The sequence below is a fragment of the Nicotiana sylvestris genome, chromosome 10 (assembly GCF_000393655.2).
Source record: "Nicotiana sylvestris chromosome 10, ASM39365v2, whole genome shotgun sequence".
Classification (NCBI taxonomy): Eukaryota; Viridiplantae; Streptophyta; class Magnoliopsida; order Solanales; family Solanaceae; genus Nicotiana; species Nicotiana sylvestris.
Genome location: NC_091066.1, coordinates 65,555,379 through 65,627,467, shown reverse-complemented (window position 1 = coordinate 65,627,467; position 72,089 = coordinate 65,555,379). Strand labels below are relative to the sequence as shown.

Sequence of the window (72,089 nt, the reverse complement as noted above, 5' to 3'; positions counted from 1 at the left end):
GATGATAGGGTAGCCAATGCATCGGCGAACTCATTCTAGATACTAGAAGCATGATGGAATTCCGTCTTCGTGAACCTCTTTCTTAATTCATGTACATGATGCAGATACAGAAGTATCTTGGAGTTCTTGGTTGCCCATTCTTCTCGTACCTGATGTATGAGTAAATCTGAATCTCCAATCAATAACAGCTCTTGCACGTTCATGTCAATGGCCATTTTAAGCCCTAAGATGCAGGCTTCATACTCGGCCATATTGTTGGTGCAGGGGAACTTGAGTTTGGCAGACACTAGATAATGTTGACCGATTTTTGATACCAAGACTTCTCCTATGCCAACTCCTTTAAAGTTCACTGCTCCATCGAAGAACATTATCCAACTGTCATATGATTCTACAATGTCTTCTCCTAAGAATGATACCTCTTCATTAGGAAAATACATTTTCAAGGGTTCGTATTCTCCATCCATGGGGTTTTCGGCAAGGTGGTCTGCTAGTGTCTGTCCCTTGACCGCTTTCTGAGTTACATAAGCAATGTCGAACTCAGTCATAGGATTTTCCACTTGGCTAGCTTGCTAATGGGCATGGGCTTCTGAAAGATGTACTTCAAGGGATCCATCCTTGATATGAGGTACGTAGTATAGGCACAGAAGTAATGTCTCAGCTTATGGGCTACCCAAGTCAAAGCACCACAGGTGCGTTCCAATAGAGAGTACCTGGCCTCGTACGGGGTGAACTTCTTACTGAGATAATAAATGGCTTGTTCCTTCCTCCCCGATTCATCTTGCTGCCCTAAAATGCATCCAAAAACTCTATCTAACAATGAAAGGTAGTGCAATAACGGTCTACCTAGCTCGGGCGGAACTAAGACTGGTGGTGGTGACAGGTACTCCTTGATTCTGTCGAAGGCCTTTTGGTAGTATTTCGTCCATTTGATAGCGGCGTCCTTCTTTAACATTTTGAAGATTGGCTTACAGATAACTGTAGACTGTGCTATGAATCGGCTGATGTAGTTCAGCCTTCCTAGGACACTCATCACATCTTTCTTGTTCTTTGGTGGTGGTAATTCTTAAATGGCTTTAACCATTGATGGGTCTAGTTCTATTCCTCAGTGGCTCATATAAAACCCAAGAAACTTCCCAGCAGGAACCCCAAATGCACACTTTGCGGGGTTTAGTTTCAGGTTGTACCTTCGTAGTCTATTGAAAAACTACCTCAGATCCTCCATGTGGTCAGTGGACTTCTTGGATTTGATGATAACGTCATCCACATATACCTCTATCTCCTTGTGTATCAGATCATGGAAAATGGTTGTCATGGTTCACATGTAGGTGGCCTGATATGCCGGAGAATTTCGGCACATTTCAATACAAATTGCTTGTATTTTAGCTTGTTTTGAATGCAATTATCTCCTATACTTATGTAATTTTTGTGTTTTTATAGTACATGAGGTTTAAGGACCTAAGAGCACGGAAATGAAAGAAAAAAGACAAGAAAAGAGCAAAATGCAGCACAAATGTAGAAATGCGGTCCAAGATGAGATCGCAGATCCCACATGCGAGCCGCATAATGTGCATAAGATCGCAAACCACAACAGAATGTTGACCAAAGTCCAGTGCAAGAAATGCGGTCCAGAATGTGATCGCATAATAGGTTCGCGGACCGCATAATGGACAGCAAACTCAAGGAGAGAAATCTGATGGTGGAAAATACGATGCTAAATGCGATCGCATACCTAGTATGCGGACTGCAAATCAACAATCTGAAGACGGCCTGGAAACTAGGGTTTTGAAATGCAATGGGCATGAGGATAATGCGGACCACATGTCTGTTATGCGACAGATATGCGGTCGCATATTTAACCTGAAAGGGCATTTTTGTCCGATTTTAATCCCAAATTTTGGCCCCCTATAAATAGATTTATTGAGGTTTTATGGGCTCATCTCGTCTAACTTTGAGACTACAATACAAGGCTTTAATATTCCTCTCTTTTGGAAGCTTTTGGGTCAAGAATCTTTCACTTTGTAAGCTTTATTGCATTAAATATTCTCTTCGTTTTGTATTTTAGCATGTGTACCATAGGCTTGCCCTTATTTTAATTCATCTCTTAATTCTAAGAATGCTCGGTTACAGGACCTTTTAAGATTGTAATGTAGTTTTAGGGAAGGGTAGGATAAGCATTTGGGTACAAGTGACTACACGCTCCTTGAACACTAATCACATTTTTTTTCTTGTTCCTCTTTGCTTCTTTCGTAACCACATAGCCTTCATTAGCTTTAACTTTTTCCACCATTTAGTCGCCTCAACTACCTCTTTTATTCTCTTCAAGACTCCTTATGTGTAAATACTCACAACTCTTATATATATTTTTTCTTTCATTTTTTTTATATATATTGCTTTTGTAGCATGAGTAGTTTCACATTTTGAGGTTCACTTTCCTACGCTCATTGTACAATCTTGCCAATTTCTGACATCACATCACACCCCCAACTTAGTATTTTAGCCTCATTCTCAATGCTCAAGGAGGGACGGGTTCAAAAGGGGGAATTATTTCACAAAAAGGAAAAGGTTTGCAATGAGTAGCCAAAGAAAAGGTTAAAGGCTCAAATGGGGTAACTAGTGATACTATCTGTACAATGGGTGGCTTGAAAGGCTAACCAGTTTTCCAAAAATCACAAAGACTGCCTAAGGTCATTTATCCAACCAAATGTAAGTATTATAAGTATCAAAAAACCAACCGGGCAAGTTCCAGATGGCAGAAGCAAACACAAGAATTATTTACACAAAGAACTCACACACATGGCACACGAACTGTTTGGCTCACATAGTTTGAAGCCCTCGGGTTAACACTTGGAAACTCAAAGCTTTCATCATATATACATGTATAACTCTAGGTAGACATAAAGTCACAGAGCGAGCCTCAAGTTCACACAGTTGATCTCTTCTGGAAGGGTATAGGCTATATACAGACACACATGCTTGAAACTAGACACTTACACCAAACCGGTCAACATGTTTCATTCTACTATCCTGGTTCTACTATTACACCCTTGGAAAAGAACCTGGTGAAGAAAAACCAAGGGGAATTCATTGCTAATTACTAAAGCTGGAGAACTATCTACTTGTTTTTGTTTTTTTTATATGCACGAGGATAACATAATTTTTTTTCCAAATCACAAAACACTAATATATACAGAATCACAAAATACACATGAGTACATAAGTTTGTTTGTAACACAAAAACATAAACATGTACAACGGTTTCCAATGTCACAAAAGTATATATAAGGCTACCACCACCAACTAAAAAGCTTGCATTATCCCCAATGCATAAGAACATAGAGTAGAGTTTAAGTGGCTCCCTGAGGTGCACTAAGCGCTATGGGAGTCGGCATCCGACTGAGTGATGGTGGGGTCACCCTCGGATGTTGAAGCTGGGACTGATGAGATCTTGGCCTGAGAAGTGACCTCCACTGATGGGGGAGGGATCTCTAGCTAGCCCAATACTAGAGCTAGGGCCTATGAGCTGCTAGCCTTGCCCGTTGATGGCTGAGTGGTTGATGGATCTGCAGGGGCGGCTATATCTGCTAGCGAATGATGTATCGCCATCTGAATGTCTGCTTGCTTCTCGTCCTCAGCTGTAGGAGCAACAATCTGTTTGCCCTTCTCCTGAAGGCTATCATCCTTCGTGGACCACGAATTCTCCTCATCCTCTCCCTCGTCTGCCTCTTCACCATCGGAATCAATAGATCATCTGGAAACTTCCTCATCAAGAATACCAATACGTACTGGAGGATTTGGAGACTGGGAAGCCCCGAAAGTCTGAGGTGCAATGTCTGCCATCGGAGTAGTAAAATCAAGACCCAAATCTGGTGCTGCTGTGTTTGCACCCTACTCACCTTCCTTGGGAAGGAGTGATGATAGATCAAACTCCAAAGTCTGCATCTTATGGAGCTCGGTCTTTATAGTGGCAACCTCCTCCCGGAGCTTAGGCAGGTCACAAACCTCACCTTGCTCTATCTTCTTAACCCTCAACTCAAGCTGTTGCAGGCGATCCGCATAAGTTGTTTGTTGTTGTTGGAGTGTTGTCACTGAGGACTGTATCGGAGTCAAGGACTGTTTGATGAGGTTTGGTAAGGTCTTCAAAAGCTGGTCTACCTTGGCATTGGCATGTTGAGTAATGAGACCAAGCCTCGAGATGGATGGCAGTGCAACAGAAGGCTGAGCAATGGTGGACTGAGAGGCGGGCTGTGCAGTGGAAGTGGATTCAACTGGAGCCTGAGGGGACACAGGAGTCTCGGATTCTGAGGGCTCTACATCAACTGGAATCGGAGTCTGAACCTATAGGGAGTAACAACATCACTAATGCGCGTGATGTCAATATCCTGCAACACCTTTCCTGTCTTATCGGAGAGTGACATGAGTGGAATGTTCACGGCCTTGCAGAGGCCTGTGATCAAATAGGTGAATGGCAGTGAAATGGCAGTCTGTCTTGCTCGGATCCCGAACTTTTGGAAGATAAGGGCACCCACATCGATCTTGATTCCCGTCATAATGCATGCTATGAGAAGAGCCTTCTCAATGCTTATGTCAGTCTCATTTGTGGACGGTATTAGTCGAGAGGTGAAAAAACTAAGACAAAATCGACCCTATCGTGTGAGATCCTCCTTGAATATTTTTTGCGAAGGATTGATTCAAGCATGGTTCCCCTTTGCTATCATAGATTCTATCCAACTCTGCTCATTCTCCTAGTTTACCCATTTGGCTTGATACTCAGCTGTGCCAGAGCTTCAATTAGGGATGTAAAATTTATTAATAGTCTTAGCGCTGTAGATCACGTCTTTCCCCCAAACTAATACAGTATCACAAAATACCCTATTGTGCTTGTGGTGAGCAGTCCTGGAAGCTCCGTATGAGGCATAAAACTCACGGACAAGGGTTTCATTGAGTCATCTGGTAGCTCGGTGAAACACTCCCATTTTCTGGCTTTTATGTTCTCCCAAATATGGGGGTGCTGGGTAGTGAAAATTAGGTCCGCCATTACTGAGGATCAGTTCAATCATTGGGAACGATGACATTTGCGGCTCGCAAAATCAAAATGCGGTCTGCATTTTTGTCGTATAACTAAACCCTATATTGGCTGAGGAAGAGATTGAATAATTAATATACGGACCACAAACTCCTGCATACTAACACAGTACACCCAGTTTCACAACATGATTTTTGCGACCATTTTGTGATCGCATTTCTTATTTTGTGGTGAAATTTGTGATCGCATTTCATGATTTGGTTTTCTGAGAAATTAGGTTTGTGATGGTTATGCGGTCTGCATAGTGGTTATGCGATCGTATAACCCATCGCATACTTGTATTATTTCAAGAGATTGCAAGTTTGCGACAAGTTTGTGGTCCGCATAGTGGTAATGCGACCGCATACCTGTCGCGTTGTGACTTCTTTTTTGTTTTTTTTTTCTTTTCACTGTTGCCTACTCGGTTGCTCACATGGTATTTCTGTGCAGATATGGCTCCCAAGAAACATGCATCCTCTTCCAAGAAAAGGGCCTCCACCATTCATCAAGCAACACCACCAAAACTTCGACGACTGGATACTACTGTGGCACATCCCTCCCAGTCTGATGAGGAGGATACCTTGCCTTCAATAGACCTACAGGCAGAGGCACGAAGAAAAAGGGGTGATGACTTCCAACTTCGGTTTGCAATTGATGGTTCTAGGGAACTCTATAGAGAAGGGCTAACAAAGAGAAAAATCCCTACCGAGAAACAAGTGAGCATGAGCGGACTTAAAGAGCAGCACCCCCATATTTGGGAGAACGTAAAAGCAAGAAAATGGGAGTGTTTCACCAAGCTGCCAGATGACTACAATAAAACCCCCCGTCCATAAGTTTTATGCCTCATACGGAGCTTCCAGGACTTCTTACCATAAGCGCAATAGGGTATTCTGTCATATTGTATTAGTTCGGGGGAAAGACGTGAGCTGCATCGCTAAGACTATTAATAAATTTTACATCCCTGACTGGAGCCCGGGCACAACTGAGTACAAAGCCAAATGGGTAAACCGGGAGAATGAACAGAGTTGGAGAGCATCTGTGATAGCAAAGGGGACCCATGCTTGGATCAATACTGTGCACAAAATATTAAAGGAGGATCTCACATGAGAGGGTCAATTTCGGCTTAGCTTTGTTACCTCTAGACTAATACAGTCCACAAATGAAACTGACATAAGCATTGAGAAGGCTCTTCTCATTGCATGCATTATGACGCGAATCAAGATCGATGTGGGTGCCCTTATCTTCCAAGATTTAGGGATTCGAGCAAGGCAGACAGCCACTTCACTGGCATTCCCCTGTTTGATCACAGCCCTCTACAAGGTTGTGAACGTCCCACTCATGTCACACTCTGACAAGACAGGGAATGTGCTGAAGGATATTGACATCACGCGCATTAGTGATGTTGTTACTCCCCTAGAGGTTAAGACTCCGATTCTAGTTGATGTAGAGCCCTCAGAGTCCCAGACTCCTGTGTCCCCTCAGGCTCCGGTTGCATCCACTTCCACTACATAACCCGCCTCTAAATCCACCATTGCTCAGACTTCTGCTGCACTGCCAGCCATCTCGAGGTTTGGTCTCATTGCGCAGCATGCTAATGCTAAGGTAGACCAACTTCTGAAGACCTTACCGAACCTCATCAAACAGGCTTTGACTCTGATACAGTCCTCAGTGATAGCACTCCAACAACAACAAACAACTTATGGGGATCGCCTGTAACAGCTTGAGTTGAGGGTTGAGAAAATAAAGCAAGTTGAGGTTTGTGACCTGCCTAAGCTCCGAGAGGAGGTTTCCACTATGAAGACCGAGCTCCACAAGATGCAGACTTTGGAGTTCGATCTATCATCACTCCTGCTAAAGGAAGGTGAGCAGGGTGCAGACACAGCAGCACCAAATTTAGGTCTTGATTTCACTACCCTGATGGCAGACATTGCACCTCAGACTGCTGGGGCTTCCCAGTCTCCAACTACTTCTGTACATATTGATATTCCCGATGAGGAGGTTTCTGAATACTCTACTGAGTCCGAGGGTGAGAAGGCAGATGAGGGCGAGGATGAGAAGCATTCGTGGTCCAAGGAGGATGATGGCCCTCAGGAGAAGGGCAAGCAGATTACTGCTCCTAGAGCTGAGGACGAGGAGCAAGCAGACATTCGGATGGCGATACAACATTGGCTAGCAGATATGGCTACCCCTGTAGATCCATCGGCCACTCAGCCATCAGCGGGTAAGGCTAGTAGCTCACAGGCCCCAGCTCCAGTATTGGGCCAGCCAAAGATCCCTCCTTCATTAGTGGAGGTCACTCCTCAGGCCAAGATCTCATTTTTCCCATCTTCAGCATCCGAGGGAGACCCCACCATCACTCAGCCGGCTACCGCCTCCCATAGCGCTTAGTGCACCTCAGAGAGCCCCTTAAACTCTACTTTATGTTCTTATACATTTGGGACAATGCATGCTTTTTAGTTGGGGGTGGTAGCCTTGTATATACTTTTATGATATTGGTAACTGTTGTACATGTTTATTCTTTTGTGTTACAAACAAACTTATGTACTCATGTGTATTTTGTGATTCTGTATATATTAGTGTTTTGTGATTTGGAAAAAAAATTATGTTATCCTTGTGCATATAAAAAAAACAAAAACAAGTAGATAGTTCTCCAGCTTTAGTAATTAGCAATGAATTCCCCTTGGTTTTTCTTCACCAGGTTCTTTTCCAAGGGTGTAATAGTAGAACCAGGATAGTAGAATGAAACATGTTGACCGGTTTGGTGTAAGTGTCTAGTTTCAAGCATGTGTGTCTGTATATAGCTTATACCCTTCCAGAAGAGATCAACTATGTGAACTTGAGGCTCGCTCTGTGACTTTATGTCTACCTAGAGTTATACATGTATATATGATGAAAGCTTTGAGTTTCCAAGTGTTAACCCGAGGGCTTCAAACTATGTGATCCAAACAGTTCGTGTGCCATGTGTGTGAGTTCTTTGTGTAAATAATTCTTGTGTTTGCTTCTGCCATCTAGAACTTGCCCAGTTGGTTTTTTTATGCTTATAATACTTACATTTGGTTGGAGAAATGACCTTAGGCAGTCTTTGTGATTTTTGGAAAACCAGTTAGCCTTTCAAGCCATCCATTGTACAGATAGTATCACTAGTTACCCCATTTGAGCCTTTAACCTTTTCTTTGACTACCTCATTACAAACCTTTCTCTTTTTGTGAAATAATTCCCTCTTTTGAACCCGTCCCTCTTGATAATTGAGAATGAGGCTAAAATCCTAAGTTGGGGTGTGTTGCAAAGTCGGAAATTGGTAAGATTGTACAATGAGCGTAGGAAAGTGAACCTCAAAATGTGAAACTACTCATGCTCCAAAAGCAATATATAAAAAAAATGAAAGAAAAAATAAATATAAGAGTTGTGAGTATTTACACATAAGGAGCCTTGAAAAGAATAAAATAGGTAGTTGAGGCGACTAAATGGTGGAAAAGTTGAAGCTAATGAAGGCTATGTTGTTAGGAAAGAAGCAAAGAGCAACAAGAAAGAAAATGTGATTAGTGTTCAAGGAGGGTGTAGTCATTTGTACCCAAATGTTTATCCTACCCTTCCCTAAACCTACATTACAAGCTTAAAAAGTCTTTATGGGATCTCCAACCGAGCGTTCTTAGAATTAAGCGATGAATTAAAACAAGGGCAAGCCTATGGTATGGTGTGTTGCAACACTTGAAATTTTTCTTTAGAGTGAGTGTATTTGTGAATTCGTCCCTTCTTATTGTCATTGTAAATATTGTGATTTTGGGACTTTCTTTCTAGTGAGGGCACATGAACTGTGAGGTTGCACAGAAGTTGAGTTTTTGAATCAAATGCAAGTGCACTCAACTGAGGGTAACATTTTGTTAAATTGGTCTAGGCTCAAAATTTCACAAGTTGATTAGGTTTCCTTGTATTTATTGATGGTTTAGGAAGGGTAAAACAATCGAAGATGCATGCTTGAAGTACTAACAACAAACACTCTCCATGGTTACTATTGTTTCATGTCTTGTAGATGGTGTCTAGAATAGGATAGTGTTGTTTTAGTTTCTTGAGGACAAGCAAGAGTTTAAGTTGGGGGTATTGATATGCCGGAGAATTTCGGCACATTTCAATACAAATTACTTAGATTTTAGCTTGTTTTGAATGCAATTATCTCCTATACTTATGTAATTTTAGTGATTTTGCAGTACATGAGGTTTAAGGACCTAAGAGTATGGAAATGAAAGCAAAAAGCCACAAAAAGACAAGAAAAGAGTAAAATGTAGCACAAATATAGAAATGCGGTCCAAGATGCGATCGCAAATCCCACATGCGAGCCGCATAATGCGCATAAGATCGTAAACCACAACAAAATGTTGGCCAAAATCTAGTGCAAGAAATGCGGTCCAGAATGTGATCGCATAATAGGTTTGCGGACCGCATAATGGACCGTAAACTCATGGAGAGAAATCTAATGGTGGAAAATGCGACGCTAAATGCGATCGCATACCTGGTATGCGGACCACAAATCAACAGCGCCAAGACGGCCTGGAAACTAGGGTTTTGAAATGCGATTGTCATGAGGAGAATGCGGGCCACATGTTTGTTATGCGACAGATATGCGGTCGCATATTTAACTTGAAAGGGCATTTTTGTCCAATTTATGTCTCGGATTTTGGCCCTCTATAAATAGATTTATTGAGGTTTTGTGGGTTCATCTCGTCTGACTTTGAGACTACAATGGAAGGCTTTAATATTCTTCTCTTTTGGAAGCTTTTGGGTCAAGAATCTTTCACTTTGTAAGTTTTATGGCATTAAATATTCTCTTCCTTTTATATTTTAGCATGTGTAGCTAACATTAAATACTAAGGTTGTGGACCCTAAATGGGTGTTATGTCAATGGGTGTTTAACATTAAATATACATATATATATATAATGGTTGGTTGATATTTATTTACTTCTCATTCTTCATTCATTGTTAGTGGTTGCAAACATTAACAAGTGCCATTAAATTCTTGCTTTACTTGGGAAAGTGGGTTAGAATTTGGTAGTAGTAAATATTAAAGACTCAAGGCTTTAAACCAGTGTTTAATAGAATCGCTTAGGAATAAGTGGGTTTTATTTGGCATATATTGATTGTTCTTAATTGCAACTCTTTTATATTTGGAAAAATCATAAAGAGGAAATACTACCCAACTATTGGAAAATATTGGGTAGTCATTTAGACATCATTTGCATATCAAAAGGACCTTCCATTAGAAATATATCATATTAACACCGATAGTATTACACTTCATAAAAGGGGACACTACCTTGGTTTCTTTAATCAAATTATTTACATTCTCAACTCTACAATTAACTATTACTTTAAACCAAAATCATTTCATACTCTTGTTACCATTAACTGAATCGAATTATGACTTTATCAAGTAACACACTGTTTGAGTAACCGTTTCACACATATTCCCTATGGGATTCGACCCCAATCTTGTTGGGTTATTATATTTGACATCGACCGCCTAACACTATTTATTAAAGTATAATTTGAGTGTATCATGGACCCTGCATTCTTCAGGCTGAATGGGATCATCTTGTAACAATACACTCCCCACGGCATAATGAAAGCTGTTTTCTGAACATCTTCCTCATCCATCTAGATCTGATGATAACCAGCGAAGCAATCCACGAATGACTATAGATCATGCTTGGCACAGATGTCAATCAGGATGTGTATATTCGGTAAAGGGAAGTCGTCTTTCGGACTAGCCTGGTTGAGATCCCGGTAGTTGACATAGACTCTAACCTTCCACCTTTCTTGGTACTGGAACAATGTTGGCTAACCATGTCGGGTACTCAACCACCCTGAGAACCTTAGCTTTGATCTACTTAGTGACTTCTTCCTTGATTTTCAGACTCATATCAGGTTTGAACTTTCTGAGCTTTTGCTTTACCGGTGGACACCTTGGATCGGTTGGCAGTTTGTAAGCCACAATAGACGTACTCAGACCGGTCATGGCACCATACGACGAAGCAAATATGTCCTCATACCCCATTAGACACTTTGTGTATTCTTTCTTCTCTGATGGCGATAGGTGCATGCAGATTCGTGTTCTCAACTTCTTTGACAGTCTCATCAGGTATGTCATTTTTTTCTGAATCAATGTACATTTGTTGCATTGTCTCATTGCATGTCACAGTCATTGGTTCATCAAGATAAGTAATAGTAATGTTGTATTGGTAAAATAAGGAGGAAAACGATATAAATAAATATTAATTCATTGGAAAAATCAAGCATGCTTTGATAAATTGAATAATTGGTTTGAAAATTGAAAATCTTATCGCAGAATTTGAAAAATGCGAAAAGAAAAACCATTCAGTAAATAAAACAATGAATAGTGCTTGTTTTAGCCTTGCTACCCCGAGGCTCATCGGGCTCTGGTGGTCTTGATAGTCCAATTGTTGTGGTATGCCCCTCTGCTCATAACTTGTATGGAAGGACCTTCCTGTCTCTCCTCCTCGAGAATAACACAACAATTCATATCATTGTCCTCTAGAAACAAGTTTTTCATTGTCGCGAGTGCTTCTTCTTTATCTGTCTCATAGACAATGTCGGCCTGTTGAAAAGTCTGCTTCAGGTGCGGTATTATTTGCTCTAACGGGTAGCAAGGACCGCTCCATGGTGGCGACCTATTATTGAACTCCTCCCAGGTGTATTCATATCCCAAATCGAAAGTAGTGCCATGTTCTTGGGTTTTATAAGTTTAGAGATGCCTTGGAAATTCTTGCCGAGTCCTTTGCCAGGTTCGTACCCACTCCAGTTCAATGTACTCTCGATCTTGTTATCCCACCATTTGTCTTTGTCAAAGAATTGACCCGCTCGATGTGGTGGTAAGTTTCTCCACCCAGCTTTCTTCTTCCTCCAATTGCCGGAATGGTTTGGCGACTGTATATAGGATTGCTACCGTCACCATTAATGATCACTTCCTGGTGATTCCATTCGAACTTTACGACCTGATGCAGCGTTGAAGCTACGGCCCCAGCAGCATGAATCCAGTGTCATCATAGCATCAAGTTGTAGGACGCTGGCACATCTATCACTTGAAAATCGACCTCGAACCAAGTTGGTTTTATCTGCAGACACAGACTAATCTCACCAATGGTAGACCTTTGAGACCCATCAAAAACATTCACATTGATTTCTCCTTCTTTTATCCCATACAGCCCTTTACCCAACTTCTTGAGTGTTACCAAAGGACAAATGTTAAGGCTGGAACCCCCGTCGATCAGGATCCTGGTGATTAAATAGTCTTCGCATTGTATAGTGATGTGTAGTGCTTTGTTGTGACCTGGCCCTTCAGGCGGTTGCTCGTCCTCATAAAAGGTGATTTCGTGGCTTTCTAGCACTAGCCCCACCATATTAGCCATTTCCTCGCCAGTGATGTTACTAGGCACGTAGGCTTCACTCAGCACCTTCAACAGAGCATTCTTGTGTGTTTTGGAATTCTGCAGCAACGAGAGGATGGATATTTGTGCTGGCGTCTTGTTCAACTGGTCAATGACCGAATACTCCTTGGCTTGTATTTTCCTCCAAAGGTCATCCGGACCTGTCTTAATGAGGGGAGGCCGATTGGAGGACTGCTTGCTTGATTCAGCTAGATGTTCAGGGGTATAGACTCTACCAGTTCTTGTCATACCCTAGGCTGCGATGGTCTTTCAATTCTGACCTAACAATTTCTTGTTGCCTCGGCTGTATAATCCCAGTGTATGGCATTTGTGTAAAATGACGGTATGGTGGACATCACCATTGGGATCTGTGCGACTATCTTCACTTCGAATGGAACATGTTCTTTAGGTGGAAAGACTACATCCTCAAATGGTGCTGGTGCCTTTGCTGATGTCGCTGCTTCAAATTCAAGAGGCATAGACATATCTACCTCGGTGTTCTCAGACGGTTGGATCTAGACTATAATCGGATTGAGAGTTACTGCTGGTTTCTTTGGGTCATTGCCTTTTGCAATCAAATTGATGGATCCTTCGGATCCCAATCGTCCTCCATTTCGATCATGTTAATACCCCCGCCATTATGGTCTAGTAGAGGTTATTGCAGACGTTCAGAGTGGCTTCCTTTGCTACAATGACTTTGTTATCAATCAGAGACTGTATCTTATCTTTTAAAGAGCGGCATTCATCGATAGTGTGTCCTTTCATAATGGAGTGGTCTGCACAAGACTTGTTTGGGTTAACCCACTGAGAAGGATTCTTAGGGGTTGTAGCAGGGACGGGGGGTAACATAACTGGCGGCTTTGAGTCTCTCATATAGCTGGTCAATGGGCTCGGTGATGGCTGTGTATTGTTTTGGAGGCCTCCGATCAAAATTAGGTCGGGGCCTAAGGAAATTTTTGCTAACGAGGGTTAATGATGGGTAATAAGATGGTTGGGCATTGTATGTTTGGTAGACATGAGTGGGCTGGGAGTATCTGGGTGAGGTAGGTTGATATGCAGGGGGTGGAGATGACTGATAAGTTGGTGGTGAAGCTTGGTAGGAGGGTGTTTGGTAATTTGGGGTTGGCTGATATATGAGTGGATGTATTAGGTAAGTTTGGTATTTGAGAAGAGACTTGGTCCTTTGTGCGACCATCACGGCCCCTACGTCCCTCTTCTTAGACATACCACCAGACTGAAATGACTTATTTGTAGCTTGCAAGGCCTCGAAGTTTGTAACCATACCGCTCTTAATACCTTCTTCAATTCGTTCCCCTAGTTTGATTATGTTAGAAAACTTATGATTCTCAATCCCCATCAATCGTTCATAATATTGTGGGTCTTGAGCCCGGACAAAGAACTTGTTCATTTATTCTTCTTCTTAGGCAGGTCTGACCTTAGTAGCTTTGAACCTCCAGCGACTACCATACTCATGAAATGTCTCTGTGGGCTTCTTCTTTAGATTCTGGATATACAAACACGTCTGGCGCGTTCTCTATGTTAAACCTTAACCTGTCCATAAATTCAGATACCATACCTACCCAGCTCGACCACTTATTGGGATCTTGGCTGATGTACCAAGATAGCGCATCTCCTTTCAGACTCCTCATGAACAGTTTCATGCAGATCCTTTCATCTTTTCCTACTCTGACCAGCTTGTTGCAGTATGTCCTCATATGGACCCTTGGATCACCTGCACCATCAAACATCTCGAACTTAGGAGGTTTGTACCCCTTCGGTAGTTCGATATCCGATTGTATGCAGAGGTCTTCATAGTTCAACCCTTAGAGCCCTTTACTTCATTCGACGCCCTGAATTCGGCTGGTTAGTTTCTTAAGTTCTTCAGCCAAGTTTCAGATGAGTAGATCCTTTTCATCAAACTCAGGTGTGCAAGATAAAGGTTGGGTGGAGAGTGGCATGGTCTCCACGTAGATGGGATTGTTGTGGTGGCATGGTGTGTGGGCGTGGAAATGGTCATTTGCAGATTTTTGCGATTCGGGGATGAGTAGTGGAATGTTGTTCGGAGTATGGCAAGTGTTGCATTGGTTCTTTGTTGGAGCAGTGGGATGATTTGGTTGTTTTTAAGGAGGTGTGGGATTTTGAATATTGGGGAAGTTAGTGTCTGGGGTGCTGAGGGAGAAGGATTGGTTGGCCAGATTCCGGACCTGATCGAGCTCTTCCTGAAACTTCAACAAATTCTGCTCAAGTTGTGACACATTTTCGTTGGCAACATGAATACCATGGCCATCAGTGGCCTCTGCTATTATGTTCTCTTTTTTGATGTTGTTCAAATCTTTCATTTTGCCTTTGTTCTTGTTCTTAACAGGACTAAGAAGCGGAGTGGGTGGAGGGCACCTGGATCTCGTGGAATAAGATGATGTTGCCAGAGTGCACGAACTAACCTTTGGGGAGGGGAATAACAAAACAAAATAATAAAAAATGGTAACAAAGTTAGTGAGGATCATTTGCGGATTTTTGCGGTTCGGGGATGAGTAGTAGAATGTTGTTCGGAGTATGGAAAGTGTTGCATTGGTTCTTTGTTGGAGCAGTGGGATGATTTGGTTGTTGTTGAGGAGGTGTGGGATTTTGAACATTGGGGAAGTTGGTGTCTGTGGTGCTGAAGGAGAAGGATTGGTTGGCTAGATTCCCGACATGATCGAGCTCTTCTTGAAACTTTAACAATTTTTGCTGAAGTTGTGATACATTTTCGTTGGGAACCTGAATACCATGGCCATCAGTGGCCTCTACTGTTGTGTTCTCTTTTTTGATATTGTTCAAAACTTCCATTTTGCCTTTGTTTTTGTTCTTAGAAGGGCTAAGAGGAGGAGTGGGTGGAGGGCCCCTGGATCTCGTGGAATAAAATGATGTTGCCAGAGTGCATGAACTAACCTTTGGGGAGGAGAATAACAAAACAAAATAAAACAAAAAGGTAATCAAGTTAGTGAGGATCATAAAAAGTATTGCAATATTTAAATACGTAGTTCAAGAATGCAAATCGTGTCCTAATTTGGGAACCTCATTGTGCCCGAGGTGGTCCTAGCGACAAGTTGATTTTGAGAACTTGGAATGCTAAATGCCTCATTTCATTGATAAAGGTAAGGAGAATCCCAAATCGACATTAAATAAACAGAAAATAAAAGTTACTAATGGCCATTGCCCTTGTTACATTTTAAAGCAAAGATAAATTCCTATCTACTTGGTCCCAGAAGGACCTTCCCTAGATTCGGCATCCTTGGCTTCGTTGAACAGCTTCCCCAACTCGCGAAGCCCTAGCAACAGATATGCTCTGTCTAGATATCCACCTTCAATTCCTTTAGCTTCTTGACAATCTTCGACCCTTTTGTGAAACATTCTTTCCAGTTCCACTATGCCTCCCTCTAAATATCCAAGCCTTTTGTTGGAGTTTGTAGCCATGTCTTTCCATTCTTCGATCAACTTCTGGTTGGATTCTTGTATTTCGCGATGTTCACTCTCACACTCACGGATCCTTTTGCGCAACTGGTTGTACTTGACTTGCACCTCGGCCTTTTTGTCTATAATCATGTGGCCTCGAACAAACCCTGGCTAGCCCAAACCATCGTGATTATCTTCCAACCAACCTGAATAGAAAGGAGTACAATTGGCGTGTATCTATCTTGCTCTATGGTGTCTCTCCCCATTATGATCTTTCTATGCCACATGTGTTGTGCTTGGCACTTGTAGGGACTATCATCGCCTTGGAAGTCAGCTCGAAAGTGGCTCATCTTATCGACCCTGGGTATGACTTGCTTACTAGCAGCTTGCCTCAAAACTCCCAGAGGTACGTAAGGGTAGGTTCCCCTAAGACCAATTAGTATCAGGAAAGATGCATCTATGGATCGGACGATGAACTCCTCTGTCGGAAACTATTCGAACATCCACTGAAATTGTCCCCCAGTCAGATTATCAAATAGCTCAACCCATCCCTTAGCATCCTCAGGCTGAGCGAACATGTTGGGGATGTAATTCATTCGCTTTGGATGATGGAAAGCGATGTGATCATCCTAGTCTCTACGCTGAATTTCTTGTCGATATTTGCCTTTTTAGAGATGCTCTATGAGCCAATGTTGAAGTAGCAGATTGCAGCCTTCGAAGTGTTTCGCTCCTCGTTGACACTTCTCTAAGGCTCGGTATATGTCTGCAATAATAATAGGTACAATGTTGAATACCTGCTAACTAATCCCCTCCATTAGGGTTTTGGTTACCATAGCTAGCCTAGTATGAATTCTACCTTTCTTCATCGGAAATACAATTAGGCCTAGGAAGCAAAATATGAAGACGAAAACCCTACGATGGACGTGTCCCAAGGATGTGATGGAAAACTCGCCAGAGTAGGTATGGCAAGATTTTCTGTGACCATCCCTTTCATACAAATAATCAAATGGGATGTATGAATCCTTCAAGCATGTTAATTCCAGATTCTTCTTCAAACACGTCATCTTAAAGAAGCCCCTACCTTTGTGATTCTCAGGAATTAGCAAGCCCAGAATTTTCAATACCAGACCGGCTAGTCCTCCTATCTCCTCCAGTAAAGGTGTCACCTCAATGCCCCCAAAGCAGAATACGGCCCTTTCACAATACCAAAACAATGTGGCAGCTTTTATGATCATGTTATTAGGTTGGACCTCCAAAAGGGATGGTAGATTTTCCAAATATTTTCTGACGATATTTTGATCATTAGAGTGTAAATCTTTTCACCATCTAAGCAACCTTGGGTGGATGTTGGTGACCATACCGAACCTGGGGACTTCGTGCCTCATATTTCTTCAAGGAAAATAAGGTTAGACCTTTCCCCCACTGAATTTTACTATTTAACATCAATGATTAGCATGAACATCTAGTTCTCCAAATAAATTCATAGAATGTAACGACGTCTGTTTTGGGTTTAGGGAAACCCAGTGGAATTTGGACAATGCTATTTTAAAGGATCATTATGTGGACAACATAACTGATCTAGCTAGGTTTGACCATGATGCATACACAATTTAAACAAAGTAAGATTTCTATGGAGTGTTAGATTGATACCCTTGAGCGGACAACTCAATGGGGGAGGCTCGGAATTATCGACTGCACCACTGATCGACTAGTTTTACCACAAATATGTCTCTCCAATTTTAGGGGGTAGTGATATAGGAAGAGCGCAACCACTCATTATAAGTGCTGCTATAGTATTTGTTTTGGCACAAGTGGAGTATGATAGTGAGTATGATTATGCAATAATTAAAACATGTTGACATGTATTTGCACATTAAGAAAGCGTTAAATACAACAGTTTCATAATTTAAATAAATAAAGTAAAGAAAACAAGGAAGATATGTCAGTTATGCTTCTAAAGAAGAAATTATATGCTTAAAGGAATTAAACAGATAATTGCACATAGGCAGAGGTACAAATTCACAAGAATAATCTAAAATGGTAAAAGCCTAAAGGTCCCCAGCAGAGTCGCCATGCTGTCGCGCCCCTTTTTTCTCGCGAAATCAGGTTTATGATATTTGGTTAGGACAACTCTTTCCTTTTGGGAAAGGGGTTTTGCAATTTTGAAGAGTCGTCACCTAACGATTTTAAGGTGCATTAGGGAACCTATGGGGTTCAACTAAAACTACGTTTGATAACCAGAGATAGGGTAAGGGCTTGAAATTATCCCAAGGGAAAGGTGTTAGAAACCCCTCAGGATCCACTAGTGTGGTTCCCGACCAGATAATTTTTATGAATTTGTGCAATTTTAAGTAAAAAAATAAGGCTCAAATAATAGGGTATTTTAAATACACAAGTGTGTGAAAACGATTAAATAAAGCAAGGTTTTGAAAAGAGTTATAATCTAAGAATGATGATGAATGTAAAGGGGTCCTAGGTTTGTTTGTAATATGGATTACATCAATGCAATACCTTGTAATCACTCCTCATAATAGGGGCTACATGTGGTATTAGCGCACTGGTCATCATATCCATATCTACCCTTCCCACCCCGTAAAGGTATTAAATCGCGGATTCGTCTCGACCTCTATTGCGTGCTATTACCCGTCCCACTCCTATCATTATCGGAGGAATTTTAGGACTACTATTCCTATAATGGGGGAGGATTTTAGGCTAACCCTTGTGTTTAAAGATAAAAAGGCTAAGGCGACATACAAAAACGCGTAGGACTACATTTAAAGGGGAAACATGTAAGAAATTAGAAGGCTCATATAAACCTCCGCAAATAATGCGTATAAATAGCACTACTCGAGCACAGTTAAAGTCTGAATTTTTAGAGTCCTAAAGCAGAGGATTTGAGTCAGAACCAGATTCATTATATAGCTCAGATAAGAAGTCTGAATCAGGCCTGCTTGTTGGTTGTAGCAATTGATAATTAACGAAGGCAGTTTCAGTTTTATTCAAGTAGTTACATAAGGCTTGCCTAGACGTAATAATGATATCCTATAAGCATGATATCTATATTGATGCAGTAAGGCAGTGATTAATTTTAAACAGACAACTTCAGATCCTATAGACATGCTTTCTAACGGTATTAAGTCGAAGTAGTGTTTGAGACACTTACTAAAGAAGCGGCAGATTAATTAACTATTCCAATTCAGGATAACAACATGAACTAGATGGTTTTTCCAACTAAATTATTTTAAAAAATGATATGGGCATGATTTCTATAAGCTATTTATATCCTATAGACATGGTATTTAAGTGTGTGAAGGCTGACTTTGGACCTATAGACATGATTTCTAAGGGAAACGAGTTTGGATACATGTTAAATTGAGCTTTAATTACTTTATACCCCATAGGCATGATTTCTAGTTGGAAAGCTGATTTTTAACCCTATAGGCATGTTATCTATTATTAAAGCCATTTATGTCCTATAGACATGATTTGTAGTTGTGTTAAGGTGACGCATGCAGAATTTATTTTAAATAAAGCATTAATCCTATAGTCATGGTTTCTAGTTATGAAAGTGAAGCATGCAGAATTTATTACTGATCCTATAGGCATGCTATCTAACAGACCATAATTGAAGCAAATAGACCATATAGGCATGTTATCTACCCAATATTCCCACAATGTACAAATACCCACCCTTTTCACTAATCTCCCCAATATTGTTTACAAATTATTACATCTCCAATGATTGAACTACAAAAGAAGTGCAGAAATAAGGAGTTACAACCAAAAGAAGCCTGATCGTGACTTCTTGTCTGAGTTATATAATTAATCACTTCAATGTCAATGTTTTAAAGCCTTTCTCATACCTGAGTATGTTAAAGTTCCCTAAGGATCTCAGGGGATCCCATGCAGTGCTCACACCCAGGTTTACATAACCAAATGGAATGAGTGCAGTGTGAAAGGGCCGACCCTTATGTGTCCAAGATCACAGGGAACTCAAGGGTCCCAAGGCAAGTCTCACACATGAGGGGCAGAATCTAGGTTCTAAGAGTATAGTGGAAGTGCAGAATAGAGATTTATAAAAAAACTGGGTTGAAAATAGTATGTGGTAAAGGGTGATTTTGAAAACAGATGTACTAGTGAAACTCAAACTACACAGAGTCAGTAATCATTCAAAGAGGGCACGGGATCATGTGATTCATTGTATAACCCCAGCAGGGGTCTGGTTTGATCATGCACAACAATAGTTAATGCTGGCATGGACACAAACCATCCAAGCAACACAAACACATATAGGGGTATGGGGGTTTGGGATTCTTAAGGTAGAAAATGCAAAATAAATGACTGACAGAGTACACATATAGGTAAGCATTAATTTAAAGAGAGAAAGGGAACATATTACAGCATGTTGGTAACATAACTTGACTGCAGAAACATAAGCAGAAGTAGACAAGAATGAGAAACTGAAGCAACTTAAAGAAACATGTTGTTGTTGAGACTTAAAAAATTAACTAGGACATACAAGTAAAGAAGCAAAGTGCAAAAAGGTAAAGCAAGGAAGAGTCCACAATCTAGTCGTGGCTTTCAGCCGGCTAGACAAAGCAATAGCACAAGTAGCAGTAAAGAAAGAGAGAGTTTTTGAGTGTAAGCGTGTATTTTGAACTTAAATTGTTCGTGTCTTTAAAAGAAAAGAGGGTATGGTATTTATAGTTTTGAAAACGAGTAGAAATTAAGGTAATAAGTAAAGTCTTAACATAAACATGGAAATAATCATAATCAGAATCAATTAACAGAAGTGATCCCCTTTAATTAAGGAATTACTGCTTAACGGATACTAACAGGTTTTCATTAAGGAAAGAAATCAGTTTGGGACATATTGATTATTGCCATATAAGGGGGCTGTAAAAGCATGAAGCAAGTAATCAAGTCTAAGTACAAAATATGCTTAGTTTTGGGAAAGGATTCAACAAGGTAAAACACCACAGTAATTAGAGGAGGGAAATCAATTAATTTGAACAAACGAATACAATTAGGGTTCATAAGAAAAGCTTTTGAAATCAATCGCAACATTGAGGGAGTCAGAATCAATCAAGAAAGAATCATGGTTCTGCACCTCAACATATAAATAAAATGAACAGCAGTATCAAACATGCAAGGCCAAACACATTGGTAAAAGAAACAACATAAGCATACAGTAGTAGCAGGAATAAACTAGGACTTAGTAGTAAAAGAGATCCACTCGAAGCACGGTAGTTAACAAAGTCAAGTAGTTGCACAGAATCAAAAGTGGAGAAAGCGTAGCAATAGGTAAAAAAAGAGTCAGAAACAAGTAAAGGTCTCACAGTAGTGATAAGTAAAGAAAATCCCTTTTAAGAAATTAGGGCTTCAATAGTAGTCGAGTTTAAGAGATGATAAGAACTCAAATCAGATAAGTCAAGCATGGGAAAGAGAGTCAGAAACAAATAACTTGATCGAACAAATATACATTCAAACAGACAAGGTCAATTTCTGAACTCGGATAGGACAAAAAGACCTAGGGTTTTCAACATGTTGAATCAAGTAGAAGGAAAGCATAAACAATTTGTTGAACATAGTAAAATCATAAAGCAACACCAAAAATTAGAGAAGAAATCTTTAAAAGAAGCTAAGAGAATCCTAATCGTTGAAACATGAAGAGTCATTTTGAAAGAAAAATCAAAGAACCTTCGAGAAACACTTAAAAAGTTTGTAACAAGCACATATCTGAAAGAAAAATCGAACAATTCTTAGAGCTAGGGTTTCAAAGAACCCAGAGAAAGTGAGAAAGGCTTTAAAAAATACCGATCTAGCCGAAAAAGTCAAAAATCTAACTTGAATAGCAATGGATGGCCGAAAAGGACCAAAGATTGAATTCGAGCAAGGACTGGACCAGACCTCTTCGATATTTGTCCATGAAATTACGGAAACAAATACCCAAGAGCCATAGCAGGCCGATACACATCTCAAATGGCCATGAGAGGCCATGGATTAAGGTGGATTAGGGTGGAATTAGATGACGGCGGCTAGGGTTCATGAGGGGTTGCAGAGAGAATTGAGAGAGAAGGGATTCAGAGGCGGCGGGTGGTGGGAAATGATTTAGGTTTTAGTGGTCGTTTGGGTTTAATTATGGGAAGTGAGCTAGTGGCCATTGATCTAAATGATCAACGACCTGGATTGAATGGGGTAGGTAGGGATCAGGGTTGGATTTATTTAATTGGGTCAAGGGTCAGGTTAAAATTAGAATTGGGCTGGGGTAATTATGGCATGATTTGGGTTATAATTGAAACCTAATTTGGGCTAAAATTAAAATAGCCACTTTTCCCTTTTAATTTATAAAATATAGTAAATAAATTTCTGAAAATAAATTGATAGCATTAACATAATTTATAATATAAAATTAATAATTTACAAATATAGGATCCCATTTTACAAACATGAGACAAATTTAAACCTAAAAATGGCTAATATTGCAATTATGTGCAATTAACTTTAAAAAATACAAAATAATATTGTAAAAATATATAAAAATTAACTTAGCCATATTTTGGCATAAATATAAGAATCCAATAAATGAATCATCAAAAATAATAATTTTGGTTATAATTATTGGGATTTCATGAATGTAAAAGGGAAATAAATCAGTTTAAAACCTTAAAAATTATGGGAAAAATAATGAAATGCTTGGACATACTTATATATGCATATATATTCTATTTTGAAAGTATTATTTATATTAAAAATATATAGGAAAAAATTGGGTGTTAACACTTGTTAGATATTTGTACTGTTAGTAGTTAATGTTCATGCTTTTATATCATTTTCCGCAAAGTGTTAGGCTTACCTAGTCGTAGAGACTAGGTGCCATCACAACAACTCACATAGGGAGAAATTGGGTGGTGACACAGTTTGTATAATTGGTTCTTGAACCTTGCTTTTATTCTATGGCACATTTCCCAGGCTTCTCCATTCTTTTGTTTCCTGATGAAATCTGCACTTCACCCTCTGCATTTTCTGAGGTTTACCATGAACTTCCTCTGTGATTTTACACACGTGTCCAACCTGTTGACAATCTAAACAAAATTCAGGTTTCCATTCAAATCTAACAACTTGATGGTATATAATGCCAGATGGATCATGTATTTTAACTTCAATTGGTAGTGGCTTTGTTATATTCACTTCAATTAGCATCCTGGCAAAAGAGATTCTCAATTGATTAGTTGTACATCCATCAGCAAATAGGGGAACTCCAATAGCACTACCCAACCTGCTCAACGAGTCTTTTCAACAACTTTCGCAGTCTTCATGGGATCCAATTGAATATCCACATTACCATCCACAACCGTCGGTGGAATGTAAGCCATAGCAATCCTGTTTGAAACCATCCGATTTTTAGCAAACAAATTAAACCATGCTAGAGCTAGTGGATTCCTGTTAGGTATCAATTTATGGGAATTTTCATCTGCATGTGCATTTATTTGAGGTTGCAACATAGTTGAACACTTGACGTTGAGACAATATGTTCATTCACCACTTTTATCATTCCACTATCAGCCTTAGGCGATTCGCTGCCCAATTCAACTAGACGAGGAGGAGAATTATCATTTTGAGGAAAATTACCTTTGTCGTTCCTCCCGCTTTGTTGTTGAACCTTTGGAGCTACCATTGGTACTGCCTATGTTTTCTAAGAAACTAAATGTGTTGTAGGAAATTTAGTTGTTGTTAGTGAGCTTCCGAGAACTACTATTGGTGTCTTCCTTAGTCTTCCTAGTATTTTACCTCTACCTTTCACCATTGACAACCGTCTTTTCCGCCAAACCTAACCGCTGCTTGGAGAGCAAGTCAGTGGAGAGGGAAGTTTCTAGATAGAGAATCTTACATCTTGCTCTAACGAATTAACAATATAATTTTGAATTCATCAAAAGTATAAAAATATAAGTCTTTTATTATTTTTGTAAAAAAATACCAATATTTTCATTAATTATTATTTTTTGTTTTATATCTAACATGCTTATCTTATGTATAAATATCCTAATAGTATTGTATGGTAGAAATCGGGGCTACCCGATTTCGTGCTTCGATGGAAAAAATGAAACCATGTTGGATGGCCAAGACGCCGAGCTCGGGGTCGAAGCTCCTTTTCAATGTCAAGGTCGATATCATTTACCGAGGTCAGAAGAAGGCATGCTTCAAGATGATACCATTATGGTTCAGCAACGAAAAGAGCGTGATACCCACAACGGACCGGAGATCACCGCGTAAATTTCGGAATGGATTGGTCTTCGACGGTTAGACAGTTGTCGAATGATTTCCTACAGTAATTAAAAGTGTACCTTATTTAGGACTTCCCTATTATATAAAGGGGGATCCCATTCATTTGTAACCCACTATTCACTGATAAGAAAATATACGCGCATTTCTCTCTAGCTATTTCACTTACTGTTCTTCAGAGTTGTTTGATCATTTATCCACCATCATCATACCTCAAGACTGTCATAGGTCGAGGTCGAAATTTAGCTTACACACTGGTTTGATCTACTTTATTCTTTAATATGTCTATTTAATTCCTTTTTTATCAATTTCCATTGAATTAAATCACATATCGTTAAATATAAATTTAATTATTACTCAAATTTTAGGGTAAACAAGTATTTTTATTATTTTAATTATGAAGTTATGAGTTTTATTTATTAATTGAAATTTCCTACATAAGAAATTTAATTAGTTTATATATTTTTATGTTATCCCTTGATTCTTTGTTATCGTACTCGTATACATGCAGCATCAAAGGAAATGACTTGGAAGATGACGAAATTGAATCCGTATTGCTGAAGAAATTCGGGGAGACTCTATCGAAGGGTGCCTTAATATGGTATCATAACTTACTCCTTAATTATATTGATTCATTTGCTATGCTTGCAGATTCTTTTGTAAAGGCACACGCCGGATCCATTAAAATTACAACGAGGAAGTTGGACATTTTCAAGGTAAGGCAGAAAGATAACGAGATGCTCAGGGAATTCGTATCTCGGTTCCAAGCGGAGAGAATGGATTTACCTCCGTTCACCAATTACTAGGTTGTTCACGCTTTCACTTAAGGTCTCAACACTCGGAGTTCCATAGCTTCACAGCAGTTCAAGCAAAGTTTAATCGAGTACCCGGTTGTCACTTGGGTCGATGTACATAATCGGTATCAATTGAAGATTAGGGTCGAGGAAGATCAAAAGGGACATTTATCGAGAGTCGAGGTTGAATAGAGATCGATATCAACCGTACAACAGAGACCATAGAGGCAGCGGGTCTGGCTAAAGCTTCTCATGAAATAAGAGGAGACATGATCGAGGTCAACATTAACGGGGGCTTGATACCGAGGAAGATCACGTTAAATATCCAAAATATGTATAAAGGTATGACCCCATTCCAATCCTTTCCATTTTTTCGTCTAACACTTGCACGCTATCGACAAGGATTAGCGCAAAGCTTTGGACCTTAAATCGCGCGTTGAACTCTTTTTTATTAGACCGTTTTTTTTCAAATGGGTTTATCCAGCGAGGTTTTTAACGAGGAAACCATTGTCCATGCTAACTTGGAGCAATTCAATAATATATGAGGTTCCCTACAATAAGCCTCGAGTACTGGGGTGGCATTACACTCGAATGTCTACTTTGTTTTAAGGTAATCATTTCATGATAGTGGGGTCTCGATAGGAAGATGTTGGAAGGGTCAAACGGTCGTATGAACCGTGCCCGTATAGGTTGTTCGGACCCTAACTTCAAACATGCGGACATGTATAATCATCTATTAAGAGAAGTATTTTTCCTTGCCGATATCCCCTACCTTTAGAAATATTTCCTATTTTATACTCTTGATCTATTGTGTAAACAAGCTTAAGGGCCAACCATGATGGAAGTTCGAACAACTAACTCCACGCTTGAGGATTGTCGTCCGAAAAACTAACAAAATCTAACTACTAACATTTCGAGATCATAAGACCTTAAAGGGGACCCTCGATTTCATAGGCCACGACCACCCACTAAAGGGACTGACACTTCGGGCAAGCTCGAAGTGATATGGAAAATAAGCCAAAGGGAGAATTCCAAACTAAAAAGGATATGGATAAATCAACACGGATTAGATACATCCGAAATCCATAACAAATACAAAAGCCCAAGGGCTACCTTAACCCGTGTTTGAGCAAACACTCACTTGGGGACTATCTATAAAGCCTAAGGGCTATTTTTATTTCGAGTTTCAGCAAATCCTCACTCGATCATAAAATCCAAAGGGCTACCTTAACCTGAGTTCGAGCAAACTCTCACTCAGGAACTATCTACAAAGCCTAAAGGCTATTTTTTATTTTGAGGTCGAGCAAGTACTCATTCGACTACTACGTCCAAGGGCTACCTTAACCCGAGTTTGAGCAAACTCTCACTTAGGGATTATCTATAAAGCCTAAGGGCTAACTTTACTTCGAGTTCGAGCAAATCCTCACTCGACCATAAAGCCTAAGTGCTATTTTTATTTTGTGTTTGAGCAAATCTTTACTTGATCATAAACGCCCAAGGGCTACCTTAACCATAGTTCGATCAAACTCTCACTCAAGGACTACCTACAAAGCCTAAGGGCTATTTTTTATTTCAAGTTCGAGCAAGTACTCACTCGACTACTAAGCCCAAGGGCTATCCGAGTTCGAGAAAATTCTCACTCGGGGACTATCTTTTGAGCCCAAAGGCCACCTCATCTCAGGTCTAAGAATGTGCATGAGTCCTAAGGGCGAATTTCATTTCAAGTTCGAGCATGCACTCACTCAACCATCAAGCCCAAGGGCTACCTTACCTCATTGACTGTTTGGACTAAGAGCTACTCAAACTCTTGTTAAATTTGTCGTTCGAGATCCATCGATCTTAGTCGAAAGAACAAAGCCCCGAGTATGGGTTTCTTCAAAGGTCTCCCTCTGAGACCAACATTTGGCGCGCTCCTTAACCCGAACTTGAGGGGGTTTCCTTTTGTAGAATAGTTTTTGATGTTTTGACCATTTTGTTTACGTGAGCAAGGAAAAATTGAGATTGGAATATTTGGCATTTCGGGGAGAACAAGCAAAGAAACTCAAAGACTCAATTCGTTTCTTGTCATTACACTCCATAAAACGAGGGGACTATCTGTATACGGTAGAAATTGGGTCAAGGAAGTTGCATCGAAGAGCTAATATATCGAGTTCGAGATCGAGGTTGGTATCAATCGAAGCCAATGGATATAGACTTCGAGTAACATCAGGGATAAATTAGTAATGGAAAGAGCGAGATATCCATGATTGGTAGAAGATCATGGCGTGAAATTCGGAATAGATTTGTACGAGTTAGTACAATTCCGTAGTAGGCGGTTAGACAACTGTCCCAATAAGATTCCTTGCTACAAATAGAAATGTACCTTATTTAGGCTTCACCTACTATATAAAGACGACCCCAATCATTTCTAAACATCATCAATCATTGGCAACTTATATACTTTCTTGCTCATATTTCATCAGAATTGTCCTTTAGTTTATTTGTTCTTACTTTATTGTTCCTGACATGCCTCGAGGACGCCTTAGCTCGAGGTCGAGACTGGCTTGTTCCCTAGTTTGATTTTACTTACTTCTTTCATCTATACATTATACTTCTTGGTTATTAAATAGTATTGAACTAAATTACATATCTTTAAAACCACAAATCAAGTTTAATTGTTACTCGTAATTTTGACTTAGACAACCTACATTACAACCTATAAAGTCCTACTTAATCCTAGACTTTGCGAGCTTAAATTAATAGAGACTTGCACTATGGAAAAACCTATGGTACGAGCTTGGGTGGAGTAAGAGTTTCTTCGTGAGAGTGAGCGAATTCTTTCTATATTTGAGTCCTTAGAATATATTTGAACTTATATTGAATGTGTGGACTACTTTCTCTGTGGTTTGTTTGTGAGGGCACGTGATTTGCAAAGGATTGGTAGAGACCTTGATTTTTGATGTTGCAAAAGGAGCGATTCATAGTGTGGAATGCATTAGAGTAAATTTTTGAGGCGAGGATGTTAGAAAGAGTCACATGAATATTTTAAATCACCTTGGCATGAGTTAAAACTTAGGGAAAGGTATGAAAAGAATATATGCTGGGTTCTAAGCGTTGATATAAACCATTGTCATTGGTGTGATATTTGAGTATGTTTTGAAAGATATTTCTTGCCTATGCGCAAGGACGAGTCATCATTCTCTATTACTAACACTTCGAACAAGTTTGAAATATTGTTGGATAATAAGTGATGTGCCAGAGAATTTCGGCATATTTGATACAAATTGCTTAGATTTTAGCTTGTTTTAGATGCAATTATCTTTTATACTCATGTAATTTTAGTGTTTTTGCAATGTATGAGGTTTAAGGACTTAAGAGCATAGAAATGAATTCAAAAAGCCACAAAAAGATAAGAGAAGAGCAAAAAGGCATCGCAAATATGTACATGTAATCGCAAATCCAACATGTGAGCCGCAAAATGCACAATGAAATCTCAAACCACAACAGTTTTCTGGGCAAAGTCCAGTACAAGAAATACGGTCCAGTCTGCGATCGCATAACCTGTTTGCGAGCCGCAGAATTGACCGCAAACTTAACATAAGGTTGTTGGAGGTAGAAAATGCGATGAGAAATGTGATCTCATTTCTACAATGCGGACCGCACACCATGAATACGATGGAGGCTTGGAAACTAGGGTTGAAATATGCGATGGCCATGTCAAGAATGCGGACCACGCGTCTGTTATGCGAGAGATATGCGATCGCATATTTAACCGGAAAGGGTATTTTTGTCACGTGTTTTTACCCACTATAAATAGATCTATTGGGGTTTTGTGGGGGCATCTTGTCTAATTTTGGGAGCTACAATACAAGGCTTTAATATTCCTCTCTTTTGAAAGCAATTGGGTCAAGAATCTTGCACTTTGTAAGCTTTATGGCATTAAATATTCTCATCTTTTGTATTCTAGTATGTGTAGCTAACTTTAAATACTAAGGTTGTGGACCCTAAATGAGTGTTATGTTAATGGTTGTTTAACATTGAATATATGTATAATGGTTGGCTGATATTTATTTACTTCTCATTCTTCATTTATTGTTGGTGGTTGCAAACATTAACAAGTGCCATTAAATTCTTACTTTGCTTGGGAAAGTGGGTTAGAATTTGGTAGAAGTAAATATCAAAGTCTCAAGGCTTTAAACCTTGTTTACTAGAATCGCTTAGGAATAAGTGGGTTTTATTTGGCATATATTGATTGTTCTCAATTGCAACTCTTTTATATTTGGAAAAATCATAAAGAGGAAATACTACCCAACTATTGGAAAATATTGGGTAGTCATTTAGAAATCATTTGCATATCAAAAAAACCTTCCATTAGAAATATATCATATTAACACTGATAGCATTACGCTTCATTGAAGGGGACACAACCTTGGTTTCTTTAATTAAATTATTTACATTCTCAATATCACAATTAGTTATTTCTTTAAACCAAACTCAATTCATACTCTTGTTACCATTAACCGAATAGAATTACGATTTTAGTCAAGTAACACACTATTTGAGTAACCTTTTCACACCTATTCCCTGTGGGATTCAACCCCAACCTTGTTTGGGTTATTATATTTGACACCGACCGCCTTACACTATTTATTAAAGTGTAATTTGAGTGTATCAAGTTTTGGTGTCGTTGCCGAGGAATACGGTTTTGAAATTACTAATTAGTGTGTATTTTACTTTACGTCTTATTCTATTCCATCAAACTTTGCTTGTTTTGCTTGGTGTTTATAGGATAACATGGCCGAATATGAAGAAGAAATGGAGGCAGAAATGGAAAAAAATCCTTTTGCGGACATAGAGGAGTACATTGAGGATACAAATGCTATTGTACCTCCGTTCGTTGGCACTGCAACTTTCAAGGTGGAACATGGTTTAATCCTTATGCTCAAAGCGGAGGGGTTTTTCAGGAATTCTACTGATTATGATCCAACATAACCTCTTAGAAACTTCTTGGGTGAGTGTGTGATGCACAAGCAAAACAACGTTGTTGCTGATGCCCTAAGGTTGAGGTGCTTCAAGTACTCACTAGCTAGAGACGCGAGGAAATGGCTTCAGAATTTTCCACCAAACTCAATTCATTCTTGGCCCGAACTTGATCGAGCATTCTTAACTAAATGGTTCCTGCAAAGTAAGAAATCTGAACTCTGGGATAAAATCTTCTTTTTCAATCAAGTACCGGGAAAACATCTACATGAGGCATGGGATCAGTTCAAATTATATTTGGTGAGGTCTCCCAATCATGGTTTTCTAGATTCCATCATGTTGAAAAAATTCTACATGGGCTTAGATCCGACGAACCAATCTATAGCCAAGAATGCAGCTAACGAATCTTTTATGGACAAGACATTTACAAGGTTCACACAGATCCTTGACAAAATGGCACAACATAATCAAGCTTGGCACTCCGAGGACACCACATGTGGAATTTCATATGGTTCTACCTCCTTGACCAACCTAATTAAGGACAATCAAGAGAGAGATCAAGTAACCGCAGGGCTTGCCACAAATGTCAATGTGTTGACAAAAATATTCACGGAAAGTCAAACAAAAAAAGTGAATGTGGTGGAGGATGTGCAACCTATATCAAATGAAGATTTTGAGGAAGCAAACTACATCAACAACCCTCAAGGAGGGTATCAAAGGCAACAATACAAAGGTCAAGCACAACAAAATCAATGGAGGCCTAACCCGCAAGGGCAAGGTAACCAACAATGGCGAAATGACCAAGGTGGCTCAAATCACGGAAATTGGAATAACAACAACCACTTCTCAAATCGGAGTTCAAATCCTTATGTTCCTCCAAAGGGTCAATATTCAAATTAAGGTTACTCAAGTGATTCCAAGTTGGAAAGCATGCTTGAACGGGTATTGCAAAATCTAAAGAAGTCTGACACTTCTATGAGAAACATGACCGATCGTGTTGGCTCTCATACCGCATCCATTCAAAAATTGGAGATGCAAATGAGAGACCTCTCTAAGGAACAAAATCCAAAGCAAAAGGAAACACTCCCTAGTGACACAATTGTGAACCCAAGGGGTAGTGGGAGTGGCCCAACTTCTCATATTATGGCAATTACTACTCGGAGTGGGAAGCTACTACAAGGAGAGGGTGAACAAATGGCTGAAGTAGAAGAGTCCGAACAAGGGTTGAGGTTGAAGACCCAAGTGTTGTCGAAGTTGAAAAGATTCCGGAAGAGTTACAAGTGCAAAAAGAGAATCGAGAAGAGGTAAAGGAAAAGGTAAATGAGACACCAAGTACGGTTGACAAAGAGATCCCTATCATTTTGGGGAGACCATTCCTTGCCATGGGAAGATCACTAATTTATTCGGAACGGAATGAGATCAAATTCCGTGTTAATGATGAAGAGGTTACATTCCAAGTAATCAAGGGTATGAAACTACCGCATGAGTATGAAAGTATCTCGGTGATCGATGTTGTTGATGAAGTAGAGGATGCGGTTGAAATGAAAATGGAAGAACAATGCCTCGGCGAGGCATTGGCAGCTATTTTGGTGAACTTTGATGGTGAAGATATGAAGGGTATATGGAATCGTTAAATGCATTGGAGGGGCTTGGGTCTTACACTTATGCTCCGGCAAAGCTCTCTCTCGACTTGGAGAATAGAGCCACTCTGCCCGCAAAGCCTTCTATTATCGAGCCACTGCAACTAGAGCTCAAACCACTTCCACCACACTTGAGGTATAAATTTCTTGGATCCAATGATACTTTACCCGTAATCGTTTCTTCTTGTTGAATTATATGAAGGTAGAACAATTGTTAGAAGTCTTGAAGGTGCATAGGCAAGACATTGGATGGACAATTGCGGACATCCTAGGGATTCCCGTGGGAATTTGCGATCAAAAGATCCAATGGAGAGTGAGACAAAACCAAGTGTGGAACATCAACAACGGTTGAACCCGTCAATGCAAGAGGTGTAAAGAAAGAAATCATTAAGTGGTTGGATGTCGGGGTAGTCTACCCTATTGCCGATAGTTCTTGGGTGAGCCCGGTGCAATGTGTGCCGAAAAAGGGAGGCATGACCGTAATTGAAAATGATAAAAATGAGCTCATCCTAACAAGAACAGTGACCGGTTGGAGGGTGTGTATGAATTATTGAAAGATCAATAGTGCCACATGCAAAGACCATTTCCTTATGCCTTTTATTGATCAAACGCTTGATCGGCTAGCGGGAAGGTCATTCTATTATTTCCTTGATGGATATTCCGGCTACAACCAAATCAACATAGTATTGGAGGATCAAAAGAAGACGACATTCACTTGCCCCTATGGAACTTTTGCCTTTAGCCGGATGCCATTTGGTTTGTGCAATGCTCCCGCTACTTTTTAAAGATGCATGATGTCCATTTTCTCCGACATGGTGGAGGATTTTCTAGAGGTTTTCATGGATGACTTCTCGGTGGTAGGTGACTCTTTTCAGCATTGTCTTAACAATCTTAGACAAGTGCTTAAGAGATGTGAGGAGACCAACCTTGTGCTCAACTAGGGGACATGTCTTTTCATGGTGGATAGGCATTGTATTGGGGAATAAAATTTCAAAATATGGCATAGAGGTTGACCGGGCTAAGATCGAGATTATTTCCAAGCTTCCTCCACCTACTTCTGTTAAAGGTGTCTAAAGTTTCTTAGGCATGCCGGATTCTATAGGCATTTCATCAAGGATTTTTCCAAGATTGCAAATCCTATGTGCAAACTCCTTGAGAAAGATGCCAAATTTGTGTTTGACGAGAAATGCCTCCAAGCCTTTGAGGAATTGAAATAAAGGCTTACCATGTCACCCATTATTGTCACACCCGATTGGTCTCTTCCTTTGGAGCTCATGTGTGACGCTAGTGGTATAGCCATTGGAGCAATGCTTGGCCAACATCACAACAAGGTTCTCCACTCAGTCTATTATGCAAGCGAGACACTCAATGGAGCACAAATGAATTATATAGTGACTGAGCAAGAACTTCTTGTCATTGTTTATGCCTTTGAGAAGTTTCGTGCTTATTTGTTGGGATCCAAGGTGATAGTGTACACAGATCATGCTGCTCTTCGCTATCTCATGGCAAAGAAGGATGCAAAGCCTAGATTGATTTAGTGGGTCTTGTTGTTGCAAGAATTTGACTTCAAGGTCAAGGATCACAAGGGAACAAAAAATCAAGTAGCGAATCATTTATCAAGGCTTGAAAAGGCAGGGAGGCCAAAGGGAGATCTTGAAATCAACGATGCATTCCCTGATGAACAAATATTGGCACTATCTAGCCCTTTTTCTCCTTGGTATGCCGATATTGCTAATTACTTGGTTAGTGGCCTTATTCCAGATGGATTGGAGTCCTATCAAAAGAAGATGTTTTTGAGAGACTATTGGCAATACTATTGGGAAGAACCATTCTTGTTCCGTGTTTGTGCTGACAACATCATTAGAAGGTGTGTTCCAGAAGAAGAGATTTTGCCAATTCTAAAGGCATGCCATGACTCATCGGTTGGCGGTCACCATAGGGGAAATCAGACGGCGGCTAAGGTGCTTGAATGCAGTTATTATTGGCCATCGATTTATCATGATGCCAATAAAATGGTCAAGGCTTGTGACCAATGCCAAAGGCAAGGATCAATCTCCAAGAGGCATGAAATGCCAATGCACTTTGTGATGGAGATTGAAATCTTCGACGTATGGGGAATTGATTATATGGGTCCCTTTGTAAGCTCTTGTGGGATGAAATATATCTTGGTAGCTATGGACTATGTGTCCAAATGGGTTGAAGCAATTTCCTTACCAAACAACGAGGCAAGAAGTGTGACCGCATTCTTAAAGAAAAACATATTCGCTCAGTTTGGCACTCCTAGAGCCATTCTTAGTGATGGTGGGTCTCATTTTTATAACAAGGCTTTCACAGTGCTACTAGAGAAATATGGCATCAAGCATAAGGTGGCCACACCTTATCATCCCCAATCAAGTGGCCAAGTTGAAGTTTCCAATCAGGAGATAAAGAGCATTCTAGCAAAGACTGTTAATGCAAATCGGACCGACTGGTCAAGGAAGCTAGATGACGCATTGTGGGCGTACCGTACGACGTACAAAACTCCCATTGGCACTTATCCTTATCGGTTAGTCTTTGGCAAAGCTTGTCATCTACCCATAGAACTGGAACACAAAGTCATGAGGGCTCTGAAGAGGTTGAACTTGGACTAAGCTGAAGCTGCAAATTTGAGGTTAACACAACTCAATGAAATGGAGGAATTTTGTTTCCATGCATATGAAAGTGTAGCTGTGTATAAAGAAAGGATGAAGTTCGTCCACGATAAAATGATCTTGAAGTGGGAGTTCAAGTCGGGTGACTTGGTTTTTCTCTTTAACTCAAGGCTCAAATTATTTCCGGGCAAGCTCAAATCAAAATGGTCTGGTCCGTTCAAGGTGGTAAATGTCTCTTCTTTTGGTGTTGTGGAACTAGAATCAGAGGATGGACTCCGAACCTTCAAAGTGAATGGCCAGCGAGTTAAGCCTACTTGGGCACAGATGGAGAAAAACATTTGGTGGAGCAGCTGGCTCTCAAAGATGGTCCATGCCCGACCAATGAGTGAATCCAAAGGAACGCCAACTTTGTTGTGCCGCGACAATAAATCAAGCGCTTCATGGGAGGCAACCCATGTGTGGTAACACCCATTTTTGCCTTTAAGTTTTTAATTTTTTGTTAGATAGATTTAATTGAACAATTTAAAGTTTGTGTTAGAGTGCAGGGGATTCAAAAGATCATAACATGGGGTAGATTGCATGAAAAAAGGAAGAAAAATCACCTTGGGTAGTTTGTTGCACATATGCGGTCATATTTTCACCATGCGGATCGCATTTTGGTGACAAACCAACACAGTGTGTTTGGGTAAAATTGGTTATAAAGATACGACAAGTTATGCACTTTGCGGACCGCATTTTCACTATGTGATCGCATAGTGCACCACACTTTTGGCACTCCAGCAACTCTGTTGATTCCACCGCATAACACTTATGCAGTTGCATAGTGTGTTATGCGGTGACTTACCCACCGCAAATCGTGTAGATATACCCCTCGCATCTCTTCATTCAAAACAAACAAAAAGAATTTTTTTTATTTTATCAAAAACAAAACAAAACGAAAAAAAAAAGAGAAAAGGAACGGAGAAGGCAAAAATGACTAGTGCATGAACTAAAATTCCAAGTGTGCTCATAAACAACGTCACTGTTATATTTTCCTTGTCCCAATTCCAATATTGCAAGCTTTGGTTTTACATTTGTTCTTGTTCTTGTTTCTCCTATTTTTTGCTTCATGTTTTCTTTTTTTTTCTTCTGTGTTTTCTTTCATGTTTTGTAGTAAGAGACCTGTTTGTAATGTGCTCTTAGTTAAGTAGTGTGTTTTGGTGGTTCTGGGTAGTGAAAATTAGGTCCGCCATTATTGATAGTTAGTTCAAACGTTGGGAACAATGAAGTTTGCGGCTCGCAAAATAAAATGCGGGCCGCATTTCTGCCGCATAACTAAACCCTATCTGGCTGAGGAAGATGATCAAATGCGGTGACTTTGTGATCGCATAATTGATATGCCGACCGCAAAGTCACCGCATACTGACACAGAACACCTAGTTTAATAACATGCTTTCTGCGGCCATTTTGCGATCGCATTTCCCACTTTGCGGTGGAATTTGCGATCACATTTTGTAATTTTATTTTCTATGTAATAAAGTTTGTGATGGTTATGCGAACCACATAGTGTTTATGCAATCACATAACCCATCGCAGACTTAGATCAGTTAAAGAGCTATCAAGTTTGCGACAAGTTTGCGGTCCGCATAGTGGTTATGCGACCACATAACCTATTGCATTCTTAACTTTTTCTTGAGTTTTTCTATTTTCTTTTCACTGTTGCCTACAATGTCGCTCACATCTCACTTTTGTGTAGATATGGTTCCCAAGAAGCATACAGCCTCTGCCCAAAAAAGGGCATCCTCCTGTCGTCATGCGTCACAAGCAAAATGATCACGAACGGACCCTAATGTTCCATGTCCCTCCCAGTCTGATGAGGAGGAGATATTAACCTCAGTTGACCTACAAGCTGAGCCAAGAAGGAAAAGCGGAGATGACTTCTAACTCTTATTTGGGGTTGATGGGTCTAGGGCACTATATAGAGAGGGGCTCACCAAACAGAAAATCCTGGCCGAAAATGGGAGTGCTTCACTGAACCGCCTGTTGTCTATAATGAGACTCTTGTCCGTGAGTTCTATGCATCGTATGGAGCCTTCAGCATTGCTCACCAAAAACGCAATAGGATTTTTTGTGACACTGTCCTGGTTCGGGAGAAGAGTGTGTTCTGTAGCAGTAAGACAATTAATGAGCTGTACTTCCCTGGCTGGAGACCGGGCACAGCTGAGTATGCTGCCAAATGGGAAAATAGGGAAAATGAGCATAGTTGGATTGCTTCGGTGATAGCAAAGGGGACTCATGCTTGGATCAACCCTGTGTACAAAATATACAAGGAGGATCTCACACGAGAGGGTTGATTTTGGCTCCACTTTGTCACCTCACGACTGATACCATCAAGAAACGAGACTGACATATTCATTCAGAAAGCTCTTCTCATTGCATGTATTATGGCGGGTATTAAGATTGATGTGGGAGCTCTTATCTTCTGAGAGATAGGGATCCGGGCAAAGCAACACACCACTTCTCTTCCATTTCCCTGCTTGATCACAACCCACTATAAGGCTGTGAATGTCCCTACCATGCCACACACTGATAAGACAGGGAAGGAGCTGAAGGATATTGATATCATACGCATTTGTGATGTTGTTTCTCCCTCAGAGGTTCAGGCTCAGGTTCCGGCTGATGTAGAGCCTTCAGATTCCCAGACTCATGTGTCCCCTCAGCCCCCAGTTGCATCCACCTCCGCCTCACAACCCACTTTACAACACACCTCTCAGCCTTCTACTGCACTGCCAGCTGTGTCGTGGCTTGGTTTCATAGCTCAGCATGCCAACGCTAAGGTAGACCATTTCTGAAGAACTTGCCTACCCTCATCCGATAGGCCTTGACTCCCATACAGTCCTCAATGACAATACTCCAACAACAAATATTGCACGGGGATCGCCTGCAACAGCTTGAGGTGAGAGTTGAGAAGATAGAGCGAGGTGAGGTTAGTGACTTGCCAAAGCTCCGGGAGGAAGTTGCCACTATGAAGATGGAACTCCACAAGATGTAGTCTTTGGAGTGCGATCTATCATTCTTCCTGCCCACGGAAGGTGAGCAGGGAGCAGACACCATAGCACCTCGCCTGGACCTTGACTTCTCCACGCTGATAACAGACATTGCACCTCCGACTACCGGAGCTTCCCAGTATCCAGCTCCTCCTGCACATTTTGAGATACCTTCTAAGGAGGACTCCGGGCACTCTATAGAATCTGGGGGTGAGGAGGGCCAAGAGGGAGAAGATGAGGAGGAGGATGAAGACCCTCGGGAGAAGGATAAATAGATTGTTGCTCCTACAGTCGAGGGCGAGGAACATGTAGCAATTCAAGTAGCCATAACACATTCGCTAGCAGACATGGCCGCCCTTGCAGATCCATCGGCCACTCAACCATCAGCGGGCGAGGCTAGCAGCTCACAAGCCCAAGCTTTAGTATTGGGTCTGCCAGAGATCCCTCCTCCATCAGTGGAGGTCACTCCTCAGACCGAGATCTCATCGGTCCCAGCTTCAGTTTCAGAGGGTGACCCTACCACTACTCAGCCGACTTCTGACTCCCATAATGCTTAGTGCACCTCAGGGAGCCCCTAAACTCTATTTTTTTTGTTCTTATGCATTGGGGACAATGCATGCTTTTCAGTTGGGGGTGATAGCCTTGTATATATTTGTGTGAAATTAGCAACTGTTGTACATGTTTATGTTTTTGTGGTATAAGGAAACTTATGTACTCATTTGTGTTTTGTGATTCTGTATATATTGGTGTTTTGCGATTTCCAGTAGTAGAACCAGGACAGTAGAATGAAGCATGTTGACCGGTTTGGTGTACTTGTTTAGTTTCAAGCATGTGTGTCTGTATATAGCATATACCCTTCCATTAATATAAATAAAAAAAAGATATCAACTATGTGAACTTGAGGCTCGCTCTGTGACTCTATGTCTACCTAGAGTTATTCATGTATATATGATGAAAGCTTTGAGTTGCCATGTGTTGACTCGAGGGCTTCAAACAATGTAAGCCAAACAGTTCATGTGCCATGTGTGTGAGCTCTTTGTGTAAATAATTCTTGTGTTTACTTCTGCCATCTAGAACTTTCCCGGTTGGTTTTTCAATACTTATAATAATTACATTTGGTTGGAGAAATGACCTTAGGCAGTCTTTGTGATTTTTGGAAAACCAGTTAGCCTTTCAAGCCACCCATTGTACAGATAGTATCACTAGTCACCCCATTTGAGCCTTTAACTTTTCCTTTGGCTACCTCATTACAAACATTTTCCTTTTTATGAAATAATCCCCTCTTTTGAACCTGTCCCTCCTTGAGCATTGATAATGAGGCTAAAAGCCTAAGTTGGGGGTGTAGTGTCAAGATGGAAATTGGCAAGGTTATGCAATGAGCATAGGAAAGTGTACCTCAAAATGTGAAACTACTCAAGCTCCAAAAGCAAAAATAAAAGAAAGAGAAAAAAGTATAAGAAGTGTGAGTATTTATACATAAGGAGCCTTGAAGAGAATAAAAGAGGTAGTTGAGGTAGCTAAATGGTGGAAAAGTTGAAGCTAATGAAGGCTATATGGTTTGAAAAGAAGCAAAGAGCAACAAGAAAGAAGAATGTGTTTAGTGTTCAAGGAAGGTGAAGTAACTTGTACCCAAATGCTTATCCGACCCTTCCTCAAACCTACATTACAAGATTAAAAAGTCCTTATGGGATCTCCAACTGAGCGTTCTTAGAATACAGTGATGAATTAAAATAAGGGCAAGCCTATGGCATGGTATGTTGTAACACTTGAAACTCTTTTTGAGGGTGAGTGTATTTGTGAATTAGTCCATTTTTGTTGTCATTGTAAATATTGTGATTTTGGGACTTTCTTTCTAGTGAGGGCACATGAATTGTGAGGTTGGACAAAAGTTGAGTTTTTGAGTCAAATGCAAATGCACTCAGCTGAGGGTAACATTTTTTCACATTGTTTGAGGCTCAAAATTTCACAAGTTGATTCGTTTCCTTGTATATATTGATGGTTTAGGAAGGGTAAAACAATCGAAAATGCATGCTTGTAGTACTAACAACAAACACCATCCATGGTCGCTATTGTTTCATATCTTGTAGATGGACTTGTAGATGGACTCTAGAATAGGATAGTGTTGTCTTAGTTGCTTGAGGACAAGCAAGAGTTTAAGTTGGGGGTGTTAATGTGCCGGAGAATTTCGGCACATTTGCTACAAATTGCTTAGATTTTAGCTTGCTTTAGATGTAATTATCTTTTATACTTACGTAATTTTAGTGTTTTTGCAGTGTATGAGGTTTAAAGACTTAAGAGCATGGAAACAAATTCAAAAAGCCACAGAAAGACAAGAAAAGAGCAAAAAGGAATCGCAAATCTAATATGCGAGCCGCAGAATGCACATTGAAATCGGAAACTACAGCAGTTTTCTGGGCAAAGTCCAGCGCAAGAAATGCAGTTCAGTCTGCGATCGCATAACCTGTTTCAAGCCGCACAATCGACCACAAACTTAACATAAAGGTTACTGAAGGTAGAAAATACGACGCAAAATGCGATCGCATTTCTACAATGCGAACTGCAAACCATAAATACGATGAAGGCCTGGAAACTAGGGTTGAAATACGCGATGGCCATGTCAAGAATGCGGACCGCATGTCTGTTATGCGACAGATATGCGGTCGCATATTTAACCGAAAAGGGTATTTTTTTGTCCAACTTTTGTCCCGAGTTTTGACCCACTATAAATAGATTTATTGGAGTTTTGTGGGGCATCGTGTCTGATGTTGGGAGATACAATACAAGGCTTTAATATTCCTCTCTTTTGGAAGCTTTTGGGTCAAGAATCTTTCACTTTGTAAGCTTTATGGCATTAAATATTCTCATTTTTTTGTATTCTAGTATGTGTAGCTAACTTTAAATACTAAGCTTGTGGACCCTAAATGGGTGTTATGTTAATGGGTGTTTAACATTGAATATATGTATAATGGTTGGTTGATATTTATTTACTTCTCATTCTTTATTTATTGTTGGTGGTTGCAAACATTAACAAGTGCCATGAATTCTTACTTTGCTTGGGAATGTGGGTTAGAATTTGGTAGAAGTAAATATCAAAGACTCAAGGCTTTAAACCTTGTTTACTAGAATCGCTTAGGAATAAGTGGATTTTATTTGGCATATACTGATTGTTCTCAATTGCAACTCTTTTATATTTGAAAAAATCATAAAGAGGAAATACTATCCAACTATTGGAAAATATTGGGTAGTCATTTAGAAATCATTTGCATATCAAAAGAACCTTCCATTAGAAATATATCATATTAACACCGATAGCATTACACTTCATTGAATGGGACACAACCTTGGTTTTGTTAACCAAATTATTTACATTCTCAATATCACAATTAGTTATTTCTTCAAACCAAACTCAATTCATACTCTTGTTACCATTAACCGGATAGAATTATGACTTTAGCCAAGTAACACACTATTTGAGTAACCTTTTCACACTTATTCTCTGTGGGATTCGACCCCACCCTTGTTTGGGTTATTATATTTGACACCGACCACCTTAAACTATTTATTAAAGTGTCATTTGAGCATATCAATAAGCCCAAGAGGCATACCCAAAGTCTACAACCAAATTAACGCGGCTCGGAAACGTCTGAATCCTACAGTCAAAAATAGGCCTTCAAATTCTTTAAAAAACTAGTTAAAAAAGGCTACCCTCGGCAAATAATAAAAATGGGCTTCGATAAAATCAGCCCTCAAAAAACCTTAAGGGATCTTAACACAAACATGCTAAGGCACAAAAAAGCAGAAGGGTTTCAATCGACATCGAACCCTCGAAAAACCCAATGAGTAAAAAATACATGCTAAGGCATAAAGAAATTTTCACCAAGTATTTTAAGCCGAAAGAGGGGGATAATAGCCATCTTTTGGAGGCCATATCGGCCCGATCTAAAAAGCCTAAGGGCCAATACACTTAGAGTTCGAGAACTTGTTCTCACTTCATCCAAACCCAAGGGTTCGACTATCCCAAACCTAAATAAAGAATAACTTTACTATGGCTCGGGGACTCACCATTATGCGACATAAACCCTAAAGGTCCTATGCCTCGAGTTCAAACCTTATTTGAACTCGGCCATGGTGATTCGAGGGAGTCACCCAAAACCAAAGTCTCGAACGCACCGTTCAAAGAATAAGGTTGTGTTGAAATTTTTACAAGGCATTCAAAAGATATTTTCTTTTATATATATTGATGAAGAAGAATATGTACTAGATACCAACAAGGGTCTTGCAAAAAAGGAAAGAAAAATAAAATTCTAATTATGCCCGGGGATGGTTTCTCCATCGGCGTCAGCTTCTCTTTCGGGCCCCTCACCATCATTGGACCCGCCCTAGTTGTCCTCATTGTCGGAGGAGGAGAAAAAAGATCAAGCATCAGTTTCAAGCACCTTAGCCTCAGCTATCTCTTCGGAGAGGTCAAAACCTCGAGCGTGGATTTCTTCGAGGGTTTCCCTCTAGGATTGTCACTTTGTCAAGTCATTGTTTCATCGCTCTCAAGCGAAAGCCTCCCTTAGCTACATCTGAGTAGCCTCGGCATCGGCCAAGTACACGGCTATGGATTTTCCAGCTGCAATCTTCATCTCCCCGACCTCTGCCTTGGCCTCAGCAAGCTTGGCTTCGAGCTCCTCTATTCGTTTGGCCTGGGATGAACCTTTCTCTTTAGAACCGTGAAGTTGGACCTCGGCCGACGCCAGTTTAGCCAAAGCAGCCTCTTTCTCCACAGCAAGGCGGTCCAGGTTCTCCTTCCACCGATCATAGTTGGCATTGACTTGGTCGACCTCCCCTTGAAGCAGCTCGATCCTTTCCAGCTTTTTCTGCAACTAAGATATTGAAGTATTACCCTCCACAGGTGGGTAGAGACCGTACTCTTTCAAAAGGTTAGTTACCTGATCGTCTAGCTCGGCCTCTTCCTTACGAGCCTTGGCCAATTCAGCTCGGAGGTCTTTGAGCTCCTCCTCTTTCTGCACATAGAGGCATTTGAGAGCATCTCTCACCTCAGTAAGCCTTTTGAGATCAGCCTCACACTGGTTCAGCTAAGTTTAGGATTTGTTGAACGCTTCCCGATGGAGCACTCGAACCTATGGAGAAATGAAAAAAATCAGTGAGGAGGAGGTAAAAACAAACATAATAAGGGGGATGAAGTTTACCTGGTTTAGGGTACGATGGGCCTCATCAAAAACCATAGTCGCATTTAGGTCGGAAACATCATAGATGTCACGACCCAAAAATCGACCTGATCGTGATGGCGCCTATCGTAAAACTAGGCTAGCCAACTTATTTCCAAAAAAACCATGTTTCATTTAAAACTTATGATTAACTATATTTATAATAGAAATCCGATGAAAGGTAAAAGTAGAAATCAAAACAAGTGGAAATAAATACAAGTCCAACATCGGGTGTCACTATGTCATGAGCAAAATACTACAACTGTTCAAAATAAGCAAGACTAACATAGTCTGAGAATATCCAAAAAATATACTAAGAGGAAGATAAGGAAGGAGAAGGGGAAAGTGGATCGCCAGGCAGCTACCTCGGAATCTCCAAGGAAAAGCCTCCAACTTATATGATCAGAAACCGCTACCATGGTCTAAAATAACTGGATCTGCACAAAAGGTGTAGGGGGTAACGTGCGTACACCAACTCAGTAAGTAACAAGTCCAAACTATGGACTGACAGGTAGTGACGAACCAAACCTCAACAGGTAATACAATTAAACTGTATAGAAAGTAGACATACTTGCAGTTCAAGTAAAATCTCAACAGTAAATGATAGAGTCTGAACAGTACGGAGTATAAAACTCATGAAATATCTATGTACCCATGCGCATATAGCGTGATCAATGTTCTGTGTACCTCCACTCACAAGTGCTCCACCACTCGGTACTGTATATGGAAATTCGGCCCAGGGAAGATCTATTATGGAGTATATATATCACTGATCGCAGTCATCGAGTACCGAGGAAGGCCATTCCAGCCCTATGGAGAAGATCCATCTCCAGGTATAATACTTCGGACAAGATCCATGTCTAGGGAAGATCTATCCCGCAATATCATCAATTGCGCTCACTAGGGGTGTGTTACAGATTTCGGAGGTTCTCCTACAGTCCAAGCGCTATCATAATCATCAACATAACCATTGGAGCGTGCAGCCTGATCCCTTATACTGTAACTCACAGTCAAGCTCTCGACCTCACTCAGTTATCACTCTCCAGTCTCACACTTACGGGCTCACAATGTCATAAAACTAGCCCAAAACAATGATATGATGTGCCAACTAATTATAACTGAGACTGAGACATGATATAAAATGCATGAACAGGACTGACTACAGAATATCAATGAAGCTAATGATATGACAACCGGAAATGACCTCTCGGGTCTCAACAGTATCGGCGTGAAGCCTTAACAAAATATCTAGCATGATTTCACAACACATTTACTTATTCATAAGATAGAAACACGGATAGAAGTAAGAAAGATTTACTAAGCGGTGCCATGGAATGATCCAAGCCGCAATTCTCATGGTGCATGCCCACAAGCCCGTCACTTGCCATTTGCATCACCTCATAGTTCGGGGTTTCAAACCCTCAGAACCAAGTTTGGAAGTGTTACATACCTCAACCCAAGCCAAATTCTAGCCTGCGACGCCCTTGCCTCTCGATTCAGCCTCCAAATGCCCCGAATCTAACCAAAATCAGAACCATAACATTGATATATGCTAAGGGAACGAAGCCCATGCGAAAATAATCAAATTACACCAAAAATCCGAAATTGGTCAAACCTGACCCCCTAGCCCACGTCTCAGAATCGAATAAAAATCACATCAATATGATCCTTATCCTCCCATGCATCTATACATACCAAGAACGTCAAAATCGGACCCTAAATGGCCCCTCAAACACTCAATGGAAATTCTCCAATCCCAAGACCTAATTCTCCAATTTCTAACCCTTCATTTCCAATAATTTTAAGCCTAATCAGTGAAATAATGCCATAGAATCAGGTATTGGGTTCAAAATCTTACCTCCAAGTGTTATCACTTGAATCCCTTTTCAAATCCTCCCAAAAAGCTCTCAATCCAATTCAAAAATGGAGGAACAAGCTGAAAATTGTGAAGGAAAGCTTATATAGCTTCTGGCCCAGGGATTCCACACATGCGGTCCCAAACGCACACATGCTCGACCGCACCTACGGTCCAACAGGTCGCACCTGCGAAAGTCACTTAATCGCCCAAAAGCGCACCCGCGATCAATTACCCGTACCTGCGTCATCGCAGGTGTAATCAGCTAACTGCATATGCGGCTCCTGCCCTTCACTACCTTGATCACATTTGTGGCCCTTTCTTCGCTTCAGCAGGCCCGCACCTACGGTCCCCAATCTGCAGATGCGGTTATGACAGGATCAGCAACTGAAGCTGCCCAAACTCAATTCCAATTTTTTCGATAACCTTCCGAAATCATCCTGAGGCCCCTAGGACCTCAACCAAAAATACGAACAAGTCATATACCATTATTCAAACTGGTATCGATCCTCAAAATACTCAAAACATCACCGGAACACCAAATCACCCGCGGATTCAAGCCTAAGGATTCTAAAACTTTCAAATTTTGTAATCGATCAAAAAGTCTATCAAACCTCATCCGAATGATCTAAAATTTTGCACACACGTCACAAATGACACAATGGGCCTACTCCAATTTTTGGAATTCCATTCTGACCTCGATATCAAAATTTTCACTACCAACCGGAAAATGCCAAAATTCATATTTCGCCAATTCAAGCCTAAATCTACCACAGACCTCCAAAATACATTCTGGTCATGCTTCTAAGTCCCAAATCACCTCACGAGACTATTCGAACCATAAAATCCAAGTTCCTAGATCATTTACTCACAAGTCAACTTCCGATTGACTTTTCCAACTAAAGCTTCCCAAAAAGAGATTCATAACACTCCAAAACTACTCCAAGTTCGAACCAGCCAACACGATACGAAGAAACGTAGCTGAACAATGCATGAGAAAGCAGAAATGGGTGAAATGGAGTGGTAACTCATGAAACGACCGGCCGGGTCATTACAATAGACCCCCATAAGGCAGCCACGAAATATTTCTTCCCCATCATGGGTCGTTCCTACATTGGCGGTCTCCAAGGATAGAGCCGCCCAAAACTTCCCTTCAAAGAATAAAGGGCCAGGCGGCGAATCGTCGACATTAATTTCCTCAAGAGAGTCACTTGGGACGCTCTCTCCCTTTCGAAAAGGCCTACTACCAGACCCTTCGAAAACACTCGCGGTTTGTTTATCACGGCAGGAAGTATCTTTTACCCCCGATGGATCGGGGACATTGTTCAGAGTACCTTCCAAGATCTCCTCAGTCCAAGGATGAGTCTCCTCAACCACCACTAGCTCAAATATTTTTGGAGCCTCGACGCTCCCCCTCTTTCGAGGCACTAGCTCACAATCGGCGTCTTCTCCCTCCTTTTCTTCATCTCGTAGCTTTGCCAGCAGACAGAATAGCAGAGCCGTACTTCGGCTTATGAGCCCTACTCTTCTTAGGCTCTAGGGTATCAGAAGGCGAGGCCCTTCACCTCTTCTTGTCCTTGGCCGATTTGGGAGCCATCTCTTCCCCCGGTGGGGCGGCCTCAATTCAGAAATATCCTCGAGGCCTGCGTAAAAGGAAGTCAAATATGTGTAAGAGGAAATGTTCCAAAAATTATGTCATAGGCATACAAAATGAAATTACCATGATTTTTAGCCTCTCATCTACCCCTTTCCAAGTCACGCCAGCAGCACTCGGCATGAGAGGAAGTTGCAGCCAGCTTCCGAACCCAGTTTTCAAGGTTAGAGACCGTGTAAGTAATCCAGGTACCGCTGCATAACAGATTAAAGTGTTACCTAAAGCAAAAAATAAAATACGAAGATTAGTGGCTAATACTTACAATCGGGGTTCCACTTCTCAGGGAACGACATCTTCTCCTCGGGGATGAGGTCGAAGGTCCTTACCTGCATGAACAGCCTCATCCAACCTCATTCTTTGTCCTCATCGATGCTTCCAAAAAAGGACTTCGTTGATTAGCATTGAAGCTTAATTAATCCTCGATAGAACTTTGGTCGATACAGTTATATAAGATGGTTGAGAGTGAATTCCAACCCCTTGGCCTTACCAGAGAAGAAGCGGAGCATAATCACTATGCGCCGGAACGATGGGTGAACCTGACCGAGGGTAACCTGGTATGTCTTGTAGAAATTGACGATAACTGGGTCGAGGGGACCCAATGTGAAGGGATAAGTGTAAACACTTAGAAACCCCTCCGCGTAAGTGGAGATGCTTTCTTCGGGGGCGGGGATATTTACCACAACCTCGGGCCCCCAGTTGCAATCCTCCTTCATGACTTCGAGCTATTTCGCTGTTATCGTGCAAATATACCTCGATACGTGTTCACATCGGCTAGGGACCGACGGAGGGTTCTCGACTTTGAAATCATTTTTAGGATACAAGGGCAAGGAATAATCTCGTGAAAAAACGATTCCACTGACGTTTTGTCGTCGGCCGGCCGGAAGAAGAAGAAGAGGCTTTCTTATTTGGAGGGATGGTTTTGGGGGTTTTTTTCCATAGATTCAAAGGAGATGAAGCGGAAAGAAGTGAAGTTTTGTGCTATATGTCCTAAATATCGAATCAACAGGCGGTGGAAGAGAAGAGATGGAGAGAGAAAAAGATTTAGAGAAATTGGTGAAGATGAATGTAAAGTTTTAATTCAAATGGGAAACATGTATTTATAGGTTCACGGCGACGGTTCAGTGGGGCTAGTGGCCGACCGTCACTGCCAAGCATTTAAGGTTTAGGGAACCGAACTGACGGGATGTTTCAGTCAACTCGAGCACTTACATCACGGGGATGATGTCATTATCGGGACCTCCAGAAAATTGAGGATCAAGTCGTTTCTTATCATTTTATTATAAGAAACGAGGGGACTATCTGCATATGGTAGAAATCGAGGCTACCCGATTTCGTGCTTCGATGGGAAAAATGAAACCACGTCGGAAGGCCAAGACGCCGAGCTCGGGGTCGAAGCTCCTTTCCAATGTCTAGGTCGATATCGTTTACTGAGGTCAGAAGAAGGCATGCTTCAAGATGATACCGTTATTATTCAACAACGGAAAGAGCGTGATACCCACAACGGGCCGGAGATCACGGCGTAAATTTTGGAATGGATTGGTCTTCGGCGGTTAGACAGTTATCGAATATGATTTTGTACTGTAATTAGACGTGTACCTTATTTAGGACTTCTCTATTATATAAAGAGGGATCCCATTCATTTGTAACCCACTGTTTACTGATAAGAAAATATACGCGCATTACTCTTTTGCTATTTCATTTACTATTCTTTAGAGTTGTTTTATCATTTATCCCCATCATCATACCTCGGGACTGTCATAGGTCGAGGTCGAGATTTAGCTTATATACTAGTTGATCTACTTTATTCTTTTAATATATTTATTTAATTCCTTGTTTATCAATTGGAATTGAAGTAAATCACATATTCTTAAAATCACAAGACAAATTAAATTGTTACTGAATTTTAGGGTAAACAAGTATTTTTGTATTTTTTTTATTATGAAGTTATCAGTTCTATTTATTAATTGAAATTTCCTGCATGAGAAATTTAATTAGTTTATATATTTTTACGCTATCCCTTGATTCTTTGTTGTCGTATTCTTCCTTTGTTTATTATGATTTATTTACGTGTATATATGTGACTTTTCGCATATTAGTTCTAATTATAAGACTTATATTATATATTTGCTCACAAATTTATATTTTATTCCTTGCTTATCTAATTATATTATCCATTCCCTAATATTATTAAATTTCATATAAATTTTCAGTAATTAATATAGAATAATAATATAATTTTTTATTAGACTTGAAATTTAACTTGAGGCTTTCTCATAATTATTTCGATATTTAAATTTATCAATAATATTTTTGAGTACTATTTGTTTACTTAATTTATCAAATAAAATTTAATATGTGGATATATACAATAGTTTTTGCTTACTACATATATATGTATATCCCAATTGGGAACTTTGATATCAAATGTTACTTGTTTTGTCTGTCAACTTAACTTAATAGCGTAATTTTCGCTTTTGCATCAATTTTCGATGTAGTTTTGACGATATCACAAAAATACACTCAACCAAACATTATCATAATACTTCTCAAATGAAACTCCAGAATCATGAATCCCCAAGCCAAAAACCACCCAAACCACCTGTTATTGATCATGACATTTCATACAATCCAACCTAGATACTAAGTTATCCTTCAAGGACATGCTAACAACATCTAATCCGATGATGTTTGATGCTAACCTAAACCATAAAGATATAGAGTTAACAGATAGCTTTCAAGCGGAAGAAAGGACTTACAATCAGAATTCCCTCATTACAAGAGGTATCAAAGTGATTGCTTTGTCAGAAGAAGATAGACAAAGAATTTACGAACCATGGGTGTATGCTATTTTAGTGAAATTAGTGGCCAACCGCATGGTGCACCACTATTTGCAAAAGAAAATCCAAGACTTATGAAGGCCAACGCAAGATTTTCAAATGATTTATCTAGGCGAGGACTACTTTATAATCAAGTTCAAAAAAAAGGACAATATGGAAAAAGCTATTCAACAAGGCCCTTGGTTTATTTACGGACACTTCCTTTCCATTACAAAATGGAAACCAAATTTTGTAGCTTCCAAAGAAAGGTTGACAACAACAGCTGTTTGGATTAGGCTCCCACAACTGCCTACCGAATTTTACGATGGAAAAATACTACAAAAAATTGGCAATGCAATTGGTCGTTTACTAAAGGTGAATGTTTGTACCTCAACTACACTAAGGGGAAGATATGCAAGGCTATGTGTTGAACTCCCCTTAGAAATTCCAGTTCAACCATTTCTATATGTGGGACAACACAAACAACATATCCACCACGAAGGAGATAATTTCCTATGCACAAATTGTGGTAGGCTGGGACACACAAAAAATCGATGCACCTTTAACAAATTAGATGACATGGCTATTAAAGCAGGAACTGAAGCACATGCAACCAACTCAGTGATGGAAAAACAAGAAGAGGAGTGGAAAACAATCTCGTTTAGTAAGGGAAAAAGGCCAGCACAAAGGAACATTCATCAAAATACCACCAAGCCAATCAATAACTCCAAAGGTCCAGGTATCCCCGTTAAGCTTTTCAATGCTAGCACTGGTAAGTATCTTGATAAAAAATATTTACAGTACAAATAAAAGGATTTAAAGGACTCCCCTACTTCAATAGATATAATGGTTGATAAAACTAATACTGCCAACTCAATGGTGAGAAATCCGGCAACCATGGCCAAAACCACCACTTCTCTACTAATTAAAAATAATTTTAATATCCTAGAAAATGAGCACATGATTTTAGAGGAAACCACTAATAAACCATCCAAAATAATAAGAATTTTCTTAATAATCCTAATACTACCCATGCAAAAGAACAAATGTCCAACACAATAAGAATTGTGCCACGTTGGATATTAACGTGTCTAACTCAAAAAAAAGGAAAAATGACCCCATGCAAGAATTAAGGGGAAATGACTTTTGTAATCCTTCTACTAATAATACATCCACTACCCTCCCTACTAATAAAATAAAATCTATTGGTAATTATACTACTTTAACCAAAAATCCGAACAAAAATCTTCCTTTAGGATCTCATAATCTCTCCCTCCCTGAGCATGTAAGCCAAATGGCAAATAAAGATGGCCAAGGCTTACATTTGTCCAATCAAAATAACCAAGTAATGGATACTATTCCTATAGAGGAAATACCTATAAACCATGGCATTGGGCAACCAAAAGCCATGCAAGTGGAACACCAAATCATTACCCTACCACCCAATCCTTCTCAAGCTTTCCCTAGCCCGCTCACACGCCTAAGTTAGAAACGTTAGGTATTCCTATCTCTCCTCAAAATGCCCAGAATTCCTTCAACCATAAGAAGATGTCCCAGATTGATACAGATCCTAAGGCAACGCAGAGCAATTGTCATGGAAAACCTTTCACCCTTTCCTCCACAAGTAGAAAATCCTCAGATAATTTACGTCCAACCACCACAAGCACAGGACTATCAACCAGTATCATGGGTGGAAATGGGATTAATTGGCCATGCAGTATCATTCAATCTACAATTCAACGGCCAAGACTCTATTGTGATTCTTCACAACACCTAGTATTCTGCTCAACTAGTAGCGGAGGGCATGAGACTAGCCATGAACAACTACCTCAACCAAGGTTGGCTAAACAACATCCTACAACCCCTAACTCCCTCAGTAAACTCTCAACTAGTGCATGCAATAAGAAATCACTAGAATTTACCCCCTCACTTCAACCCCATATACCCTCACAATGCTCTTCTGGACATGTCATTCTTTCCTCTAGACACACTAACTCAATTCAACCCTATCTTCATGCCTTGGGAGAATCCTCCACCAGTCCAGGAGCAAAACATTCCTCAACCACCCCATCAACCCCCATTACCACCCCAACAACAAGACCAAAACCTAGAACCTGTAGAGGCAGAAATGGAGGAGGAGGAAACTCTCAATATAATCTTAGAACGAATCCTAGAGTTCTCAAGCCTAGACGGGGTAAAGGTATTTCTCTTTACGGAGATGCAAGAAAAGAGGCACGTACTCAACAGCCCATTAGCATTGTACAAATACTCGATGGACATCAAGCCACCCCAGGATCCAACTATGGGGAACATGGCCATGATATTAGCACTACCTTTGAGAAGGAACCCTATTCTGGGAACCGTGAGGGAAAATGGGGAACCACCAAACCAAAACTTTAATGTCTCCATGAATCATCCAAAAAATATTATTATTTGAAATATAAGAGGTGGCAATAATGAAAACTTTAGGAGGAATTTCACAGAGATGGTCGACACACATAGACCTTGCATAGTGGCTTTACTGGAAACAAGAATGGGAAGACATGTTAAATTACTCAATAAATTTGGCTTCACAGAAATGATAGAAGTTCCATCCAATGTCCAGGCTGGAGGAATTGTGCTGCTATACAACCATTAGGTGGTGACTGTCCAAAACTTCGTTCGTAGAAATCAGGAAATTCATGCAACGATTGAGGTATTACCTATACATAAATAATGGCTCTTTAGTACTATTTATGCTAGCACTGATTTATATAATAGAAACGCTATGTGGGATAACCTAAAAAAAATTAGTAGAAACCATATAGGTCATTGGATGGTGGGAGGGAATTTTAATGATGTGTTTACTGCTAATGATAAGTTTGGTGGTTGGCCTATAAAAGATTCACGGGCAAAATTCCTTTGGTCCAAGATTAATAGTTGCAATCTAGTTGATCTTGGATTCAAGGGGTGCAAGTTTACATGGTCCAATCATAGGCATAAAAGAAATGGCTTAATAATGGAGAGGTTGGATAAGATTTTTGGTAATGATAAATGGATTGAATTATTCCCTAATAGCTCTATAATTCATCTACCTAAAACGTATTCGGATCACAACACCATTCTAGTCGAACTAATTCTTATAAGTCGACTCCTCCACAAACAACCCTTTAGACTAGAAACTTTTTGGTGTAATCACCCGAAATTGCAACCCCTATTAGAAAAAATGTGGTGTGATCCAAATTACCTTAGGAACTGTCAACATTTTGTTCAATGCCTAAAGAAATGGAAAGCTAATACGTTTGGTGACATAATGGGAAAAAAGAGTAGGTTATTAGCTCGTCTAAATGACATACAAATCTCGAACCATGGTACAAGTAGTTTCTTACAAAATCTGGAAAAAGAATTAAAAAAAAGATTACAATGACCTTCTCTTAATTGAAGAAGATTACTGGAAGATTTGATCTAGGAAAATGTGGCTAAACGAAGGTGACTCCAACACAAAAGTTTTTCACATTTGTGCCTCAAATAGGAAGATACGTAATAAAATTAATTTTTTTAAAGATGATATGTGTTATTGGATCAATGATCCACTTCTTATTATGTCAATAATTATTTTAAGGACATTTTTACCTTTTCCCATGCAATGACCAGTAGGAGAAACCCCCTAAACCTTAGTTCAAATACTGGCCAAGTTGACATTAGTGCACTAGATAGACCCTTGTAAGAAATTAAAATCAAAAGGGCTATCTTTTCTTTGAAGCCTTTTAAAGCCCCGGGACCGGATGGACTTCACCTTTTTTTTTTTACCAAAAATATTGGAGTATCATAGGTCCTTCAGTTGTGAAACTTTGTACAGACATATTCGACAGCCAAGTAATCCCTCCCATTATTAATACTACCTACATTTATCTAATACCCAAAATACCTAATGCAAACAACATTAGGAATTTTAGGCCAATTGGTTTGTGTAATACGATATACAAAATAATCACAAAGATACTAGCTAATAGACTAAAACCTTTTTTAAATAACCTAATTAGTCCCTTCCAAACTAGCTTTATGAAGAATAGAAGAGCTTCTGATAATACTATTATTATCCAAGATATAGTTTCAAACTTAAAGAGATTAAAGGGAAAAAAGGTCAAATGATCCTCAAAATCGATTTGGAAAAAGTTTTTGATCGTATTGAATGGTCTTTCATACACTATACCCTTCAATACTTTAAATTTCCTCCCAAGTTCTCAAAACTTCTGTTAAATTGTATTACAACTAGCTCGATATCTGTCCAAATAAATGGATCTGTCACAAACTCTTTTGAGCCAACTAGGGGAATTAGACAAGGGGACCCCATTGCTCCATATATCTTCATACTTTGTCTAGAAATGCTTTCAAGATATATTCATTATCAAGTAGACTTAAGGAAATGGGATCCTATAACCACTAGAAGGAAGAGTCCAATTTTTTCTCACTTGTTCTTTGCGGACGATCTCACTTTGATGGCTAAAGCCAATAAGAAGTCGTGTAACTCCATCAAAGAAGGTCTTGACTATTTTTGTAAAATTTCTGGGCAAAAAATTAATCTCTCGAAATCTAAAATTTTGTTTTCAAAAAATTGTCCTGAATCCGACATAAAAGATATAACTAACATACTGGGTTTTAGGAAAAGTGAGTTTTTTGGCACCTACCTAGGATTCCCAATATTAAATAACTCTCCTAGGCCAAGTGACTACCAATTCATAATTGATAAAATGAGATCCCATCTAGCTGCTTGGAAAATGAATTTCATTAATATAGCTGGCAGAACTACGCTGGCATACTCTTGTTTAAATTCAATTCCAAATCACTATATGCAATATACCATACTACCAAAAAAGATTCTCAATAAAATTGACAAGGTGCAAAGGGATTTCATCTGGGGGTCCACCAATGAGAAGAAAAAAATGCACCTTATTAATTGGTCTACCATTTGCCAAGCAAAATCTAATAGTGGTCTAGGAATACATAGTGCCACTTCAAAGAACCTATGTACTTTGGCTAGTGTGGTTTGGAGATTTCTCACAAATCCCACCTCTCCTTGGGCTACTATTATAATCTCCACCTATACTTCAAATAATGTTATTAATAAAAACTCTTTTATTTGGAGAAGCATTAAAAAGGGTTGGGAGTTATGCTCTAAAGGAATCACTTGGTCCCCCACATCCTCTCAAACATTAATATTTGGGAAACTAATTGGATCCCTGGGGTAGGAAACCTTAGAGGTACTGTGGAAGGCCCTCTTGAAAAAAGTGAACATGCCATAAAATTAAAGGACTTACAAAATGGGAAAAATTGGGAACTTGATAATTTTTCTAATGATATCCCAAATCACATTAAGGACACTATTAAAAAGTTGAGAATTCAGGGAAAAGGCCCAAGGAGCGACATCCCTATATGGTCACTAACTACCAAAGGCTTTTTCACAACTAAAACTTGCTTTAATTTACTTGAGTCTTCAAAAATCAACTATCTGGATTTCCAATGGATTTGGAAGCTAAATTGTCCCTATAAAATAAAATTCCTTTTGTGGCAATGTCTCCATAACAAGATTCCTTATAGACAATACCTGGCGAGAATTGGTTTGAATTTAGATCCAATGTGTCCGGTATGTAGAAATAACGAGGAAGAATCTATTATTCACATTTTCTTTAGCTGTAAGGCAATCAAGCCCTTTTAGGAAAGGGTTGGGTGGCATCACTACTAGAAAGTTTCAGGTGATCACTGGCTAATCCAACTCAAGACTTTTAACTACCCAATTACAAATAATCTCATAAATTGGGACTTTCTCTTCCCGTTCATTATTTGGTATACATGGACAAATAGGAACAATAACAATCATAAGCACACCACTTCCCCAATAAATGGTGACTTTATCATTAAAGAGACTACTGAATATAAACTGCTCACTGAAAAAAGCATCTTCACTCCTCCTAAAATTCTTATTAATATTGCATGGCACAAGCCACCAAAAGGGTGGACTAAGCTGAACATAGATGCAAGCTATAACAAGGTTACGTAAAAATATGGTTTGGGAGGCACTTTCAGAGATACTGAAGGTCACTGGATTGTGGGGTTTGGAAAATCTTCATATGCAAGTGGATCACTAGAAGCAGAGTTGAAAGCTCTACTATAAGGGCTCAAAATGGCTAAGGAATGGAGAATATACCCGCTTGCTGTAGAATCAGATTCTGTGGAGGCTATACAAACGATCCTTTAAGGAAATATGCTTTATGATGATATTGTTAATGAATGCAGGTGGTTAATGCACCAGCAGAAGGATATAATCCTCCGGCACACATTCAGGCAAGAGAATAATGCTGCTCATCACATGGCAAAAAAAGACAAAGGAAGAATGTGAAGGCATGAAGATTTTTGTTGAAGCTCCCTCTTATGTTAAATGTCTTGTGGAAAAAGACTTATTAGAACAATGTATTTTTGTTAAGCTACTCTATTATGATGCTTGCAACAATTTGGCAAGCCTAGGTAATGAAAGTGTCCTTCGAGACACCAAATATGGGAACAATGTATTTAATCTTCCTTAAGTATTAATATATATATATATATATATATATATATATATATATATATATCCTGTTTGCTAAAAACAATATCCCAATTGGAATTGGCGATTGTTCATTTTTTTATTTTTTTATTTTATTTTGAAACTCCAACTTAAAACTATTGCCCAGTCTAATTGGTAATTTTTTTTCCTCTTTTTTATATATTTTGGTTTTTATTCCTTGCTTATCTAATTGTGTCATCTATTCCTTAATATTATTAAATTTTCATATAATTTTTTATTAAATTACCAGTTTAATATAATATAATAAATATAATTTTATATTACTTTGAATTTAGCTCGACACTTTCTCGCAACTATTTCGATATTTAAATTTATCAATAATATTTTTGAGTATTATTTTTTTTACTTAATTTTGTCAAATAAATCTAAAGTGTCGATAGATACATTTCTCTCTCTCTCTCTCTCTCTCTCTCTCTCTCTCTCTCTATATATATATATATATATATATATATATATATATATATATATATATATATATATATATATATATATAGTAATTTATTTTCTTATTTTCATTTTTTTATTTTAAAACTCTAACTTGAGACTACTCCCCAATTTGAATTGGTAGTTTTTTATTTTTTTTATTTTTGATTTTTATTTCTTGCTTTTCTAATTGTATTATCCATTCCTTTATATTATTAACTAAGATTCCTACATGAGAAATTTAATTAGCAAGAAACTACTCCCAAATTTTGATTGACATTTTTTTTTCTTATTTTTGTTTTTTATTTAAGAATAATTTTAAAACTCCAAATTTGTTAACTAAAAGAGAGTAACTAATTATTAACAACACACAATGCATTATTAAATTTTTAATATTTAAATTAAAAAAATAAACTATTAGCTAACCTAACAGCTTGTTTGGATGGTTGTTACATGTCATTTCATAATGTATCGTATTGTATTGTATTGCACTTGTCACGACCCAATTTAATTATAGGTCGTGATGGCGCCCAATACCGTTGCTAGGCAAGTCAATAGAGAAAAATATTGTGATTTCCCTTTTTAATAGGTTTTCCAAGTAAATAACTTTCCTTACTATAAAAGATTTAATAAATAACAGGTTTAAAATAATTAAAACAAAAGCAGCTAAGTGAAATCATAACCATAGAAATAAAATCAAAACCACAAGTCTACTAGTGTGTGTCAAGACCCGGTGGCACAAGTATATGGGCTACTAGTAGAATATACAAAAGATTTCTACTCTACCGTCTGAAATGAACTAGATAGAACAATAAACAAAAGAAAGACTTTGGCTGCTACAGAATGGCTCGGAAGGCAGCTCACCCCGTAGTCTCGTATCAGGGATCAAGTGTGCGCGCCGGACTGATATCCAGATGCACCTACCTCAGATCCTGCACATCAAGTGCAGAAGTGTGATGACCAATAATATTCGACACTCACTAGTGGCCCAACAATACCAGGTACAATAAAGAAGTGAATAAATATAAGACAGAGTAATTATATGAAAGAAACAAGTATAAAATATGTGGTACAATTCCCTTATTTACAATTTACTCAAAGTCTCAACTAGAAAGTTCCCTCCGTAACCGGAGTATATATAGATATAGTGGATTTCAGCAAAGAGGTTGTCATTATTCAAACTAGGGGAAAACCCTCATATACGTTGGCTTCTTGCCAAATATTACACACGATTTCATGAGGATAATATATATATATATATATATATAGGAAATGTCGAGAGGTACGGCCCGATCCAATATAAAAGTAAACTGTGCATTGCCGAGGCGATCGACCCGCTCCCATGGGAGTAGCAGAAGGAGATACCCTGCTCGCGAATCATACGTGCGACACAGTCAAATATAAATTGAAGGAATTACCCCGCTCGCAAATCATACATGCGACGTGGTCAAATATAAATTTACTAATAAATCAAATCCTTTTCTTGATTCTTCTGATAATAAAGACAGTTCAATGTGAAGCTTTTAAGGAAATTTTTCCCTCTCGCAAAACTTACACGCGACACGGTTACACATAGATTTCTTAAGTTAATATAATATTCCTCAATTCTTTTCGAAAATATGAAGTTTAATGGAAACTCTTAAAATCTTAAATGCCTCAATATAAATTTCTTTTAACACAATTATTACGCAACCTTAATCTTATTTCTTCTCAAGGTAAACAACAACCATAAATCAAATAACAAGGACAATGAGGCATGATGTACACCTACAACTACCCGGACATAGGCATAGCTAGTAGCTATGTATGGACTCTCTCGTGCATTCGTAGCTCCCGCAATTAGAAGCACATAATAATTTAGTTCACCTATGGGGTTATTTCCCTCTTACAAGGTTAGAAAGGAGACTTACCTCGCTTCGAAGTTCCATAACCGGCTCTCAAGCCCTTCCGACGACTTAAACCGATGTCCAATGCTCCAAAACTAGCCAATAAACATGATAACCAACGAAACTATACTCAAATACTCACTAACAATTAAATTTGCAACAATTCCCAACTCCGCTCGAATAGTCGAGAAAATCTCCCTCAGGCCCACGTGCTCGGATTCCGAAATGTTTTGAAGATAAACTTTACCCATAACCTTACAAACTCGAATATATAATTTATTTTCAATTCCAAGCCCAAATTTCCACTAATTTCCCATGGTTTTCCATGTTAAAATCTTGATATACTCAAAGTATATAATTTGTAATTGGTGGAAATCACTTACCTTGAAATAGATGATGAAGATGGAGCTCCAAAAGCGCTCCTAGGTCGGCTCCCATGGAGAAAATGAGATGAAAATGGCCAAACTCCTATTTTTGCAAACTTATACACTGCCCAGACGACCCTTCTTCGCGATCGCGAGGCTAAAATGCTGCCTCCCAGAATTCCTCTTCGGCGATCGTGTGAGCCCTTACGCGATCGCATAGCTTAACTTCCCCAACCCAGGCCTGCCTCCGCAAAACATCGCATTCGTAACTCCTCCCACGCAAACGCGAAGTACTATCTGCCCCAACTCTGCGATCGCACTGAAGAAATATAACATCAGCTCATTTAACCTTTCACAATCTCGTTCTTTCCTTCGCGAACGCAATGCCTTCCAAACGCACCAGAAACCAGCAGTCATGAAACCAAGGAAAATGACCCAAAATCATCCCGAAACACACTCGAGGCCCTCGGGACCCAGTCCAATCACACCAACTAGTCCCAAAATATGACGCGACTTGCTCGAGGCCTCAAATCACATCAAATAACGCTAAAACCATGAATCACACCCCAATTCAAACTTGATGTGCTTTAGAACTTCAAGCTTCTGCATTCGATGCCGAAACCTATCAAATCACGTATGATTGACCTCAAATTTTGCACAAACGGCATATTTGACATTTCAAACCTACTCCAACTTCCGAAATTGGAATCCAACTCCAATCTCAAAAAGTCTAGTTCCGGTCAACTTCCCAAAAATCTTCAAATTTCTAACTTTCACCAAATGACTCCAAAATGACCTACCAACCTCCAAATCCACTTTCGGACACGCTCCCAATACCAGAATCACCATAGGGAGCTATTCTCATACTCAAAATCCCAAACGGACATCGATAACATTGAAATACACTTCAACCCAAATTTATGAAATTCTTCTAAAAATCCTTTCTTCCACAATAGGCGTTGAAATGCTCTCGTGTTACCAAAAACCGATCCAGACATACGCCCAAGTCCTAAATCATCATAGAACCTGTTGGAACCTTCAAATCCCGATTCTGAGGTCGTTTACTCAAAAATCAAATCTTAGTCAATTCTTTTTTTTTCTAACTGAAGGCTTTCAAAATGAGGATTTTCTTTCCAAATCTACTCTGATCTCCCTGAAGTTCAATTCCGGCCATGCGTACAAGTAATAATACCTTAAATGAAGATGCTCATGGCCTCAAACCGCCGGACTACGCGCTAGAGCTCAAAACGATCGGTCGGGTTGTTACATTCTCTCCCACTTAAACATATGTTCGTCCTCGAATGTGCTAAGAACTGCTTTGGAGTTGTCTGAAATCACTAGTTAACACCTCGTGCACCTACCCGTGTTATCACAACTCAGTTGAACACATTATCTCGAGCTAATTTGAATAGTTCCCCTTTTTAGCCAAATAGGCCTTAAAGTCCAATTTCAACATCCGGATTTATCTGCCAAGCCTGCTTCCATCATACGAACATCGTATCAATCTCTATACGATGCAGTAATACATGATTGCATACCTTTTCTGAATCCACACTACACACTGCGTAACTTACATGACCAATAACATGCTCTAATAACAATAGCTGAAATATCACGAATCTGATGCTCACAATACACCTCATGACATATATAAGTCCTTTCAACTATAGCAATACCACCACGACGGAAGAGATGTGTAGAAACTCATAACCAACTACCAAGTCAACAAAATCATTGAGTCTATTCTCCTGACAAGAACCATTACGTCATTTTGAACCACTCAGCAATAATTTCCCTTTAATATACTTTATATAAACCTGATTGCACTGATCTCAGGTTCAATAATCTCATTTCACCCAATATAACTGCCCAAACAATAAGCCACCTCAGACTCTGCAAAAAAGCTCATATAATGTCGCAGTGCCAACAAGCTACAAACTCGAATGTGATACATAAAGAAACAAACTCTGGAAGGGACTACTCAACCCACGTAACTAATTAAACAACCTAAAGGATGTCATGAACCTTACTCAGAAAGTGGGAAACAAACACACAAGAATAGATATAGGGAACTATACTAAACATCACACTGTTGCGGAGTGCAACCTGATCCAAACAATAGACCCATGGCGGCGTGCCACCCGATCCATACATAAAATCTACATAAAGAGATACTTACCGAGCTAGAATGCTCATTACTACAAAATATCTAATTATCATCCACAAGAATGCTAAGTGCATAATATCATCGCTGGGGAGACAGATAGCGCCATATGCTACAAAGGTCAAGCACATCTAAGGTGCGATATATGATATGAATCTCGAGAGCATCCAACACATATAACGCCATCGCTACGCGGAATCTCAACACATATGAGATTTATCAAGCCGTTTCACAAGTCATACGGCACAATGTAGTATTACGTGAAATAGTCGATGACAAAATGACATCCAACGTCCGAATACTTCCCCATAAGAAACGTCATGCTGAAATGAACACATTTGGCCTGATATAGAGCCCACATTCATATTTAAATCCATCCAAGGGACTCAAGCCGATTATAATTGCATCGTACTAGGCTAATAACCTTTCAAGGATCGATAATAACCCCTTTTCCCATACCACACAAGAACAACCATCATAACCGGAACAAACTTCCACAGTTCACAACCAAGTGAACCAAGTGCCCTCCAAGCATAAATTCTTGAATTAGCGAAATTACCACAATATTCATACTTGGTTTCAATCTTCACTTAATCAAGTGACTACGTGCCACTCTTATACAATCTTCCCCTGGGACACGCTCCCACGACCTTCCACACCAGGTAACAAGACTGCACATCCATACCACCGGCCATACTAAAGTTGTAAAGTAATCAAGAATCCGCAACCAGGACGCAAAGCCTCTTACATAAGACACTGATCTCAGGGGACGTTTAAGATAATATCAGCTTACTCTAAGCATCTAAATTCTTTTTCTACTAATCCTAGCTCGTGACATCCTTGTCAACACCAAACCGCAACCTTGATCCTCAACTTTTAAATTTATGTTGCTCACTGCACCTAACATGACAATTCAACCATTGCTACTAATTTGACTTCTTTTAATTTTCTCTGGTCTTGACTTAGGAATAATAATAGCCCCATTACAAACATCACGAATCATCTCATACCCTCCTTACGCGCATATCCGTGTCTTCAGTTGGTACGCTTATTCTGATAATCTCTACATGAACCCAAAGTCATTTTCTCGCATTCCTTGCATGCTACACCGTATGCCAAAGATGGCACAAAACACTTCAAGCCCATTTTCACACTCCGCTGCAAAAGCGTGATACTCAACCATACTATGGACTCGAAATCCTTAGGCACCACATTTTAACCTTTGAATCTACTAGGACCGTTATTGAGAGTCACCCACTCTGACTTGGTCCCGAATATAATCAACTCCAAGGCTCTTCTAGCACATGAACACTCTCTCAGTGAAGCACCTGTCCGAATCAGTTCCCTTATAAATCGCCTTTGTACGAAGCATAAATCCTGAATCTTCCCAAATACTAAACATAAGTCAATAAGGCCAATTATAGCACACATTTATCAAATCCTTAGCTCAAATTACCACTTATGTTCTCTTCCCTTAGCTGTAATAACCCACCAATACTCCGATAGACAAAAACTTCATAAGTAGATAACCATGCAACCCAATCGTAGGCGGTAGGATTCTCCCGCTTAGCTTGGAGCCACCTAACACATAACTCTAGAACCCACCAATATTCTTTCTTCATCGTCGACCTAATCTTGCACAACCAACTTGCCAAATTCCTTGAAATCCTTTTGTTTGACCTTTCATGAACACTCTGAATCACTAACCACATTCACATATTCGACCTCTTACCGGATAGCCAGTAGAATCCCTTGTAGAATCTACGTCAACATAATGCGACCGCTAGTCCGCTCACAAGAGATAACCCACATGTGGAAATTACATGCCGACATCTTTCAATGTTGCTGCACTAAGTGCAATTACTACGAAATCAGTAACCCATCCTGAGCCCATGCTCACACATCAGCTGCACAAGTTTGTTCACTCCCCATCGACATTACAAAAATTGCGACAACACATTCTAAATTGAAAGTCATGTTGTATCCCTCTTTATGTCAAGCAACTCTTTTTTGTCGTACCCAATCTCCCGCTGTATAATAGCTAATTTTCCAAATTAAGTCCGTAGACCTAGTCACTGACCACTCTGAATCCCAAATCACTTTAACTTGCTCGAGGCGTGCATCTATCTCACTACAGGACCCATGTGCTACTCTGACACTCTCCCACTTTGGTCAAACCCACTCCTATAAGCCATCGTTCGACTCCTGCTTCTCACACTTAGCCTTCCAAAAGTTTATGGACCGTAAGACACCTCCCAAATGTCCTTCCTCATCCTTCGCTGCCCAGTTTTTGCTTTAAACCCAAGCCCATCCCTGTATCACCTGAACCAACAGATCGCCACTAGCTTTAAACCCCTTTGAAGATCATCTTCCTTGAGTCCTTAACACCAGGAACACCGATTCAATCCTGAACCACCGCACACTGCAATCTCTGACAATAGCTTCCCCGTCACTAGTTCTCAATACTCTGCCCCCAAAGGTGAATTGAAGAAGACCATAACACCGGCAAACTTAACATATTTAATCCAGGGAGACGACACCACATAGCAGATAAAAATTCCACCTCACTTGAATATACCAAGTCTCGTTACCCTATCAACCCAAATCTAAACATTCATAGTCCGATTACCTTTCCTCTGCCAAAAAAAACCGAATCTCTTAATCATGCACTGAGTAAACCTCCCTTCAAGTCATTCACTGCTTCGATACATAGGCAGGCATCCTACCATTATACAAACATTGTATGACAGCAATGCACAATCATCATAACAATAAATACCAAATCTCAAACCTTAGGTAGTACTGATACTAGGTTGAAACGATAGTATGACCTTCATCAAGGAGATGATAATAGCCCTATCAAATACGTAGGGAGAAACGTCTTGCACCACATCTATAGTACCATTACAATTCCTCAAATTTCCGATTTAACAAGCACTTCATTTCACATAAGATTGAATAGGAAAGAAACAAAGGCATAAGCCTCAAAGGAATCAAGAAAGGAAGTGCTCTTAACAGCCCTGTATCTTCTCAGAGATAAGTACAGACGTCTCAGTACTGATCCGCAAGACTCTACTAGACTTGTTCATGAATCGTGAGACCTAAGTGAACCTAGTGCTCTGATACCTTGTTGTCATGATCCAAAATGCATTAAAGGTCGTGATGGCGCCGAACACCACTGTTAGGCTAGACAACACTACATAATTAAATAAACTCTCATTTTTAATATTCCTGATATCGTAATTTCCTTCAATTTAACTAGTAAAAGATAATCTTTACATAATAAATAAAAAAGTTTACAATTTCAATACAGAATATCCCATATTCATCCCAGAACTCGATGTCACAAGTGCATGAGTAATTACTAGGAAATAAAATAAAATACAATAGTTGTACGGAATATAAATTGGACAGAAAAGAAAATACAAATACTCTAAATGAGACTCTGTTGACTGCGGATCATCTCATAAGATACATCTCACTTATGTCTTCGTATAAACCATGCTGCCGTACCCACTAGGCCACAAGACAAGCATATGCATGTACTACAAAAATGTACAACAAGTGTAGTATGAGTACGAAAACAACGCATACCCAGTAACTATCAAGTCTAACCTCAAAAAAGTAGTGACGAGGAGTTGACTTCGACACTCACTAGTGGTCTAATAATATCAGGTATAGTAAATAAGTGAATACATATGAGGCAGAGTAAATATATGAAACAAATACGTATAAAAAACATGGTAAAATTCCCCTCTTTACAATTTACTCGAACACTCAACTAGCAAGTTCCCTCCGTAACTGGAGTATATATATAGATATAGTGGATTTCATCAAAGAGATTGTCATAATTCAAATCACGGGAAAACCTTCAGATACACTGGTTTCTTGCCAAATATTACACACGATTCCATGAGGATAATATATATATATATATATATATATATATATATATAGGAAATGTCGATGCGCACGACGCGATCCAATATAAAAGTAAATTGTGCATTGCCGAGGGTCGAATGACGCAAATTATAGATGCATTTATTAACTTGCAAAGGCGATCGGCCCGATCCCATAAGAGTAGTAGAAGGACATACCCCGCTCACGAATCATACGTGCGATACGGTCAAATATAAATTTAAGGAATTGCCCAGCTCGCGAATCATACATGCGGCACAGTCAAATATAAATTTATTAATAAATCAAATCCTTTTATTGATTCCTTTAGAAATAAAGACAATTCAATGTGAAGCTTTTAAGGAAATTTTCCCCGCTCGCGAAACATACAAGCGACGTGATTACACATAGATTTCTTAAGATATTATAATATTCCATAATTCTTTTCGAAAATATGAAGTTATATGGAAACTCTTAAAATCTTAAATTCCTCAATTTAAGTTCCTTTTAATACAATTATTGTGCAACCTCAATCTTGTGTCTTCTCACGGCAAACAATAAAATCAAATAGCAAGGACAATGGGGCATGATGTACACCTAAAACTACCCTGACATAGGCATAGCTAGTAGCTATGTACGGACTCTCGTCACCTCGTGTACGTAGCCCCTACAATTAGAAGCACATAATAATTTAGTTAACCTATGGGGTTAATTCCCTCTTACAAGATTAGAAAGGAGACTTACCTCGCTCTGAAGTTCCATAACCGGCTCCCAAGCCATTTCGACGACTTAAACCAATGCCCAATGCTCCAAAACTATCCAATAAACATGCAAAACAACGAAACTATACTCAAATACTCATAACAATTAAATTTACAACAATTCCCAACTCCGCTCGAAAAGTCGATAAAATCACCTTCAGACCCACATGCCCGGATTCCAAAAATTTTTGAAGATAAACTTTACCCATAACCTTACCAACTCGAATATATAATTTATTCGCAATTCCATGCCTAAATTCGTAGTCAAAAATACAAAATATAATTTTCTAGGTTGTTTCTTCAAAACCCCAAATTTTCACTAATTTCTCATGATTTTCCATGTTAGTATCTTGATATAATCCAAGTATTTAACTTGAAATTGGTGGGAATCACTTACCTATACATAGATGATGAATATGGAGATCCAAAAGCGCTCCTAGGTCGGCTCCCATGGAGGAAATGAGATGAAAATGGCCAAACTCCCGTTTTTGCAAACTTATACACTGTCCAGACGACCCTTTTTCGCGATCGCGTGAATACTTCCGCGATCGCGAGGCCAAAATGCTGCTTCCCAGAATTTCTCTTCCACGATCGTGTGAGCCCTTATGCGATCGCATAGCTTAACTTCCCCAACTCAGGCCTGCCTCCGCAAAACATCTCATTCGCAACTCCTCCCACGCAAACGCTAAGTACTATCTGCCCCAACACTGGGATAGCGGATCCCCCTACGCAATCGCACTGAAGAATAATGCCATTAGCTCATTTAGCCCTTCGCGATAGCGTTCTTTCCTTTGTGATCGCAATGCCTTCCAAATGCACTAGAAACCAGCAATCATGAATCCAAGGAAAATGACCTGAAATCATTCTTAAACACACCCGAGACCCTCGAGACCCCGTCCAATCACACCAACCAGTCCCAAAATATGGCACGAACTTGATCGAGGCCTCAAATCATATCAAATAACGGTAAAATCATGAATCACATGCCAATTCAAACTTGATGAACTTTAGAATGTCAAGTTTCTACATTCGACACCAAAACCTATCAATTCACGCCCGATTGACCTCGAATTTTGCACACAAGTCATATTTGACATTTCGGACCTACTCCAACTTCCAAAATCGGAATCCGACCCCTATTTCAAAATGTCCACTTTTGGTCAAACTTCCCAAAAATCTTCAAATTTCTAAGGTTCGCCAAATGACTCCAAAATGTCCTATGAATCTCCAAATCCACTTCCAAATGCGCTCCCAATACCAGAATCACCATACAGAGATATTCTCATACTAGAAATCCCAAACGGACATTGATAACATTGAAATGCACTTCAACCCAAATTTATGAAATTCCTCTAAAAATGTTATCTTCCACAATAGGCGTTGAAATGCTCCTTGGTAACCCAAATATTGATCCGGACATACGCCCAAGTCCTAAATCATCATACAAACCTATTGGAAAATTCAAATACCGATTCCAAAGTCATTTACTCAAAAATCCAATCTTAGTAAATTCTTCATACTGAAGGCTTTTGAAATGAGGATTTTCTTTCCAAATCAACTCTGATCTCCCGGAAATTCAATTCCGACCACGTGTACATGTCATAATACCTAAAATGAAGTTGCTCATGGCCTCAAACTGTCGAACAATGCGCTAGAGCTCAAAATAACTGGTCGAGTCGTTACAGATCATAATTGGTTCAAGGTTTATCTAGTGCTGGACTGCAGACTTCGCAAATGCGACATCTAGAGTGAAAATACGAGGTCTGGATCACAAATGTGATCCTCTCTTTTGCGAAGGACACTTTGCATTTGAGAGCATGGGCTGGGATTGGGATTCTCGCATTTGCTAGATTTCTGCCGCATTTGCGATGGTATCATGTTCGCAATTGCGAAGAAATTATTCGCATTTGCGAAGGCAGCAGAGATGCAAGGAGTTAGCATTGAAAATTAATTTAGGATTTTATTTTTAATTTTAAAAGAAAGGATTTGAAATTAAAAAAGAAAAAGAATTGAAATAAAAGAAAAATCTGATTTTTGGGCCGTTACAATTGAGTTTGTCCCAGGCCCAAGTGTTAAATACCCATTACCTGTTCAAATTGCCCCACACCTAGCCCAGTCCAGTAAAACACCCGATCCAGTTTTCCCCTTCATCGAAACGACCCCGTCCCACTGAAAATGAATCTAGACCGTCGAGGTTTTCCAGATCCAACGGTGGAGAAGCTGGGATCTTCTGGTATAAAATTGTTCTAACTCACCCCCTACCCCCTCTCATCGTCCCCACACACCATTAGAGAATCCTCACGGCCTCCGCCGTGAGCCGCCTGCCGGAAATCGTCTCCGCCGGTGGCGTTGGTCCAATCACTACCAAATTAACACCATAGATTCCTTTCCTTCTCCTCTTTCCAAATCTCCAAATCCCCACTCTCGAATCCCAGCCCAGCCTCTCGAATCTTGAATCGAAAGGAATGACTGAAAACCTAACTCATCCGATTGGCCCCAAAATTACACCCCATAAGCCCCGTGACCCCCTCTTCCTAAATCACAGACCAGCTACCCTCAAATCGGACCCAAGCTCCTCAAATCTTAAATCTAAGTCAAGTCCTAAAATTCCAAAAACATCGAATTCAAGATTTCAGTAAGGATTTAGGTCTAGTTCGACTTTATTCATGTATTCTTGATAAGAACACATGATTAATGTCAAACTTGGCCGGAAAATTTGCAGGTTCGAAGGTTTTTGCATTTCTTACGGTCTAGGCCATGGTTAGGTATTTTGTTCTTAACCTTTTGAGTTTTAATTTTCATGTGCATTTCCATTCTCATCTTCGTCTGTTTCTTTTGTTTGTGTTTTGATTTTTTCTGTTTTTCCGTTCTTGCAATCATTTCTACGTGTGTTTCTTTTTAGGTTAATTAGTATCTTCATGAATGAGTGTAGTTTTATTTGATTTGCCCGTTTGTTTTGGGCCTTTGAAACCTTAGTTCAGAGAGTCTAATGACTCTGGTTGGCCTCCTTCTTTCCCTTCCTCATCGAATCTTCTGTGAAGTTCCAAATCGAATTTGGGCCCAAAAGAAAAGGATTAGCCCAGAATTTGTCGACTCAGGCCAGTACGGACTTGGGTCAATTTGACCTGTATTTGTTTGGATTTCTGAGGTAATAAATAGGATGCTTAGGGGGTAAATTGGGGAATATAGGTAGGGGAATCTTATATAACTGAACTAGGAAGCTTCCTAGAAGCTAGGGGTAGGGGTTATTTTAAAATTCTGAGGTTTACACTAGGGATTTCTAAGCTAAAATGAAAATTTCAGAGGGTTTTAAGTGCAATTTTAAACTCTATGAGGTTACGCTAGTGCCTTACCTATAAAGGCATCTTAACTTGACTCTCAAGTCAGAAAAAATAGATAGAAAAATACAAAAAATCAGAGTCGATTGAAAAATCAAAAAGAAAAGATTTTTCCATTGAATTCCCAGTTTTGGTCACTGAAATTTTTCAAATACTGAAACATTTTCTAACTCTCTAAGATAGAAATGGTTTAAATCTGGTTTTTGAAAGTTCTGGGTTGAGTTCTGTTGCTTGGTTACTGTTCCATTGGATTATAAATCAATTTTGTTTTGGTTTCATTTGCTGAAATTGGGTTGTGTTGTTCTTGCTGTCGATTTCTACTGTTTCTGTTCTGATTTCAACTCAGTTTCTCCTTTTGTTTTGCTGCTTATTACCAGGTATCTTCCAAACCATTATCAACAAGTGATTAGGAACATGTACTTTGAGCTGAAGCCTAACTAAATACAAGTTGTTGAATTTCCTTTCATTGGCTTCTTCTATGTCTTTAAATGTTCTGTAATAGACTCTGTATTATGCATGGTAGCTCGATTATCTTATGTCATTGGTACGCTGTAAAAATGAACCTGCGCTCTTTAAGAGTTTGGGGTGTTGATTCTTCTTCTTCTTTTGATCCAAGTGAATAGTGCTAATCTCCTAGATTTCGTTACTGTCAATATTGAGAAAGAATTAAGTGAGTTTAAGTTCAAGTTTGTTTGCGAATTTAGCTTAGAATTGAATTCAAACATAAATATTTGGGTAGCTGAAGTCGAGTATGTGTTTTTAGTAGCCTTTGAAACTGCTTTGTATCCCAATTACTGTGTAGGGATGAGGGTTAACAGGTTTATTGTTGTTGCAAATGGTAGTTTGTTGATTGGAATAGACTCGGTATTGAGTCCTGATCTTCAGCCTTGATTTTACAAGGTTCGGGTTCACTAAGCCTTGGATTCTAGGATATGTGCAAAGAAGAACAGTATGCCAATGCTATTTGGGCTTATGTTTTGATCCCAACATCGTGTTTAATTGTTGTTGCTGGATTCACTTTGCCACAACATATTTGGCCTGAATTGTGAGAAATTAGCGTTCAAAATTCTGTCTAACCAGTTCATGTCCATAGTGTTAAAATCCAAGAGTAAGAAAAAATGTTATTTCAAGCTTTGCTTCAGATAGTTTCGATTGATTTGGGATTAACTAACTTTTGTACCAAATTGCTTGATCCCCATGATTGGGCCTAACATTAGCCCAATTGAATGAAAGGTTCCAAGTAACTTAGACTGCCCTTTTTGCCCGTCTGTTCTCTGGGGCGGGGTTTGATCCGTGAGCCCAATTTTCTTCGTAGTGGCATTTGCGCAAACAAAGGTTTCGAGTTACATTTTGTTGAAGTTAATTAAGCTCTCCTTGATTTGAGGCGTGCCATATTAGAAAATGTAAATATTTTATGGCCCTCATGAGTTAGTTTATAAACCTTTTGGGGGCTAGAATAAATCGGGGTGTGCCATGCCAAACAAAATCTCAAAATGCGTGGTCCTCGCTTAATTAACTTTAATCCTTTAGAAATCGAGGCATGCCATTTAGCTGAATTTCCATGGCCCTCGTAAAGTTAAAAAATACGTAGTTGCTTTAGGCGCATTATGTTAATAATTTACCTTCCTAAACTCGGGTGCGCATTTATGTGACCCAAATCCAAAATCTCAACAATATTAAAATATGTCGAAGACCACGGGTGCATTTATGTGACGTAGTTCAAGACGTGTTTTAATAACATTGCAACCTTGTTAAAAATGAATAAAAGCGGTTAAAGTCAAAATTTGCACATAGGTTCATAATTGTTTAAATCAGATAACTAAGCTGAATATAACAATTGAGCGATCGTGCTAGAACCACGGAACTCAGGAATGCCTAACACCTTCTCTCGAGTTAACATAATTCCTTACTCGGATATTTGGTTCGCGGACTGTTAAATAGAGTCAAACTTTTCCTCGATTCGGGATTTGAACTGGTGACTTGGGAAACCATAAATCTCCCAAGTGGCGACTCTGAATCTTTAAATAAAACAATCATGTTTCGATTGTCACTTCAAGTTGGAAAAACTCCCCTTACACACCCTTCCGAGGGGTGTAGGTAAAAAGGAGGTGTGACAGCTCTGGCGACTATGCTGGGGACTGAACCCAGAATCTCTGGTTCAGGGTTCAAGAATTCGAGCTTTAGATGAATTGATATATTTGGTTTTATCTGTTATCTGATTTTATTACATGTTTTGGGCCTAATGTGCTAAATGTTATTTTTACCGCTTTGATATTATCTGAACTGTATATAAACTGCTACGAAACCTTTCTCTTCTCATCTTCGGGGATGTGCTCGCTGGTTGAGACTCCCTATTCTATTAGTGTCATACCTTGAAATAAGAAAGAGGCTCGGACAAGTTACTAAGTCGGATGGCCTTTTGGTTCCCGGTACGTAGCCCCCTCCTCGGCTCGAGTTGTCCGCTCGGGTACATAGTCTAGTACACATACCTAGGTTTTTGAACGTAGAATAACTCAGCCTCATGTCGGATCCCTAGTAGGCACGTTTATTTGCATCATGTGCATTTGACTTTGGAGACTCAACACAGGGGTTGGGTCTGTCTAGGACAGGGGTACCCTAAATGTAAAGACCATTATGATGCATCTTACTTGCTACTTGCGCATTCATTTTCTTCGGATTTGCATGTTGACCGGCTTACAAGGAAAACTTAGATGGTTGAGAGGGATAAGTGCCTGTTTTGAAAAACCAATGTTCCAAAACATACCGAAACTCTACCGAAATTTTGAAAAAAAAAAGAATTTTGTAGTTTTCAAAGAAAAGAAAAAAAAGGAAAATCATTGTGTTTTAGAAAGTAAAAATAGTTGGTTTTATTTTCAAAAATTTGCCCGAACTACGCCAGTTTGATTCTCACCGGATGTGAGATATGTAGGCAACCCCCATCGGGTCCAACTTTCCTTTTGCAAATTAACCCGAAAAGAACAAAAATCTTATTTTACTTATTCTTATTTTAAAAATAAGTAGGGTGATGTCATTCTTGTCAAAAATAGCCGAATGTCCCTAAAAGGACGCCAGAAGGTTGTTTTTGCAAGAACAGCCACTTTCGGTCCTTTTCAAATTTTTAGCTGGTTAGCGAGCACAGCCTTAAAATCTTTCCCTGGAAATGCTGAAAGGTCGTATTTGCAAAGCTGGGTTTTTACTTTCGAAATATAAAAAAATCTGAAAAGTGTTAGCTTTGTTTTTTAGTCAATTGAATTGTGATTTATTTGCTTAACCACCCTAATAAATGTGCAGAATGAGCACGAGTCAGAATTTGCCAATAACAGTCTTGAACAAGATCCCTTTGGAATTGCATATGTGGTGGGATGATTTGGGTAAATCGGGACAAGACACGGTCAATCTATACCTGTGAGGCCTCACTGGGTTGCTGAAGATTAATCATAGGGGAGACATCATAAAGGCGTTGGTTACATTTTGGGACCTGGCCCACAACGTATTTCACTTCTCAGATTTTGACCTTACCCCAACATTGGAAGAAATAGTCGGATATATCGGGGGTCCCAAAGTTCCTCTGAGACACCAGTACCTGATTGCTCCAAGGGCCGTATCCGTACACATGTTCCTAGACTCTTTGAAAATAAGTAGGGGGTCCACAACCCAGACTTGGAAGCTGGTTTTTGTACTTTGTAGTTTATATACAACCGATATGGTCATATAGGGGGATTCAACAAGCCAGAAAACAAAATCTGCAGCAAAGGAAACAGCCTTAAGTGGGAAGAACACAGGTGTTTTGCATTTATGGTGGTCTTTTTGGGACTTCTGGTGTTTCCTAGAAAAGATGGGAATATTTAC

General features: G+C 39.5%; 4 protein-coding genes across 4 annotated transcripts in view; 2 read left to right on the top strand and 2 right to left on the bottom strand.

Moving 5' to 3' along the window:
* LOC138879449 (uncharacterized) overlaps positions 1-545 on the bottom strand; it is a 717-nt gene extending 172 nt beyond the window's left edge. The window contains exons 1-2 of the mRNA XM_070159059.1: positions 150-545; positions 1-35 (exon numbers count right to left, since the gene is read on the bottom strand). The exon at positions 1-35 is cut by the window's left edge and continues 172 nt beyond it. Coding sequence (XP_070015160.1) covers positions 1-35; positions 150-545 — 431 coding nt within the window. The remainder of the gene's footprint in view (positions 36-149) is intronic.
* Positions 546-12,119: 11,574 nt separating this feature from the next.
* LOC138879448 (uncharacterized) lies at positions 12,120-12,752 on the bottom strand. Its single transcript, XM_070159058.1, has one exon. The coding sequence runs from the start codon at positions 12,750-12,752 to the stop codon at positions 12,120-12,122; it is 633 nt and encodes a 210-aa protein (XP_070015159.1).
* Positions 12,753-30,013: 17,261 nt separating this feature from the next.
* Positions 30,014-31,279, top strand: LOC138879447 (uncharacterized). Its single transcript, XM_070159057.1, has 2 exons — positions 30,014-30,749; positions 30,873-31,279. The coding sequence occupies exons 1-2, from the start codon at positions 30,014-30,016 to the stop codon at positions 31,277-31,279; spliced, it is 1,143 nt and encodes a 380-aa protein (XP_070015158.1).
* A 74-nt stretch (positions 31,280-31,353) lies between these two features.
* On the top strand, positions 31,354-32,685 carry LOC138879446 (uncharacterized). The gene is made up of 2 exons (XM_070159056.1): positions 31,354-31,588; positions 32,507-32,685. The coding sequence occupies exons 1-2, from the start codon at positions 31,354-31,356 to the stop codon at positions 32,683-32,685; spliced, it is 414 nt and encodes a 137-aa protein (XP_070015157.1).
* Positions 32,686-72,089: the final 39,404 nt, after the last annotated feature.

Coding starts and splice junctions, on each gene's coding strand:
- LOC138879448 (XM_070159058.1), bottom strand. CDS start 12,752: ATGACAAGAACTGGTAGAGTCTATACCCCTGAACATCTAGCTGAATCA.
- LOC138879447 (XM_070159057.1), top strand. CDS start 30,014: ATGCACAAGCAAAACAACGTTGTTGCTGATGCCCTAAGGTTGAGGTGC. Junction 30,750..30,872: donor GCCTAACCCGCAAGGGCAAG/GTAACCAACAAT, acceptor ATTCAAATTAAG/GTTACTCAAGTGATTCCAAG.
- LOC138879446 (XM_070159056.1), top strand. CDS start 31,354: ATGGGAAGATCACTAATTTATTCGGAACGGAATGAGATCAAATTCCGT. Junction 31,589..32,506: donor TGATGGTGAAGATATGAAGG/GTATATGGAATC, acceptor TAACAATCTTAG/ACAAGTGCTTAAGAGATGTG.